The sequence below is a fragment of the Scyliorhinus torazame genome, chromosome 19, assembly GCF_047496885.1.
Source record: "Scyliorhinus torazame isolate Kashiwa2021f chromosome 19, sScyTor2.1, whole genome shotgun sequence".
Classification (NCBI taxonomy): domain Eukaryota; kingdom Metazoa; phylum Chordata; class Chondrichthyes; order Carcharhiniformes; family Scyliorhinidae; genus Scyliorhinus; species Scyliorhinus torazame.
Genome location: NC_092725.1, coordinates 19,219,158 through 19,291,065, shown reverse-complemented (window position 1 = coordinate 19,291,065; position 71,908 = coordinate 19,219,158). Strand labels below are relative to the sequence as shown.

Sequence of the window (71,908 nt, the reverse complement as noted above, 5' to 3'; positions counted from 1 at the left end):
GGATCGACTCCCATTTAGAAGCAAATGGACGTATTAGTGAGAGGCAGCATGGTTTTGTGAAGGGGAGGTCGTGTCTCACTAACTTGATAGAGTTTTTCGAGGAGGTCACTAAGATGATTGATGCAGGTAGGGCAGTGGATGTTGTCTATACGGACTTCAGTAAGGCCTTTGACAAGGTCCCTCATGGTAGACTAGTACAAAAGGTGACGTCACACGGGATCAGGGGTGAGCTGGCAAGGTGGATACAGAACTGGCTAGGTCATAGAAGGCAGAGAGTAGCAATGGAAGGATGCTTTTCTAATTGGAGGGCTGTGACCAGTGGTGTTCCACAGGGATCAGTGCTGGGACCTTTGCTCTTTGTAGTATATGTAAATGATTTGGAGGAAAATGTAACTGGTCTGATTAGTAAGTTTGCAGACGACACAAAGGTTGGTGGAATTGCGGATAGCGATGAGGACTGTCAGAGGATAAAGCAGGATTTAGATTGTTTGGAGACTTGGGCTGAGAGATGGCAGATGGAGTTTAATCCGGACAAATGTGAGGTAATGCATTTTGGAAGGTCTAATGCAGGTAGGGAATATACAGTGAATGGTAGAACCCTCAAGAGTATTGAAAGTCAAAGAGATCTAGGAGTACATGTCCACAGGTCATTGAAAGGGGCAACACAGGTGGAGAAGGTAGTCAAGCAGGCATACGGCATGCTTACCTTCATTGTCCGGGGCATTGAGTATAAGAATTGGCAAGTCATGTTGCAGCTGTATAGAACCTTAGTTAGGCCACACTTGGAGTATAGTGTTCAATTCTGGTCGCCACACTACCAGAAGGATGTGGAGGCTTTAGAGAGGGTGCAGAAGAGATTTACCAGAATGTTGCCTGGTATGGAGGGCATTAGCTATGAGGAGCGGTTGAATAAACTCGGTTTGTTCTCACTGGAACGAAGGAGGTTAAGGGGAGACCTGATAGAGGTCTACAAAATTATGAGGGGCATAGACAGAGTGGATAGTCAGAGGTTTTTCCCAGGGTAGAGGGGTCAATTACTAGGGGGCATAGGTTTAAGGTGAGAGGGGCAAGTTTTAGAGTAGATGTACGAGGCAAGTTTTTTACACAGAGGGTAGTGGGTGCCTGGAACTCGCTACCGGAGGAGGTGGTGGAAGCAGGGATGATAGTGACATTTAAGGGGCATCTTGACAAATACATGAATAGGATGGGAATAGAGGGATACGGACCCAGGAAGTGTAGAAGATTGTAGTTTAGTCGGGCAGCATGGTCGGGACGGGCTTGGAGGGCCGAAGGGCCTGTTCCTGTGCTGTATATTTCTTTGTTCTTTGTTCTTTGTTATATGCAGACCAGAACTGTGCACTGTTCTCCCAGTGTGGTCTAACCGAGGGATAGCGAGACCAGAACTGTGCACAGTGCTACCAGTGCGGTCTAACTGAGGGATATGGAGACCTGGACAGTGCTCCCAGTGTGGTCTAACCGAGGGATATGGAGACCAGAACTGTGCACATTGCTCCCAGTGTGGTCTAACCGAGGGATATGGAGACCAGAACTGTGCACAATGCTTCCCGCTGTTGTATAACTGGGGGATATGGCGACCAGAACTGTGCACAGTGCTCCCAGTGTGGTCTAACAGGGATATGGAGACCAGAACTGTGCACAGTTCTCCCAGTGTGGTCTTACCGAGGGGTATCGAGACCGGAACTCTGCACAGTGCTCCCAGTGTGGTCTAACCGAGGAATATGGAGACCAGAACTGTGCACAGTTCTCCCAGTGTGGTCTTACCGAGGGGTATCGAGACCAGAACTGTGCACAGTGCTCCCAGTGTGGTCCAACCGAGGGATATGGAGACTAGAAATCTGCACAGTTCTCCCAGTGTGGTCTAACTGAGGTATATACAGACCAGAACTGTACACAGTGCTCCCAGTGTGGTCTAACTGAAGGATATAGATACCAGAACTGTTCACAGTGCTCCCAGTGTGGTCTAACCGAAGGATATGGAGACCAGAACCCTGCACAGTGCTCTCAATGTGGTCTAACCGAGGGATATGGAGACCAGGACTGTGCACAGTGCTCCCTGTGTGGTCTAACCGAGGGATATGGAGACCAGAACTGGGCACAATGCTCCCGATGTTGTATAACTGGGGGATATGGAGACCAGAACTGTGCACAGTGCTCCCAGACTGGTCTAACTGAGGGAAATGGAGACCAGAACTGTGCACAGTGCTTCCAGCGTGGTCCAACCGAGGGATATGGAGATCAGAACTCTGCACAGTGCTCCCAGCATGGTCTTACTGAGGGATATGGAGACCAGAACTGTTCTCAGTGTGGTCTTACCGAGGGATACGGAGACTAGAACTGTGCACAGTGCTCCCAGTGTGGCCTAACCGAGGTATACGGAGACCAGAACTGTGCACAGTGCTACCAGTGTTGTCTAACTGAGGGAATGGAGACCAGATCTGTGCACAGTGCTCCCAGTGTGGTCTCACTGAGGGATATGGAGACGTCAACTCTGCACAGTGCTCCCAGTGTGGTCTAACCGAGGGATACGGAGACCAGAACTGTGCACAGTGCTCCCAGTGTGGTCTAACTTAGGGATATGGAGACCAGAACTGTGCACAGTGCTCCCAGTGTCGTCTAACCGATGGATGTGGAGACCAGAACTGTGCACAGTGCTCCCAGTGTGGTCTAACTGAGGTATATGGAGACCAGAACTGTGCACATTGCTCCCGGTGTGGTCTAACTGAGGGATATGGAGACCAGAACTGTGCACAGTGCTCCCAGTGTGGTCTAACCGAGGGATATGGAGACCAGAACTGTGCACATTGCTCCCGGTGTGGTCTAACTGAGGGATATGGAGACCAGAACTGTGCACAGCGCTCAGTGTGGTCTAGCCAAGGGGTATGGAGACCAGAACTGTGCACAGTGCTCCCAGTGTGGTCTAACTGAGAAATGACGGGCTGAAGGTTCTCCTACTGTTTCAGGTCATTTAGTTTCAGAATTTGCCAACTGGGAGCATGGACGTTCTCTACCTGAGCCTCATAGTGGAGGTTGTACATTTTCTTTGCGTCTGCATGGGTTTCCGCAGGGTTTGTTGAATTGGGCATGATCAATGCGCGGGGTCACAGGGATAATGGGTCTTTCGGAAGGTCGGTGAAGACCCGATGGTGCGACTCGTCTCCGAGGTGTCGCGCCCTCTCTCTGTGACTCACCTTATCCCTGTCTCCATGCATCACACTCTTTTTGTCCATGGAGCAGTTGAGAGTTTCTGTGTTGTTCGCACAGACAGGCCCCTATTCAAGGGACAGCTCATCGCTAACTCTGTGTGGAAGGATGTCAGACAGGATGGAGACCGGCGACAGTTTAGTTCCGTGTCCCGGTTAAATACTTAACAGGCTGGAGGAAATGTTTCACAGTGGCCAACGCTCGTCACAGCTCCGATGGCCAAAGGTGGAAACCGTCACACCCACATTGCATCCTGTCCAACGCCCAAGGCTACTTGGGATCGGGGAGGCGGGTGTAAGAGAAGGGGTGGTGGGATGTGGGGGAGAGGCAGACGGAGGCTGTATGTTTATTTCAACGCAGTCACAGAAGAGAAAAGATGTGGCCTCCACATTGTGGGTAGTGAGTGAGACACAGAAACTACAAAGGAAACAGTTGCTGGGTGGAGGAGCAGCGGGAGGGCGCACATTACCATAATGCCATCCGTATCCATCGGTTAGACCACACTGGGAGCACTGTGCACTGTTCTGGTCTCCACATCCCTCAGGTCGACCACACTTGGGGCACTGCACATTCCTGATCTCCATGTCCCTCAGTTAGACAACACTGGGAGCACTGTGCACAGTTCTGGTCTCCACCTCCCTCAGTTAGACCACATTGGGCGCACTGTGCACAGTTCTGGTCTCCATATCCCTCGGTTAGACCACACTGGGAGCACTGTGCACAGTTCTGGTATCCATAGCCCTCGGTTAGACCACACTGGGAGCACTGTGCACAGTTCTGTTCTCCATATCTCTCGGTTAGACCACACTGGGAGCACTGTGCACAGTTCTGGTCTCCATATCCCTCGGTTAGACCACACTGGGCGCACTGTGCACAGTTCTGGTATCCATATCCCTCGGTTAGACCACACTGGGAGCACTGTGCACAGTTCTGGTCTCCATATCCCTCGGTTAGACCACACTGGGAGCACTGTGCACAGTTCTGGTCTCCATATCCCTCGGTTAGACCACACTGGGAGCACTGTGCACAGTTCTGGTATCCATATCCCTCGGTTAGACCACACTGGGAGCACTGTGCACAGTTCTGTTCATCATATCTCTCGGTTAGACCACACTGGGAGCACTGTGCACAGTTCTGGTCTCCATATCCCTCGGTTAGACCACACTGGGCGCACTGTGCACAGTTCTGGTCTCCATATCCCTCGGTTAGACCACACTGGGAGCACTGTGCACAGTTCTGGTCTCCATATCCCTCGGTTAGACCACACTGGGAGCACTGTGCACAGTTCTGGTCTCCATATCCCTCGGTTAGACCACACTGGGAGCACTGTGCACAGTTCTGGTCTCCATATCCCTCGGTTAGACCACACTGGGAGCACTGTGCACAGTTCTGGTCTCCATATACCTCAGTTAGACAACGCTGGGCGCACTGTGCTCAGTTCTGGTCTCTATTAACCTCAGTTAGACCACACTGGGAGCTCTGTGCACAGTTCTGGTCTCCACAGCCCTCAGTCAGACCACACTGGGAGCACTGCGCACAGTTGATGTCTTCATATCTCTCAGTTAGACCACACTGGGGGCGCTGTGCACAGTTCTGGACTCCATATCCCGCAGTTAGACAACACTGCGAGCATTGTGCACAGTTCTGGTCTCCATATCCCTCAGTTAGACCACACTGGGGGCGCTGTGTACAGTTCTGGTCTCCATATCCCTCGGTTAGACCACACTGGGAGCACTGTGTCCAGTTCTAGTCTCCATATTCCTCAGTTAGACCACACTGGGAGCACTGTGCACCGTTCTGGTCTCCATATCCCTCGGTTAGACCACACTGGGAGCACTGTGCACAGTTCTGGTCTCCATATCCCTCGGTTAGACCACACTGGGCGCACTGTGCACAGTTCTGGTCTCCATATCCCTCGGTTAGACCACACTGGGAGCACTGTGCACAGTTCTGGTCTCCATATCCCTCGGTTAGACCACACTGGGAGCACTGTGCACAGTTCTGGTCTCCATATACCTCAGTTAGACAACACTGGGCGCACTGTGCACAGTTCTGGTCTCCAAGTCCCTCAGTTAGACAACACTGGGAGCACTGTGCACATTTCTGGTCTCCATATCCCTCGGTTAGACCACACTGGGAGCACTGTGCACAGTTCTGGTCTCCATATCCCTCGGTTAGACCACACTGGGCGCACTGTGCACAGTTCTGGTCTCCATATCCCTCGGTTAGACCACACTGGGAGCACTGTGCACAGTTCTGGTCTCCATATCCCTCGGTTAGACCACACTGGGAGCACTGTGCACTGTTCTGGTCTCCACAGCCCTCAGTCAGACCACACTGGGCGCACTGTGCACAGCCGTGGTCTCCATATCCCTCGGTTAGCCCACACTGGGAGCACTGTGCAAAGTTCTGGTCTCCATATACCTCGGTTAGACAACACTGGGCGCACTGTGCACAGTTCTCGTCTCCACAGCCCTCAGTCAGACTACACTGGGAGCACTGCGCACAGTTGATGTCTCCATATCCCTCAGTTAGACCACAATGCGAGCATTGTGCACAGTCCTGGTCTCCATATCCCTCAGTTAGACCACACTGGGGGCGCTGTGTACAGTTCTGGTCTCCATATCCCTCGGTTAGACCACACTGGGAGCACTGTGTACAGTTCTAGTCTCCATATCCCTCAGTTCGACAACACTGGGGGCACTGTGCACAGTTCCGGTCTCCATATCCCTCGGTTAGATCACACTGGGAGCACTCTGCACAGTTCTGGTCTCCATATCCCTCGGTTAGACCACACTGGGAGCACTGTGCACAGTTCTGGTCTCCATATCCCTTGGTTAGAATACACTGGGAGCACTGTGTACAGTTCTGATCTCCATATCCCTCAGTTAGACCACACTGGGAGCACTGTGCACAGTTCTGGTCACCATATTTCTCAGTTAGACCACACTGGGAGCACTGTGCACCGTTCTGGTCTCCATATCCCTCGGTTAGACCACACTGGGAGCATTGTGCACAGTTCTGGTCTCCATATCCCTCGGTTAGACCACACTGGGCGCACTGTGCACAGTTCTGGTCTCCATATCCCTCGCTTAGACCACACTGGTAGCACTGTGCACAGTTCTGGTCTCCATATCCCTCGGTTAGACCACACTGGGAGCACTGTGCACAGTTCTGGTCTCCATATCCCTCGGTTAGGCCACACTGGGAGCACTGTGCATAGTTCTGTTCTCCATATCTCTCGGTTAGACCACACTGGGAGCACTGTGCAGAGTTCTGGTCTCCATATCCCTCGGTTAGACCACACTGGGCGCACTGTGCACAGTTCTGGTCTCCATATCCCTCGGTTAGACCACACTGGGAGCACTGTGCACAGTTCTGGTCTCCATATCCCTCGGTTAGACCACACTGGGAGCACTGTGCACAGTTCTGGTCTCCATATCCCTCGGTTAGACCACACTGGGAGCACTGTGCACAGTTCTCGTCTCCATATCCCTCGGTTAGACCACACTGGGAGCACTGTGCACAGTTCTGGTCTCCATATCCCTGAGTTAGACCACACTGGGAGCACTGTGCACAGTTCTGGTCTCCATGTCCCTCAGTTAGACCACACTGGGAGCACTGTGCACATTTCTGGTCTCCATATCCCTCGGTTGGACTACAGTGGGAGCACTGTGCACAGTTCTGGTCTCCATATCCCTCAGTTAGACCACACTGGGAGCACTGTGCACAGTTCTGGTCTCCATATCCCTCAGATAGACCACACTGGGAGCACTGTGCACCGTTCTGGTCTCCATATCCCTCGGTTAGACCACACTGGGAGCACTGTGCACAGTTCTGGTCTCCATATCCCTCGGTTAGACCACACTGGAGCACTGTGCACAGTTCTGGTCTCCATATCCCTCGGTTAGACCACACTGGGAGCACTGTGCACAGTTCTGTTCTCCATATCTCTCGGTTAGACCACACTGGGAGCACTGTGCACAGTTCTGGTCTCCATATCCCTCGGTTAGACCACACTGGGCGCACTGTGCACAGTTCTGGTCTCCATATCCCTCGGTTAGACCACACTGGGAGCACTGTGCACAATTCTGGTCTACATATCCCTCGGTTAGACCACACTGGGAGCACTGTGCACAGTTCTGGTCTCTACAGCCCTCAGTCAGACCACACTGGGATCACTGCGCACAGTTGATGTCTCCATATCCCTCAGTTAGACCACACTGCGAGCACTGTGCACAGTTCTGGACTCCATATCCCGCAGTTAGACCACACTGCGAGCATTGTGCACCGTTCTGGTCTCCATATCCCTCGGTTAGACCACACTGGGAGCACCGTGCACAGTTCTGGTCTCCATATCCCTCGGTTAGACCACACTGGAGCACTGTGCACAGTTCTGGTCTCCATATCCCTCGGTTCGACCACACTGGGAGCACTGTGCACAGTTCTGGTCTCCATATCCCTCGGTTAGACCCCACTGGGCGCACTGTGCACAGACCTGGTCTCCATATCCCTCGGTTAGACCACACTGGGAGCACTGTGCACAGTTCTGGTATCCATATCCCTCGGTTAGACCACACTGGGAGCACTGTGCACAGTTCTGTTCTCCATAACTCTCGGTTAGACCACACTGGGAGCACTGTGCACAGTTCTGGTCTCCATATCCCTCGGTTAGACCACACTGGGCGCACTGTGCACAGTTCTGGTCTCCATATCCCTCGGTTAGACCACACTGGGAGCACTGTGCACAGTTCTGGTCTCCGTATCCCTCGGTTAGACCACACTGGGAGCACTGTGCAGAGTTCTGGTCTCCATATACATCAGTTAGACAACACAGGGCGCACTGTGCACAGTTCTGGTCTCCACAGCCCTCAGTCAGACTACACTGGGAGCACTGCGCACAGTTGATGTCTCCATATCCCTCAGTTAGACCACACTGCGAGCATTGTGCACAGTCCTGGTCTCCATATCCCTCGGTTGGACTACAGTGGCAGCACTGTGCACAGTTCTGGTCTCCATATCCCTCAGTTAGACCACACTGGGAGCACTGTGCACAGTTCTGGTCTCCATATCTCTCAGATAGACCACACTGGGAGCACTGTGCACCGTTCTGGTCTCCATATCCCTCGGTTAGACCACACTGGGAGCACTGTGCACAGTTCTGGTCTCCATATCCCTCGGTTAGACCACACTGGAGCACTGTGCACAGTTCTGGTCTCCATATCCCTCGGTTAGACCACACTGGGAGCACTGTGCACAGTTCTGGTCTCCATATCCTTCGGTTAGACCACACTTGGAGCACTGTGCACAGTTCTGGTATACATATCCCTCGGTTAGACCACACTGGGAGCACTGTGCACAGTTCTGTTCTCCATATCTCTCGGTTAGACCACACTGGGAGCACTGTGCACAGTTCTGGTCTCCATATCCCTCGGTTAGATCACACTGGGCGCACTGTGCACAGTTCTGGTCTCCATATCCCTCGGTTAGACCACACTGGGAGCACTGTGCACAGTTCTGGTCTACATATCCCTCGGTTAGACCACACTGGGAGCACTGTGCACAGTTCTGGTCTCTACAGCCCTCAGTCAGACCACACTGGGATCACTGCGCACAGTTGATGTCTCCATATCCCTCAGTTAGACCACACTGCGAGCACTGTGCACAGTTCTGGACTCCATATCCCGCAGTTAGACCACACTGCGAGCATTGTGCACCGTTCTGGTCTCCATATCCCTCGGTTAGACCACACTGGGAGCACTGTGCACAGTTCTGGTCTCCATATCCCTCGGTTAGACCACACTGGAGCACTGTGCACAGTTCTGGTCTCCATATCCCTCGGTTAGACCCCACTGGGCGCACTGTGCACAGACCTGGTCTCCATATCCCTCGGTTAGACCACACTGGGAGCACTGTGCACAGTTCTGGTATCCATATCCCTCGGTTAGACCACACTGGGAGCACTGTGCACAGTTCTGTTCTCCATAACTCTCGGTTAGACCACACTGGGAGCACTGTGCACAGTTCTGGTCTCCATATCCCTCGGTTAGACCACACTGGGCGCACTGTGCACAGTTCTGGTCTCCATATCCCTCGGTTAGACCACACTGGGAGCACTGTGCACAGTTCTGGTCTCCGTATCCCTCGATTAGACCACACTGGGAGCACTGTGCAGAGTTCTGGTCTCCATATACATCAGTTAGACAACACAGGGCGCACTGTGCACAGTTCTGGTCTCCACAGCCCTCAGTCAGACTACACTGGGAGCACTGCACACAGTTGATGTCTCCATAGCCCTCAGTTAGACCACACTGCGAGCATTGTGCACAGTCCTGGTCTCCATATCCCTCAGTTAGACCACACTGGGGGCGCTGTGTAGAGATCTGGTCTCCATATCCCTCGGTTAGACCACACTGGGAGCCCTGTGTACAGTTCTAGTCTCCATATCCCTCAGTTAGACCACACTGGGGGCACTGTGCACAGTTCCGGTCTCCATATCCCTCGGGTAGATCACACTGGGAGCACTCTGCACAGTTCTGGTCTCCATATCCCTCGGTTAGACCACACTGGGAGCACTGTGCACAGTTCTGGTCTCCATATCCCTCGGTTAGAATACACTGGGAGCACTGTGTACAGTTCTGACCTCCATATCCCTCAGTTAGACCACACTGGGAGCACTGTGCACAGTTCTGGTCACCATATTCCTCAGTTAGACCACACTGGGAGCACTGTGCACCGTTCTGGTCTCCATATCCCTCGGTTAGACCACACTGGGAGCACTGTGCACAGTTCTGGTCTCCATATCCCTCGGTTAGACCACACTGGAGCACTGTGCACAGTTCTGGTCTCCATATCCCTCGGTTAGACCACACTGGGAGCACTGTGCACAGTTCTGGTCTCCATATTCCTTGGTTAGACCACACTGGGCGCACTGTGCACAGTTCTGGTCTCCATATCCCTCGGTTAGACCACACTGGGAGCACTGTGCACATTTCTGGTCTCCATATCCCTCGGTTAGACCACACTGGGAGCACTGTGCACAGTTCTGGTCTCCATATCCCTCGGTTAGACCACACTGGGAGCACTGTGCACAGTTCTGTTCTCCATATCTCTCGGTTAGACCACACTGGGAGCACTGTGCAGAGTTCTGGTCTCCATATCCCTCGGTTAGACCACACTGGGCGCACTGTGCACAGTTCTGGTCTCCATATCCCTCGGTTAGACCACACTGGGAGCACTGTGCACAGTTCTGTTCTCCATATCTCTCGGTTAGACCACACTGGGAGCACTGTGCAGAGTTCTGGTCTCCATATCCCTCGGTTAGACCACACTGGGCGCACTGTGCACAGTTCTGGTCTCCATATCCCTCGGGTAGACCACACTGGGAGCACTATGCACAGTTCTGGTCTCCATATCCCTCGGTTAGCCCACGCTGGGAGCACTGTGCACAGTTCTGGTCTCCATATCCCTCAGTTAGACCACACTGGGAGCACTGTGCACAGTTCTGGTCTCCATGTCCCTCAGTTAGACCACACTGGGAGCACTGTGCACAGTTCTGGTCTCCATATCCCTTGGTTGGACTACAGTGGGAGCACTGTGCACAGTTCTGGTCTCCATATCCCTCAGTTAGACCACACTGGGAGCACTGTGCACAGTTCTGGTCTCCATATCCCTCGGTTAGACCACACTGGGAGCACTGTGCACAGTTCTGGTCTCCATATCCCTCAGTTCGACCACACTGGGAGCACTCTGCACAGTTCTGGTCTCCATATCCCTCAGTTAGACCACACTGGGAGCACTGTGCACAGTTCTGGTCTCCATATCCCTCGGTTAGACCACACTGGGAGCACTGTGCACAGTTCTGGTCTCCATATCCCTCAGTTAGACCACACTGGTAGCACTGTGCACAGTTCTGGTCTCCATATCCCTCAGTTAGACCACACTGGGAGCACTGTGCACAGTTCTGGTCTCTATATACCTCGGTTAGACCACACTGGAAGCACTGTGCACAGTTCTGGTTTCCATATCCCTCAGTTAGACCACACTGGGAGCACTGTGCACAGTTCTGGTCTCCATATCCCTCGGTTAGACCACACTGGGAGCATTGTGTACAGTTCTGGTCTCCATATCCCTCAGTTAGACCACACTGGGAGCACTGTGCACAGTTCTGGTCTCCATATCCCTCATTTAGACCACACTGGGAGCACTGTGCACAGTTCTGGTCTCCATATCCCTCGGTTAGACCACACTGCGAGCACTCTGCACAGTTCTGGTCTCCATATCCGTCGGTTAGACCACACTGCGAGCACTCTGCACAGCTCTGGTCTCCATATCCCTCAGTTAGACCACACTGGGAGCACTGTGCACAGTTCTGGTCTCCATATCCCTCGGTTAGACCACACTGGGAGCACTGTGCACAGTTCTGGTCTCCATATCCCTCGGTTCGACCACACTGGGAGCACTGTGCACAGTTCTGGTCTCCATATCCCTCGGTTAGACCACACTGGGCTCACTGTGCACAGTTCTGGTCTCCATATCCCTCGGTTAGACCACACTGGGAGCACTGTGCACAGTTCTGCTCTCCATATCCCTCGGTTAGACCACACCGGGAGCACTGTGCACAGTTCTGGTCTCCATATCCCTCGGTTAGACCACTCTGGGAGCACTGTGCACAGTTCTGGTCTCCATATCCCTCGGTTCGACCACACTGGGAGCACTGCGCACAGTTCTGGTCTCCATATCCCTCGGTTAGACCACACTGGGCGCACTGTGCACAGTTCTGGTCTCCATATCCCTCGGTTAGACCACACTGGGAGCACTGTGCACAGTTCTGCTCTCCATATCCCTCGGTTAGACCACACCGGGAGCACTGTGCACAGTTCTGGTCTCCATATCCCTCGGTTAGACCACTCTGGGAGCACTGTGCACAGTTCTGGTCTCCATATCCCTCGGTTAGACCACGCTGGGCGCACCCTGCACAGTTCTGGTCTCCATATCCCTCGGTTAGACCACACTGGGAGCACTGTGCACAGTTCTGGTCTCCATATCCCTCAGTTAGACCACACTTGGAGCACTGTGCAGAGTTCTGGTCTCCATATCCCTCGGTTAGACCACACCGGGGGCACTGTGCACAGTTCTGGTCTCCATATCCCTCGGTTAGACCACACCGGGAGCACTGTGCACAGTTCTGGTCTCCATATCCCTCGGTTAGACCACACCGGGAGCACTGTGCACAGTTCTGCTCTCCATATCCCTCGGTTAGACCACACCGGGAGCACTGTGCTGGTTGCAGCGGCAGAGAGATTGGAGGGAGGGAGTGGCGTGGGGTGACTGCCGGTTTCCGGATCGGACACTGGCCCTCCTGGCTGCGGGGTGTGGGGGCTGCCCTCGCAGGACCGTGAGGTGGGGACGGAACAGACCGGGCAGACGGCGAGTCCCCCAACAGGACAGAGGCAGTGCCCACATAGAGACCGCCATTATGGCGGTCAACTTGCTGGCCACCCACCTCAGCCTCTGTGTGCACGCTGTGACCACGGCCGTGTGGATTGCTCCCCTCCCCCACGACCACACCACGTATCCGGGCACAATCCGGGGCCACACCGACAGCAGTCCCCAGTGACGGCAGTGCAGTCCAATGGTGCCCCGGCACAGGGAGGGCACCAGGATCACGGGCACCGACGGGGTCGAATACCAACGGTGTAGGGGTGGGTGGGGGACATGCCTGAGTGGGCCCGCGGTGTCTACCGGGACAACAATGTAGCTCATGGCATCTGGATGGGCACAGGTGTATTCGCCAGATAACATGTTTGTCTTTCACCCCCTGCGGGCAATAATGGCTCTTGGTCATCAACCTGTGATGCTTGGACCCCCCTCCCCCAGGGAAGATAGGGTGAAGGGACCTGGGGGGGGGGGGAATGGAAAGGGTTTAGAAGGGACATATGTTGGTCCCAGACCGGACCCCAACAGTGGCTAGGATACTCCACAGGAACCCCAAAATGTTATTTTAATTTTGTCAGACTGTGAGGAGAGGATTCCTTGCTCCAGGAGAGATTTCACAAACAAATGGGGATGTGGTCGATTGAAACAAACTTTATTACCAACATAGTATTAAAATACCTATACCATCACATTGAAAATAACTTACTATTACCCTTTAAACAATACTGCCCAATACAATGAATACAATACCCTGAACTGCTATCTTTATTCCCACTACATCAGCAAGAAATAAACCACCTCAGCTCTAAATCTGCTGTAACAACCATTGACACTCAGGAATACTTACTTTACAGAGCTGTTTCTTTGAGAAAGAGCGATCTCTTGACGGTGCTTTGAGATATGATCTGACCCATGTCAGACCCATGCAGAAACTCTGGCTGCATCTCTCCAGAAGGTTTTTCGCAGCTTGTTTCAGCTCCCCATTGTTCTCAGAAAAGTTACACTGCTTTAAAGACTGTGGGTGGGTTTCTCCGACACCACGCCGGGTCCGAGAATCCGCGGGGCCCGGCGTAAATCCCGCTCCGACACCGGCTGCCGTATTCTACAGCGCAGGTTTTCAGGCGGGGGCGGGGATCACGCAGCGTCGGTCGGGGGCCATTGGCAGCGGCCCCCTTGGTAATTCTCCGGGCCCCGATGGGCCGAACGGCCATCGGTTTCTGGCCTGTCCCGCCGGCGTGAAATGGACATGGTCCCACACGACGGGACCTGGCTGGTAGGCCAGCTGGTGCGGTCCTCGGGGAGGGGAGGGGGGCGCGGTGGGGATCAACGGTGGCCTGGCCCACGATCGGGGCCCACCAATCTGCGGGCGGGCTTCTTCCTTCCACGTCGGCCTCTGTAGAGCTAGAGCTCCACCATGGCTGGCGTGAAGAAGACACCCCCCTGCGCATGTGTCAGAATACGCCAGCCGGTTTGCGCATGCGCTGGCCTCTCCCCCGGAAGTGCGGAGGATTCTGCAACTTCCGGTTGTCCCGACGCTGGAGTGTTTCGCGCCATTGTTTTGGCCCGGCGTCGAGCCATTGGGGGAATAGGGAGAATCCCGCCCTGTTAATCTATTTTAACTGAAGTGCAGGGAGAGCAACACTATTTGACCTGGACTCTCAACTTCATTCAAAAACTCCACCTACCTGATTTCTCCAGCATTCCTGATGCATTGGTTCCACCCAGTAATGACATCACCCTACCAAACTGAAATCTAATGAACTCCACAGGGACTCCCCTTCATCCCAACCATCTACATCAGCTCAAACTTTTTACCATGCTCTAATTGCACTCCTGGCTCATAAAACACCCTTGCCATTCAAACTAGGGTTTCTTTATGAAACATGACTGCAGCAGTCACACACACATTAACACCGGTGTTTAACCCTTACTGCACCAAATACCTACAGTGATATATTGAAAATTCCACATTAATCCCAGACAGATTTCTTTGTGTCCCTTCAGCCAAGGTCAATCTGCCATCTTAACCCAGTCCGGCCAACGCGTGACTCCATGCTCCGCAGCGACCCGATTGGTTGCAAGCCGCCCTGGCCTCCCCCTCAGATTGTCAGGGAGGTGGAAGGTGAGGTTATCGGGAGTGGGAGGAGCACATGGACATCTGGTGACTCCAATGTAAACAGTGTGAAGAGCCGAAGCCCCAGGCTGGTCCAGTGCCAGCCGTCTCCAACACCCCCCAACCACTCCCCACCCCCCCCCCACCTCAGCCATGTCTTGCAGAGGGACTGGCCCCCGGACCATTCAGAGAGACTCAGATCAGCCAATGATCTCATTGAACGGTGGGACAGGCTAGAGGGGCTGAATGGCTCCCCCAGCTCCTATGTTCATATAACACTTGACCCCCCCCCCCCCCAGACCCTGTTGCGTGACGGGGCAAACACTGGACATTAACCCTCTCAATGCCCTCTGCCAGCCAGGATGCAGAATTATGGAACCAGGTGACACAGGTTTGACATCATTGACAAAAGAGGCGCCATTGGCTAAATGGTCTGTTGTATGATTCTTATATGAAACAGCAAAACATTCTTGCAATGCCTTTCCAGTTCAATCATTATTCAGACTTATCCCTCCATTTATTAATGAGAAACCGATTTGATTCCAGTTAATGTCGAACACGTCCATTCGACCTGTCCAAGGTGGAGCCTACCCGCGTCGTGTGTGTGTGATTATTAACCACAGCAGGCTCGACGTGTTGATATAAAGGGCTCCTGTGCCTCAGCTATCTCACTGTGACCGGGAGGAGATCAGTGGAGAACGATGAAAGGACTGTTTTTGCTGCTGGGGTTCCTGGTGCTGATACAGCCCAGAGCTGGCCAGGGATACATTGCGAATGTGAACAGGCAAGGTGAGTATATCTCGAAGTACACCATGTCGAAAAATTCACATGGGCATCAGGTTGTGCCAAGATGGGGCCAGATCTCAGTGTGTGTGTGTGCGCGTGTGTGTGTGCATGTGCGTGTGTGTGTGCATGTGCATGAGGAACTACAGAAAGCTCTCTTGATTCCTGTATTGAGCATATGTGCTCGCTGTCCTGGTCCCCATATCCCTCGGTTAGAACCCACCTGGACCACTGTGTACTGTCCTGGCTTCAATATCATTGCTTTTCACCACACTGGGAGCACTGTGTACAGTTCTGGTCTCCATGTCCCTCAGTTAGACCACACTGGGGGGCACTGTGTACAGTTCTGGTCTCCATATCCCTCAGTTAGACCACACTGGGAGTACAGTGTACAGTTCTGGTCTCCATATCCCTCAGGTAGACAAAACTGGGAGCACTGTGTACAGTTCTGGTCTCCAGAATCCTCAGTTAGACCACAGTGGGAGCACTGTGCACCGTTCTGGTCTCCGTATCCCTCAGTTAGATCACACTGGAAGCACTGTGCACAGTTCTGGTCTCCATATCCCTCGCTGAGACCACACTGGGAGCACTGTGCACAGTTCAGGTGTCCGTTTCCCTAGGTAAGACCACACTGGGAGCACTGTGCACAGTTCTGGTCTCCATATCCTCAGTTAGACCACACTGGGAGCACTGTGCACAGTTCTGGTCTCCATATCCTCAGTTAGACCACACTGGGAGCACTGTGCACAGTTCTGGTCTCCATATCCTCAGTTAGTCCACACTGGGAGCACTGTGCACAGTTCTGGTCTCCATATCCCTCAGTTAGACAACACTGGGGGGCACGGTGTACAGTTCTGGTCTCCATATCCCTCAGTTAGACAAAACTGGGAGCACTGTGTACAGTTCTGGTCTCCAGAAACCTCAGTTAGGTTAGAATTGGGGCATCGCCCTGATCACAGTTGGGAGCTCTGGTTTCTGAAAGGATTATCAATTAACTCTTCCATTCTGCTTCACAGTTGCCCCCTGCGATTTAACTAAACGAACATGCCGACCGACACAATGTAAATCAAGGGAGATCAGTTTTACCGAGCTCTGTCCTTTGGATTACCTGTGCTGCGGACGTTCTAGAGCTCCCTACATATTGTGACCTTTTTCTGAAGTGCTGCGAGTTGAGACACGTATCCAGAAATTATGTGACCCACTGCGATATCCAGCAATTACTCTGCATGACGCTAACTGTGATTTCTGTAATTCTGTAATTCAGCTGCACTGTGTTGGCCCAATAACCCCTGACCCCCGGGTTTCTGAATCATGTGAATAAAACTGGCTTCATTATTCAGCCCCTCTTGTCCGTTTCTGATTTCTCACTCGGTTCGGGATATTAGTCTATCAACGGTAATGGAGTTAGAGAGAGAGAGAGGGGAGAGTAAGAGAGTGGGCTGAGTTAGAGGCATTAGGCAGCGAGAGAGAGGGTGAGTGTTACAAAGAACAAAGAAATGTACAGCACAGGAACAGACCCTTCGGCCCTCCAAGCCCGTGCCGACCATGTTGCCCGTCTAAATTAAAATCTTCGACACTTCCTGGGTCCGTATCCCTCTATTCCCATCCTATTCATGTATTTGTCAAGATGCCCCTTAAATTTTAGATAGAGAGAAGGGAGAACTAAAGAGAGGTGGAGAGACAGAGAGAAAAGGAGAGATAGAGAAAGGTGGAGAGATAGAAAGAGGGATATAGCTAGGAAGAGATGGACTGTTAGAGTGAGCGACAATTAGAGAGGGGGGCAGTTGCCCAGAGGGAGACGGTTAGACAGATGGAGAGAGGGTGAGTTAGAGAGAGTAAGTGAGTCAAATATAGGGGGTGTTAGAGAGAGGGGGAGAGGCAGATTGTTAGAGAGAGAGGGGGGGGGGTTTCGAGAGAGGGTGGGTGTTAGAGAGAGGGGAGAGTGAGAGAGAGGAGGGAAAATCAGAGAGAGGGGTAGGGTTAGAGAGAGGGGGAGTGTTAGACAGATGGGGAGTGTTAGAGAGAGGCTGAGTGTTAGAGCGAGAGGGGGAGTGTTAGAGAGAGGGGGAGTGTTAGGGAGATGGGGAGTGTTAGGGAGATGGGGATTGTAGAGAGAGAGGGAGTGTTCAAGAGATGGGGAGTGTAGAGCGAGAGAGAGTGTTCGAGAGAAGAGGTACAGCTAGAGAGAGGAGGGGGTGTTAGACATTGGGGAGGGATAGAGGAGAGACAGAGGGAGAGGAGAGACAGAGAGGGGGCCAGTCAGAGAGAGGGGGAGTATTAGAGACAGGGAGTGTTAGAGAGAGTAGGGATAGTCAGAGAGAGGGTGTGGGTTAAAGAGAGGGGAGTGTTAGAAAGATGGGGCGAGTTAGAGAGAGGAGGAGTGTCAGAGAGAGGGGGAGTGTAGAGAGAGGGAAGTGTGAGGGAGATGGGAAGTGTTAGAGAGAGGAGGGAAAGCCAGAGAGAGGGGGAGGGTTCAAGAGAGGGGGAGGGTTAGAGAGATGGGGAGTGTTAGAGAGAGGGGGAGTGTTAGAAAGAGGGGGAGTGTTAGGGAGAGGGGGAGTGTAGAGAGAGGGGGAGTGTTAGGGAGATGGGGAGTGTTAGAGAGGTGGGGAGTGTTAGGGAGATGGGGAGTGTTAGAGAGAGAGGGAGTGTTAGAGAGAGAGGGAGTGTTAGAGAGATGTGGAGTGTAGAGAGAGGGGGAGTTTTAGAGAGAAAAGGGACAGTTAGAGAGAGGGGAAGTGTTAGAGAGTGGGGAGTGATAGAGGAGAGACAGAGAGAGGGGACAGTCAGAGAGAGGGGTAGTATTAGAGATGGGTAGTGTTAGAGAGAGGAGGGATAGTCAGAGCGAGGGGGGGAGATTGGCAGCTAAACCTTCCAGGATTTAGATGTTTCAGGAGGGATAGAGAGGGCTATGAAGGGGTGGGGGGGTTGCACTACTGGTTAAGGAGAATTTCACAGCTATACTGCGGGAGTATACCTCAGAGGGCCCATGCATCAAGGCAATATGTGTAGAGTTCAGGAAAGGAAGGGTGCAGACACAATGTTGGGGGTTTACCAGAGGCCTCCCAACAGCCGGCGGGAGATAGAGGAGCAGATATGTCGATGAATTTTAGAAAGGTAAAAGCAACAGGGTTGTTGTGGTGGGGTGGTTTTAACTTCTCCTATATTGACTGGGACTCACAGATGCTCGGGGTGTGGATGGGGCAGTGTTTGGAAGGAGCATCCAGGAGAGCTTCTTCAAACAATATGTGGATAGTCCAACTAGGGAAGGGGCCGTACTGGACCTGGTATTGTGGAATGATCCCGGCCATGTGGTCGAAGTCTCAGTCGGGGAGCATTTCAGGAATAGTGACCATAATTTAGTAGGTTTTAAGGTATTATTGGATAAAGGTAAGATTAGTCCTCAGGTAAAGGTGCTAAATTGGGGAATACTAATTACAACAGTATTAGGCCGGAACTGAATAATCTAGATTGGGGGCAGATGTTTGAGAGTAAATCAACATCTGGCATGTGGGAGGCTTTGAAATGCCAGTTGATAGGAATTCAGGACCGGCATATTCCTGTGAGGAAGATGGATAAGTACGGCAAGTTTCAGAAATCTTGGATAACGGGGGGTATTGTGAGCCCAGTCCAAAAGGAAGCATTTGTAAGGGCGAGAAGGCTGGGAAACGTGAAGCTGGCGAGGAATATAAGGAAAGTACGAAGGAGCTTAAGGAAGGGGTCAGGAGGGCTAAAAAAGGTCACGAAAAGTCATTGGCAAACATTATTAGGGAAAGTCGCAAGGCTTTTTATTCGTACATAAAGAGCTAGAGGGTAGCCAGGGTTGGCCCACTCAAGGACAGAGGAGGGAATCTTTGTGCGGAGCCAGAGGACATGGGCACGGATCTAAATCAGTACTTTGCATCAGTATTCACCTGCCAGGGAGAGTGGGAGTGTGTTCCATCTCTGCAGGTCCTTTTTAACTTCCTCCGTCAGCTTGGTCAGGTTCCACTTGTGGATTCGTGTCCAGTCATGGGCAATTTGGATCCCCAAGTAGTGGAATTTGAGTCGGGCCTGTATAAACGGCAGCCCCTCCAGCTCTGCCCCTCCCCCTCCAGCTCTGCCCCTCCCCCTCCAGCTCTGCCCCTCCCCCTCCAGCTCTGCCCCTCCCCTCTCCAGCTCTGTCCCTGCACCCTCCAGCTCTGCCCCTCCCCCTCCAGCTCTCCCCCTCCCCTCTCCAGCTCTGCCCCTCCCCCTTGCGGTTCACCGGGAACATCGCCGTTTTGCTCAGGTTGAGTTTTTAGTCCGAGAAGGTTCCAAACTCTTTCGAGAGCACCATGGTTCCCTCCATGCTGCTTTGTGGGTCCGAGATGTAAAGGAGAGGTCATCCGCGTGTGTTCTCTGCCTCCTCTCCGGATCCCCTTCCAATTCTTTGCCGCCCTGAACCCGATCGCCAGTGGTTCGGTCACCATAGTGAACAGCAGCGGGGATAACGGACATCCCTGCCTCGTGCCTCTGTGTAGCTGGAAGTATTTAGAGCTGGTGGTGTTTGTCCGTATGCTCGCTGTGGGAACGTTATACAGGAGTTTCATCCAGGCGGTGATCCCTGTTCCAAGCCGGAACCGCTCCAGTACCTCGATGACGTACTTCCACTCGACTCTGTCAAAGGCCCCTCCTGTGTCCAGGGAGACGATCACCTCAGGTGTTCTCTCCCCGGATGGGGTCTTTATCACGTTCAGCAGGCGGCTAATGTTCTATGTTAGCTGTCTACCCTTTACAAAGCCCGTCTGGTCTCCTACACCACCTCTGGTATTCAGTCCTCCAGTCTTTTGGCCCGGATCTTATCCAGGGTTTTTGAGTCGATGTTTAGCAGCGAAATGGGTCTGGAGGACACGCATTCTGTTGGGTCTTTGTCCTCTTTGGGGATCAGTGAGATTGAGGTTTGTGCCAGCGTGGGTGGCACGGTGCACTTCGCCATCGAGACCGCGAATGTCTCCCGCAGGTGCGGGTCAGTGCCCATTTTCTGTCCGGGAATCCGTCTGGTCCCGGTGCCTTCCCCACCTCCATGGCCTGTCCCAGTTCCAGCGGCGCTTCCCAACCCAGTCTCTATTCCTCCCCCACGACTGGCACGTCCAATTCATCGAGGAACTGTTTCATCCCAAATCCCCGGCTGGGGGCTCAGAGGTGTCCAGCTCCCAGTAGAAGGTCTCAAACACCTCGTTGGCCTTTTTCCGGCTCGGTTACTAGTTTGCCCCTGCTGTTTCTAATCTGTGCTATTTCCCTCGTGGCTGCCTGCTTCCTCAGCTGGTGGGCCAGGAGACGGCTGGCCTTGTCTCCGTGTTCGTGCAGGGATCCCGTGTCTGGCGGAGTGGGTACACTGTTTTCCTCATGGAGAGCAGTTTGATTCGTCAGTGTGTATCTATGTCGTGGATTTTCCCCATGTTCTTCTCTATAATGTCCGCGTTGTCCCAATTGGGAGCGTACACGTTCACCAGGATTACCGGTGCCCGTCCAGGACACCGCTGACAATGACGTACCGTCCTCCTGGGTCTGTAACCATCCTCATTGCTGTAAATATCGTCCTCTTATTTAACAGAATGGCTACTCCCCTGGTCCTCGTCCCGTAGCAGGAATGGTAGGTCTGTCCCACCCAGTCCCTCCTGACCTGCAGTCGGTCCTTCTCCCTCAGGTGAGTCTCTTGGACGACGACAATGTCGGCTTTCATATCTTTCAAGTGGGCTAGACTAGTACCTCTCCCATCAGCCATGGCACCTTCCCATGCAATCGCAGAAGGTGTAACACCTGCCCCTTTACCTCTTCCATGCTTAACATCCCAGCCCAAACACACACATTCCAGGTTAAGCAGCGTTTCACTTGCACCTCTTCCAATTTGGTCTACTGCATTCGCTGCTCCCAATGTGGTCGCCTCTTTTTCGGAGAGACCAAACGCAGACTGGGTGGTCGCTTTGCTGAGCACCTTCGGTCTGTGCGCATTCCGGACCCGGACCTTCCCGTTGCTTACCATTTTAACACAAGACCCTGCTCCCGTGCCCACATGTCTGTCCTTGGCCTGCTGCAATGTTCCAGTGAAGCTCAACGCAAACTGGAGGAACAACATCTCATCTTCCGGTTAGGCACGCGACAGCCTTCCGGCCTCAACATCGGATTCAACAACGTCAGAATCCAGACATTGAGGATTTGGGGACAGTGGAGACGGCATCGGGGGGAGGTAGAGGCCTCAGTCTGGGCTCCGATACGGGACAACCATAAGTTCATTCCAGGTAGGATAGATGGCAGGTTCCTAAGCTGGCACTGGGCGGGAATTAAAACGATTGGGGATTTATTCAGCGACGGGACTTTTGCCAGTCTGAGGGCGCTGGAGGAGAAATTTGGGTTACCTCCGGGAAATGCCTTCAGGTATATGCAGGTTCGGGCGTTCGTGAGGAGGCGGGTCGGGGAATTCCCGATACATCCTGCACCGAGGATTCAGGACAGGGTGGTTTCGGGCGTGCGGGTCGGGGAAGGTAAGATATCGGAGATATACCAGGAGCTGCAGGAGGCGGAGGAAGCCTCGGTGGAGGAGCTGAAGGGTAAGTGGGAGGAGGAGCTGGGTGAGGAGCTCGATGAGGGCCTGTGGGCTGACACCCTGGGCAGGGTTAATTCCTCCTCATCTTGCGCCAGGCTCAGCCTGATCCAGTTTAAAGTGGTGCACAGGACGCAGATGACAGGGGCCGTGTGGTCCCGGAAAGCTGAACGAGCCGTCCGATGCCCTATCCCGCGGCACATGTGCCAACGCACAAGTAGACCGTCTCCGAGCCCTTCACGAGGACCTCTGTCACCCGGGGGTCACTCGGTTCTACCACTTTGTAAAGACCCGCAACCTCCCCAACTCTGTTGAGGAGGTCCGAACAGCCACCAGGAACTGCCAAATCTGCGCAGAGTGCAAGCCGCACTTTTTCAGGCCAGATAGAGCGCACCTGATCAAGGCTTCCTGACCCTTTGAGCGCCTCAGTCTGGATTTCAAAGGCCCCCTCCCCTCCACCGACCGCAACACGTACTTCCTAAACGTGGTGGACGAATACTCCCATTTCCCTTTCGCCATCCCCTGCCCCAACAGGACCGCGGCCACGGTCATTAAAGCCCTCTGCACCATCTTTACACTGTTCGGTTTCCCCGCATACATCCATAGCGATAGGGTGTCCTCCTTCATGAGCGACGAACTGCATCAATTCCTGCTCAGCAAGGGCATTGCCTCGAGCAGGGCGACCAGCTACAACCCCCGGGGGAACGGTCAGGTAGAGAGGGAGAACGGTACAGTCTGGAAGACCGTCCAGCTGGCCTCACGGTCCAGAAGTCTCCCAGATTCCCCATTGGCAGGATGTCCTCCCAGATGCCCTCCACTCCATCCGGTCGCTGCTGTGTACCACAACTAATCAAATGCCTCACGAGCGCCTCCTTGTCTTCCCTAGGAAGTCCTCCTCCGGAACGTCACTTCCGACCTGGCTGGCAGCCCCAGGACCCATCTTGCTCCGAAAGCATGTGCGGGCGCACAAATCGGACCCATTGGTCGAGAGGGTTCATCTTCTCCACGCAAACCCTCAAATTGCCTATGTGGCGTACCCCGACGGCCGACAGGACACGGTCTCCCTGCGGGACTTGGCGCCCGCCGGAACTCCCCACACCACCCCCCCCAACACCAATCACCCCCTCCCTCCCCCGGCGCACCCCACGGCTGCTCCCTTCCCAGGGGGATCGGTCCTCCTCCCGTGCCCGCCCTGGAGTAGTGAAACAGGAACAAACATCGCCACGCTCCCAGAGATGACAGTGCCCGAGCCAGCGCCTGCACCACCACCGGGGCGGAGACGATCGACAAGGACGACCAGGGAACCCACTCGACTCGCTGAAGCCGCGTGATATAGCAATATCTGTAAATAATTCAGTAGCCCAGTAAAAGCGGCAGTGTAAATAGTTAACCGCTGATATCAATGCATAGCCACTGTGTTCAGGGAATTCCAGTACCAGCTTTGTAAACCCCTACTACCATGCGACCCACCACCCCGCCGGGTTCTTTTTTAATAAGGGGTGAATGTGGTAGTACATATTAGGGGTAGTACGGTACCCTGTGATGCCGAGAGGCTATTGGTAGACAGACACTGGGTCCTGATTGGATCTGCCACCTGCTGGCTCCACCCAGTAAGGCGGAGTATAAGAACCCGTGTTCTCCCAGCAGCCGCATTCTGTAACTGAGCAGCTGGGGAGCAAGTCTGCTTAATAAAGCCTTCGATTGACTTCATCTCTTCTCGTCTCGTGAGTAATTGATTGTGCTACAATTTATTAAGCAGACTTAAAAGACTATGGAGCTCCGGATCGCCCCGGAGTGTCTGCAAATCAGCCCCCATGCAGCAAACTCAGCGGCCGTATTTAAACACTGGCTAGCGTGCTTCGAGGGATACCTCCGAACGGCCCCCGGCCGGACCACAGAAGATCAGAAAATGCAGGTCCTGCATTCCAGGGTGAGCCCGGAGATCTACACGCTCATCGAAGACGCGGAGGATTTCCCGACGGCGCTCGCCATGCTGAAAGGCGTCTACATTCGGCCCATAAACCAGGTCTACGCACGCCACCAACTCGCGATGAGACGGCAATTCCCCGGAGAATCGCTGGACGAGTTCTGCAGCGCGCTGCCAGTAACCCCATTCAACCAACACTAAGGGCAATTTTGGACACTAAGGGCAATTTAGCAAGGCCAATCCACCTAACCCGCACATCTTTGGACTGTGGGAGGAAACCGGAGCACCCGGAGGAAACCCACGCACACACGGGGAGAACATACAGACTCCGCACAGACAGTGACCCAGGCGGGAATCGAATCTGGGACCCTGGAGCTGTAAAGCAATTATGCTAACCACTATGCTACCGTGCTGCCCTTGTCGCACGTACAGTGGGTAAACCTTCAGTGTCTTCTTGTCGATTAGATGAGCTGGGTAGACTGTCAGAGTCTTCTTCTGGTGGCTCAAATAATCTGGGTGGACTGTCATAGTCTTTTTGTTGTTCACGTGAGTGTGGAAGACTGTCATAGTCGTCTTGCTGTGCACTTGAGCGTGGCAGGCTTGCATCGTCTGCTGCTGGTTGCTCAGGTAAGGTTGCTAGACCTTCACGGTCTTGTTCATGCAAGGACTGCGCTCTGGAGTCTTGCGTTGCTTCCATCGTGGAGTCTGTCAACGAGCTCGCTGTGGAGGCTTGTACCGCTCTCTCTGTGGAGTCTGGCATCGTTCCCTGTGTGAAGTCGATCTGTGCGATCTCAACGGAGACGTGCAGTTGTCTCGCTGTGGCGTCCGTCATCGCTTTCTGTGCGGAGTCGGGGCCTCTTCGTGGTGCGTGGACCACTCTCTTGGCGTCAGGCCACTCTATGTGGGCTTGTACCGCTCTCTGTCTCTTGGCGTCAGGCCGCTCTCTGTGGGCTTGTACCGCTCTCTGTCTCTTGGCGTCAGGCCGCTCTCTGTGGGCTTGTACCGCTCTCTGTCTCTTGGCGTCAGGCCGCTCTCTGTGGGCTTGTACCGCTCTCTGTCTCTTGGCGTCAGGCCGCTCTCTGTGGGCTTGTACCGCTCTCTGTCTCTTGGTGTCAGGCCGCTCTCTGTGGGCTAGTACCGCTCTCTGTTTCTTGGCGTCAGGCCGCTCTCTGTGGGCTTGTACCGCTCTATGTCTCTTGGCGTCAGGCCGCTCTCTGTGGGCTTGTACCGCTCTCTGTCTCTTGGTGTCAGACCGCTCTCTGTGGGCTTGTACCGCTCTCTGTTTCTTGGCGTCAGGCCACTCTCTGTGGGCTTGTACCGCTCTCTGTCTCTTGGCGTCAGGCCACTCTCTGTGGGCTTGTACCGCTCTCTGTCTCTTGGCGTCAGGCCACTCTCTGTGGGCTTGTACCGCTCTCTGTCTCTTGGTGTCAGGCCGCTCTCTGTGGACATGTACCGCTCTCTGTCTCTTGGCGTCAGGCCGCTCTCTGTGGGCTTGTACCGCTCTCTGTCTCTTGGTGTCAGGCCGCTCTCTGTGGGCTTGTACCGCTCTCTGTCTCTTGGTGTCAGGCCGCTCTCTGTGGGCTTGTACCGCTCTCTGTTTCTTGGCGTCAGGCCACTCTCTGTGGGCTTGTACCGCTCTCTGTCTCTTGGCGTCAGGCCGCTCTCTGTGGGCTTGTACCGCTCTCTGTCTCTTGGTGTCAGACCGCTCTCTGTGGGCTTGTACCGCTCTCTGTCTCTTGGCGTCAGGCCGCAGCAGAATCCTGTACACACGGGTCGGGATGTCGTCTGTGCTGGGCTGAGGATCCTCAAATCCGAAGAACTCGTCCATGACTGTGTTGGATGCTTCAATGTACAACACATCTCGTTGCGGTTCGGATTTGGCACTGAGGTCACCACGTCCAGTGATGAAGTCATCGTTTGAGTCGTAGTCTTCAAGGACCATATTGGCTCTTCGGGCGGTGTTAACTGCTTGTGGCAGGATTCTGCGGAGGTTACTTTCAGCGACTGGTCGAAGTTCAGGCATTGCGCTGTCATTCCAGGTGCAAGAATTGTGTTTTCTGGCTTTAAAATTTTTTTTCACTATTTTGGGACATTTCCCCTTTAAGTGGGCGTGGTCCGGGGCCTCTGATGTCATGACGCTTGTGACGTAGAGCGTAGGAATGGATTGTGCATGCGCAGATCGCTTTTCCTTCACTGTGCGCTCTTTTCTCAACTGCACATGTGCGGCTCCTTGCGCAAGATGGCTGCCAATCAAAACTGCCGTTTGCTTCAGTTGCAAGTCTACCTTTGCCTCGTGGTGAGTATAGGCGCCAGTTTTACCCATTTCTGTTGTGATCACCTCGCAGTAGTTTTAAAACTTGTCCAGGACTATCTGGAAGTCTCTCTTGTCCTGCCCTTTGGAGTACTTGAAGGAGTTGAAGATTTCTGTTGCACTTTCACCCGCAATGGTGAGTAGAAGATCTATCTTCTCAGCATCGGCCACGCCATCTAGGTCGGATGCTACCATGTAAATCTCAAATCTCTGCTTGAATGCACGCCAGTTGGCACGAGATTGCCGTGGTACCTGAGCTGCTGAGGAACCGGAATCGCGATCATCTTGCCTGGGTGCTGTTGCTGGTAGTTACGGATCTTGCTGAGTTGAACTATATAGATTCAACAGGCACTACTGGTACCATGTTGTGTTATGTACTCTGGGATAACACAGGCTGCAACGCAATGCAGCTTTGACCAAAAGATATTCCAGACATTGAAGTAAGTTCAATGTGATTTATTGAACCAATAGCACAGTTCTCTATGAGTTCGACTCCTGCTAATCTTGCTATAGTAACTCAGTCTAACTAACCAGTCTGCTCTAAGCCACGTGGTGGGTGTGATGCTTCTGATCTGCCCCTGTCCAACTCTCTAAGTGTCGCCTGTGGAAAGAGAAAGAGCATATATAACCTGTCCTTATATGTGGGTTGTGTATTGCCCCCTTGTGGTAGTGTCACCTCTGGGTGTCTTGACTGCCCATTGGTCGTGTCCTATTCTATGTGTTCATTAGCTGTATGTCTGCATGTCATCATGTCTCTGGTGCTCTCTCTAGTGTTTACTTAGTCGTAGTGTATTTACATTAACCCCTTGTGTATTTACAGTGATGCATATCACCACAACCATAACCCTTAATCCCTTTATTCTTCAAAAAACTATCGATCTTTATCTTAAAAACATTGAATGAAGGAGCCTCAACTGCTTCACTGGACAAGGAATTCCATAGATTCACAACCCATTGGGTGAAGAAGATCCTCCTAAACTCAGTCCTAAATCTACTTCCCCTTATTTTGAGGCTATGCCCCCTAGTTCTGCTTTCACCCGCCAGTAGAACCAACCTCCCCACATCTATCCTATCTATTCCTTTCCTAATTTTATATGTTTCTATAAGATATCCCCTCATCTTTCTAAACTCCAAAGAGTACAGTCCCAGCCTACACAACCTCTCCTCGTAATCCAACCCCTTCAGCTCTGGGATTAACCTAGTGAATCTCCTCTGCACACCCTCCAGTGCCAGTACGTCCTTTCTCAGGTAAGGAGACCAAAACTGAACACAATACTCCAGATATGGCCTCAATAACACCTTAGACAATTGCAGCATAACCTCCCTAGTCTTAAACTCCATCCCTCTAGCAATGAAGGACAAAATTCCATTTGCCTTCTTAATCACCTGTTGCACCTGGAAACCAACTTTTTGCGACTCATGCACTAGGACACCCAGGTCCCTCTGCACAGCAGCATGTTTTAATATTTTATCATTTAAATAATAATCCCTTTTGCTGTTATTCCTACCAAAATGGATAACCTCACATTTGTCAACATTGTATTCCATCTGCCAGACCCTAGCCCATTCACTTAGCCTATCCAAATCCCTCTGCAGACTTCCAGTATCCTCTGCACTTTTTGCTTTACCACTTATCTTAGTGTCGTCTGCAAACTTGGACACATTGCCCTTGGTCCCCAACTCCAAATCATCTATGTAAATTGTGAACAGTTGTGGGCCCAACACTGATCCCTGAGGGACACCACTCGCTACTGATTGCCAACCAGAGAAACACCCATTAATCCCCACTCTTTGCTTTCTATTAATTAACCAATCCTCTATCCATGCTACTACTTTCCCCTCAATGCCATGCATCTTTATCTTATGCAGCAACCTTTTGTGTGGCACCTTGTCAAAGGCTTTCTGGAAATCCAGATATACCACATCCATTGGCTCCCCGTTATCTACCGCACTGTTAATGTCCTCAAAGAATTCCACTAAATTAGTGAGGCACGACCTGCCCTTTATGAACCCATGCTGCTTCTGCCCAATGGGACAATTTCCATCCAGATGCCTCGCTATTTCTTCCTTGAAGATAGATTCCAGCATCTTCCCTACTACCGAAGTTAAGCTCACTGCCCTAGAATTACCCGCTTTCTGCCTACCTCCTTTTTTAAACAGTGGTGTCACGTTTGCTAATTTCCAATCCGCCGGGACCACCCCAGAGTCTAGTGAATTTTGGTAAATTATCACTAGTGCATTTGCAATTTCCCGAGCCATCTCTTTTAGCACTCTGGGATGCATTCCATCAGGGCCAGGAGACCTGTCTACCTTTAGCCCCATTAGCTTGCCCATCACTACCTCCTTGGTGATAACAATCCTCTCAAGGTCCTCACCTGTCATAGCCTCATTTCTATCAGTCACTGGCATGTTATTTGTGTCTTCCACTGTGAAGACCGAGCCAAAAAACCTGTTCAGTTCCTCAGCCATTTCCTCATCTCCCATTATTAAATCTCCCTTCTCATCCTCTCAAGGACCACTATTTACCTTAGCCACTCTTTTCTGCTTTATATATTTGTAGAAACTTTTACTATCTGTTTTTATATTCTGAGCAAGTTTACCCTCATAAGCTATCTTACTCTTCTTATAGCTTTTTTAGTAGCTTTCTGTTGCCCCCAGAGAAAGTCTAGAGCACAGGGACCTGACCTCATGGGGAGAATGTGAGCACGGCCATTTTGGACGACACCTGGATAAAGGGAAGCCGCGGAGTGCAGGGGCGTGTCTGCCGGGTAAGTCTTATTCAGCCTGCAGGGGGGGTGGCGGTGAACACTCCTCACCAGAATAGTCACCTGGAATGTCAGGGCACGTAACGGCCCAGTGAAAAGATCCAGAGTCTTTGCTGAAAGAGCAAATGCTGGAAAATCTCAGCAGGTATGGCAGCATCTGTAGGGAGAGGAAAGAGCTCCCGTTTCGAGTCTGATGACACTTTGTCAAAGCTAAAAGGCAGAGAAAGTGGGAAATATTTATACTGTGGAGTGAGAATGAAAGGTGAGTCATAGCCACAGAAACCCAGGGAAACGGGCTGCTAATGGCCACAGAAAGCAAGGAGAAAGAGTCCGAATGGCAGTCCCCAGAGAGGACAAAAGATGCGAAAGGCCAAACTGCAGGGAAATTAACATCAGAGGGTGAACTGTAGATGTGGGGGGAGGAGAAGGGGGAAGCAGAGAGGAGAAGGGGTAAGGAAACGTGGATAGGATGGGGGTGGGTGGTAAATATATATTGAGAAAGACAAGAAAGAAAGAAATGGTAAAAGACAGTTAAAATGAAAAGGGATGAAAACAAATGGGTGGAGGTGGGGTAGAGCTGATCATCTGAAGTTGTTGAATTCGATGTTGAGGCCGGAAGGCTGTCGCGTGCCTAACCGGAAGATGAGATGTTGTTCCTCCAGTTTGCGTTGAGCTTCACTGGAACATTGCAGCAGGCCAAGGACAGACATGTGGGCATGGGAGCAGGGTCTTGTGTTAAAATGGTAAGCAACGGGAAGGTCCGGGTCCGGAATGCGCACAGACCGAAGGTGCTCAGCAAAGCGACCACCCAGTCTGCGTCTGGTCTCTCCGATATAGAGGCGACCACATTGGGAGCAGCGAATGCAGTAGACCAAATTGGAAGAGATGCAAGTGAAACGCTGCTTCACATGGAATGTGTGTGTTTGGGCTGGGATGTTAAGCATGGAAGAGGTAAAGGGGCAGGTGTTACACCTTCTGCGATTGCATGGGAAGGTGCCATGGGTGATGGGAGAGGTACTAGTCTAGCCCACTTGAAAGATATGAAAGCCGACATTGTCTTCGTCCAAGAGACTCACCTGAGGGAGAAGGACCGACTGCAGGTCAGGAGGGACTGGGTGGGACAGACCTACCATTCCTGCTACGGGACGAGGACCAGGGGAGTAGCCATTCTGTTAAATAAGAGGACGATATTTACAGCAATGAGGATGGTTACAGACCCAGGAGGACGGTACGTCATTGTCAGCGGTGTCCTGGACGGGCACCGGTAGTCCTGGTGAACGTGTACGCTCCCAATTGGGACAACACGGAGATTATAGAGAAGAACATGGTGAAAATCCACGACATAGATACACACTGACGAATCAAACTGCTCTCCATGAGGAAAACAGTGTACCCACTCCGCCAGACACGGGATCCCTGCACGAACACGGAGACAAGGCCAGCCGTCTCCTGGCCCACCAGCTGAGGAAGCAGGCAGCCACGAGGGAAATAGCACAGATTAGAAACAGCAGGGGCAAACTAGTAACCGAGCCGGAAAAAGGCCAACGAGGTGTTTGAGACCTTCTACTGGGAGCTGGACACCTCTGAGCCCCCAGCCGGGGATTTGGGATGAAACAGTTCCTCGATGAATTGGACATGCCAGTCGTGGGGGAGGAATGGAGACTGGGTTGGGAAGCGCCGCTGGAACTGGGACAGGTCATGGAGGTGGGGAAGGCACCGGGACCAGACGGATTCCCGGACAGAAAATGGGCACTGACCCGCACCTGCGGGAGACGTTCGCGGTCTTGGTGGCGAAGGGCACCGTGCCACCCAGGCTGGCACAAACCTCAATCTCACTGATCCCCAAAGAGGACAAAGACCCAACAGAATGCGGGTCCTCCAGACCCATTTCGCTGCTAAACATCGACTCAAAAATCCTGGATAAGATCCGGGCCAAAAGACTGGAGGACTGAATACCAGAGGTGGTGTAGGAGACCAGACGGGCTTTGTAAAGGGTAGACAGCTAACATCGAACATTAGCCGCCTGCTGAACGTGATAAAGACCCCATCCGGGGAGAGAACACCTGAGGTGATCATCTCCCTGGACACAGGAGGGGCCTTTGACAGAGTCGAGTGGAAGTACGTCATCGAGGTACTGGAGCGGTTCCGGCTTGGAACAGGGATCACCGCCTGGATGAAACTCCTGTACAACGTTCCCACTGCGAGCATACGGACAAACACCACCAGCTCTAAATACTTCCAGCTACACAGAGGCACGAGGCAGGGATGTCCGTTATCCCCGCTGCTGTTCACTCTGGTGACTGAACCACTGGCGATCGGGTTCAGGGCGGCAAAGGATTGGAAGGGGATCCGGAGAGGAGGCAGAGAACACACGCGGATGACCTCTCCTTTACACCTCGGACCCACAAACCAGCACGGGGGGAACCATGGTGCTCTCGAAAGAGGTTGGAACCTTCTCGGACTAAAAACTCAACCTGAGCAAAACGGCGATGTTCCCGGTGAACCGCAAGGGGGAGGGGCAGAGCTGGAGAGGGGAGGGGCAGAGCTGGAGGGGGAGGGACAGAGCTGGAGGGCGGAGGGACAGAGCTGGAGGGCGGAGGGACAGAGCTGGAGAGGGGAGGGGCAGAGCTGGAGGGGGAGGGGCAGAGCTGGAGGGGCTGCCGTTTATACAGGCCCGACTCAAATTCCACTACTTGGGGATCCAAATTGCCCATGACTGGACACAAATCCACAAGTGGATCCTGACCAAGCTGACGGAGGAAGTTAAAAATGACCTGCAGAGATGGAACACACTCCCACTCTCCCTGGCAGGTGAATACTGATGCAAAGTACTTATTTATATCCGTGCCCATGTCCTCTGGCTCCGCACAAAGATTCCCTCCTCTGTCCTTGAGTGGGCCAACCCTGGCTACCCTCTAGCTCTTTATGTACGAATAAAAAGCCTTGCGACTTTCCCTAATAATGTTTGCCAATGACTTTTCGTGACCTTTTTTAGCCCTCCTGACCCCTTCCTTAATCTCCTTCGCACTTTCCTTATATTCCTCGCGAGCTTCACGTTTACCAGCGTTCTCGCCCTTACAAATGCTTCCTTTTGGACTGGGCTCACAATACCCCCCGTTATCCAAGATTCCTGAAACTTGCCGTACTTATCCATCTTCCACACAGGAATATGCCAGTCCTGAATTCCTATCAACTGGCATTTCAAAGCCTCCCACATGCCAGATGTTGATTTACTCTCAAACATCTGCCCCCAATCTAGATTATTCAGTTCCGGCCTAATACGGTTGTAACTAGTATTCCCCAATTTAGCACCTTTACCTGAGGACTACTCTTACCTTTATCCAATAATCCCTTAAAACTTACTAAATTATGGTCACTATTCCCGAAATGCTCCCCGACTGAGACTTCGATCACATGGCCGGGATCATTCCCCAATACCAGGTCCAGTACGGCCCCTTCCCTAGTTGGACTATCCACATATTGTTTGAAGAAGCTCTCCTGGATGCTCCTTCCAAACTCTGCCCCATCCACACCCCGAGCATCTGTGAGTCCCAGTCAATATAGGAGAAGTTAAAACCACCCCACCACAACAACCCTGTTGCTTTTACCTTTCTAAAATTCATCGACATATCTGCTCCTCTATCTCCCGCCGGCTGTTGGGAGGCCTCTGGTAAACCCCCAACATTGTGACTGCACCCTTCCTATTCCTGAACTCTACCCATATTGCCCTGCTGCATGAGCCCTCTGAGGTGTCCTCCTGAAATACAGCTGTGATATTCTCCTTAACCAATCGTGCAACCCCCTCTATCCCTCCTGAAACACCTAAATCCTGGAAAGTTTAGCTGCCAATCTCCTTCGCTCTAAATGTCCCCATCTCTTTAACACTCCCCCTCTCCCTAACACTCCCTCTCTCTCTCTGACTCTCTGCTCTCTCTGACTCTCTCCCTCTCTCTAATTCTCCCCTCTCTCTACGCTTCCCCTCTCCCTAATTTACCCTCTCTCTCTAACTCATTCCCCCTCTCTCTACGCTTCCCCTCTCCCTAATTTACCCTCTCTCTCTAACTCTCCCCCTCTCCCTTATACTGCCTCAGGGACTGTTTAGCACAGGGCTAAATTGCTCGCTTTGAAAGCAGACCAAGGCAGGCCAGCAGCACGGTTCAATTCCCGTAACAGCCTCCCCGAACAGGCGCCGGAATATGGCGACTAGGGGCTTTTCACAGTAACTTCATTGAAGCCTACTTGTGACAATAAGCAATTATCGTTTTCATCTCCTTTCTCCAACTTTCCCCCTCTCTAACTCTTCCTCCAATTCTCCCCCTCTTTCACTCTCTCCAACTCTCCTTCTCTCTCTAATTTACCACTCTGTCTAACCCTCCCTCTATCACTCCTCATCTCTAACTGTCTCTCGCTTACTCTCCCCCTCAATCTATGTCTCCCCCTCTCACTAACACACCCTCTCCTACTGTCCCACTCTCTCTAACTCTCCCTCCCTCACTATCTCTCTCTGGGCGACTGTCCCTCTCCCTAATTGTCCCTCACTCTATTCACTCATCTTTCCCTATTTAGCCCATTCTCTCTCTCCCCCCCCTTTCTCGAAGTCTCGCTTTCTCTCTGTCACTCCACCTCTCGTTAGTTTTCCCTTCTCTCCATCTCGCACTCACACTCCCTCTCGTAGTCCCCTTCCTCTAGTTCGTCCCACTCTCTTACTCTTCTGCTCTCTCAAACCCTCTCTCTCTCTAACTCCATGACCGTTGATAGACTAACATCCCGATCTGTGTGAGAAGTCAGAAGCGGACAAGAGGTGGTGAATGATGAAGCCAGTTTTATTCACATGATTCATAAAGCAGGGGGTCAGGGGTAATTGGATCTACAGACGGCAACTTAGCCTGAATAACAGAGATTACCGTGAGTATAATTGAGCGTAATCGCTGGATACCACAGTGGGTCACATTATTTCTGGATACGTGTATGAACTCCGCAGCACTTCAGAAAAAAGTCACAATGATTCGACAACCTGTACTCCAGTTTCTGACAGGGTTCAATTCGGCAGGTTGCTCCAACTTGAAAGCAGGTTCTCGCAGCTGGGAAGTAGAATGGAAAAAAATCATTGATGTCATCCTTTCAGAAGCCCATGGGCCAAGATTCTCTGATCCCGGGCCTGGTTGGAGAATCGGCGGAGGGGCACGTAAATCCCGCCGCGCCGCTCCGACCCCGGGCCGGCGCCCGGAGAATCGCCGCCAATCGCGCCGGCGCAGTCACCGCAGCGCCGGTCAGGGGCCGTGGAAAGCGGGCAAAGTGCCAGCCGAGTACCGCCGGTGACATTTACATATGGTCCTGCCTGGCGGGACCTCGGCATTCTGGCTGCGGGGGCCATCCAGGTGGGGGGGCAGGGAGAGCGACTCGGGGGGGGGGGGGCTGCTCCCAGTGTGGTCTAACTGAGGGATACGGAGACCAGAACTGTGCACAGTGACCCCAGTGTGGTCTAACAGGGATATGGAGACTAGGACTGTGCACAGTGCTCCCACTGTGGTCTAACTGAGGGATACGGAGACCAGAACTGTGGACAGTGCCCTCAGTGTGGTCTAACGGAGGGATATGGAGACCAGAACTGTGCACAGTGCCCCCAGTGTGGTCTAACTGAGGGATATGGAGACCAGAACTGTGCACAGTGCTCCCAGTGTGATCTTACCGAGGGATATGGAGACCTGAACTGTGCACATTGCTCCCAGTGTGGTCTAACCGAGGGATATGGAGACTACAACTGTGCACAGTGCTCCCAGTGTGGTCTAACCGAGGGAAATAGAGACCAGAAATGTGCACAGTGCTCCCAGTGTTGTCTAACCGAGGGATACGGAGACCTGAACTGTGCACAGTGCTGCCTGTGTGGTCTAACTGAGGGATATGGAGACCAGAACTGTGCATCGTGCTCCCAGTGTGGCCTAACTGAGGGATATGGAGACCAGAACTGTGCACAGTGATCCCAGTGTAGTCTAACCGAGGGATATGGAGACCAGAACTGTGCACAGTGCTCCCAGTGTGGTCTAACCGAGGGATATGGAGACCTGAACTGTGCACAGTGATCCCAGTGTCGTCTAACCGAGGGATGTGGAGACCTGAACTGTGCACAGTGATCCCAGTGTGGTCTAACCGAGGGATATGGAGACCTGAACTGTGCACAGTGATCCCAGTGTGGTCTAACCGAGGGATATGGAGACCAGAACTGTGCACAGTGATCCCAGTGTAGTGAAACCCATGGTATTGAAGCCAGGACAGTACACAGTGATCCAGGTAGGTGCTAACTGAGGGATTTGGGCACCAGGACTGCGAGCACATATGCTTTTTACATGAATCGCGCAAGCTTTCTGTAGTTACTCATGCACATACACACGCGCTGAGAGCTGGCCCCACCTTGGGCACAACCTCATGCCCATCTGAATTTTTCTACATGGTATACTGAAAGAGATACAAACTTGACGGGACTGAACCACCAATGAATCCATTGCCAGCTATGGGCTGTATCAGCCCCAGGAACCCCAGCAGCAAAAACAGTCCTTTCATCGTTCTCCACTGATCTCCTCCCGGTCACAGTGAGATAGCTGGGGCACAGGAGCCCTTTATATCAACACGTTGAGCCTGCTGTGGTTAATAATCACACACACACGACGCGGGTAGGCTCCACCTTGGACAGGTCGAATGGACGTGTTCGACATTAACTGGAATCAAATCGGTTTCTCATTAATAAATGGAGGGATAAGTCTGAATAATAACTGAGCTGGAAAGGGTTTGCAAAAATGTTTTGCTGTTTCATATAAGAATCATACAACAGACCATTTAGCCAATGGCGCCTCTTTTGTCAATGATGTCAAACCTGTATCACCTGGTCCCTCGGCCACGATTGGGTGAAGAGTCGGGGGAGCTCTCCCCGGTGTTATGGGGCCAATGTTTATGGGGGATATGTAAAAGCACAACTTATTTTACCTTCCCCTCCCCCCTCTCTGTCTCATTTTTGCAATCTCTCCTTTTCTCACACCCTATCCCTCTGTCTCTCTCTCCCTGATCCCTGTCTCTCTTGTTACAGTTGTAAGGTTGACGTAGTTATTCTGTTTTCGATATTGCTGCATCTGGGCAGCGCGGTAGCCCAGTGGTTAGCACTGTTGCCTCACAGCTCCAGGGTCCCGGGTTCGATTCCCGGCTTGGGTCACTGTCTGTGCAGAGTCTGCACGTTCTCCCCGTGCCGGAGTGGGTTTCGCTCCGGTTTCCTCCCACAAGTCCCGAAAGACGGGCTTGTTGGGTGAATTGGACATTCTGAATTCTCCCTCTGTGGACCCGAGCAGGCGCCGGAATGTGGCGACTGGTTTAGCACACTGGGCTAAATCGCTGGCTTTTAAAGCAGGCCAGCAGCACGGTTCTATTCCTGTACCAGCCTCCCCGGACAGGCGCCGGAATGTGGCGACTAGGGGCTTTTCACAGTAACTACATTTGAAGCCTACTTGTGACAATAAGCGATTTTCATTTCATTTCATTTTCACTCGGGGGTTTTCACAGTAACTCTATTCAGTGTTGATGTGAGCCTACTTGTGACAATAAAGATTCCTGGAGTTTGGTACAGCCAGTGCCCCGGAGGGGTACGTCAGCGACAAGTAGATCGGGAGTGGACAGTATCAGGTGGCTGTAAACCCCTCCCTGGATTGGCCCCTCTCCCCCTTGGCTCTGCCCACATCTGGTGTCTATGTCCTCAGTGGCTCAACCAACTGGGTCAGCGCGGGTCCTCAGGCAGACATTCTTGGTGATGGGCATCCAGGTCTCCCGATCTGAGAAGATTCTATGCCCCACACTCCCCTTATCGATCCTTTCAATTGGTATTTGTACATGAGGGAGAGCGGGTTCATTGGCTGACAGAGGGCATCGAGAGGTTTAATATCCAGTGTTTGCCCCGTCACGCATCAGAGTCAGGGGGTCAAGGGTTGAGGGTCATACGATCATAGGAACCGGAGGAGGCCATTCAGCCCCTCGAGCCTGTCCCACCATTCAATCAGATCATTGGCTGATCTCAGTCCCTCTGCGTCCCCAGGGGCCAGTCCCTCCACAGGGCATGGCTGGAGTGGGGATGGGGGGCACCGGGCGGGGGTGGAGACGGCTGGCACTGGACCAGCCTGGGGCCTCGGCTCTTCACACTGTTTACATTGGAGTTACCAGATGTCCATGTGCTCCTCCCACTCTCGATAACCTCACCTTCCACCTCCCTGACAATCTGAGGGGGAGGCCAGGGCGGCTTGCAACCAATCGGGTCGCTGCGGAGCATGGAGTCACGCGTTGGCCGGACTGGGTTAAGGTGGCAGATTGACCTTGGCTGAAGGGACATGAAGAAACCAGGTGTGTCTTCACCACAATCCAGGAGTTCCACGTTCCTCTTGTGGCAGAGATGTATTTAACACTCCAGGTTGCAGAATACACCAACCCCTAACCCTATACTGAGAGGGGAGGGGGAGGCATCAGTACTCTGTCTGTCATTGTCTGGTGGTCTGTGTTTTCCCTTCACGCTGGCTGTTTCCTCTTCAGGCTCAGAGTCTCACTCACCGCCCCCACTGGGGGACCACCATCCCTCTCTGCAGTGCCTGCGTTCACCCAGAGACTCAGCCGCCATCTTCCTCCCCCACCCCACCACTCCTTCTACAGCTCCGACCTCCCCTCCCACCCACCCAGATTACAATTGACTCCCCAATAAGTGACTCCTGTCTGGGATTAATGTAGAATTGAAAATATATCACTCTGGGTATTTGGTGCAGTCAAGGTTAAACACCTGGGCTGATGTGTGTGTGACTGCTGCAGTCACGTTTCACAAAGAAACCCTAGTTTAAATGGCAAGGGTGTTTTATGAGCCAGTGGTGCAATTAAAGCATGGTAAAAAGCTTGAGCTAATGCAGATGGTTGGGATGAAGGGGAATCCCTGTGGAGTTAATTAGATTTCAGTATGGCAAGGTGAATTCATTACTGGGTGGAACCAATGCAACAGGAATTCTGCAGAAAGCAGGCCAGTTGATTTTTTGAATGAAGTTGTGAGTCCAGGTCAAACAGTGTTGCTCTCCCTGCTCTTCAGTTAAACCAGATTAACAGTCTTTAAAGCCGTGCAACTTGTCTGAGCACAATGGGGAGCTGAGAAAAGCTGAGAAAAATCTTCTGGTGAGATACAGCCAGAGTTTCTGCATGGGTCTGACAGGGGTCAGATCCTATCTTAAAGCAGGGTCAAGAGATCGCTCTTTCTCAAAGAAACATCTCTGTAAAGTAATTATTCCTGAGAGTCAATGGTTGTTACAGCAGCTTTAGAGCTGAGGGGGTTTATTTTCTTGCTGATTTAGTGGGAATAAAGACAGCAGTTCAGGGTCTTGTATTCACTGTAGTGGGCAGTATTGTTTAAAGGTTAATTGTAAGTTATTTTCAATGTGATGTTATAGATATTTTAATGCTATTTTAGGAATAAAGTATGTTTCAATCGACCACATCCCCATTTGTTTGTGAAGCAACTGCTGGAGCGAGGAATTCTCTCCTCACAGTCTGACAACATTAAAATAACATTTTGGGGTTCCTGTGTAGTTTCCGAGCCACTGTTGGGGGTCTGGTCTGGGATCAACATATGTCACTTTTAAACGCTTTCATCCCCCGCTCCCCAAGTCTCTCCATCCCCTCTTCCCTGGGGGAGGGGGGTCCAAGCCCCCAATGAATCCTCGCTGCCTTCCAACCCCAACTGCATTGATTAGATGGGCCGAATGGTGCAATAGACTCAACATCGACCGGCTATTTGATGCCACCCCAGGGTTGGGCATTAGCTGCAGATTAGACTACACAGGGTGTGGACAGGATTGGGGTAAAGCCTTGGGCATTGGACAGGATGCAATGTCGGTGTGACGGGTTCCACCTTTGGCCATCGGAGCTGTGACGAGCGTTGGCCACTGTGAAACATTTCCTCCAGCCTGTTAAGTATTTAACCGGGACACGGAACTGAACTGTCGCCAGTCTCCATCCTGTCTGACATCCTTCCACACAGAGTGAGCAATGAGCTGTCCCTTGAAGAGGGGCCTGTCTGTGCGAACAACACAGAAACTCTCAACTGCTCCATGGACAAATATCATCAGATTAATCCATGGAGAATTGCCAAATACCCTTTGCAGATCTGTTCTGAACTGGATATTTTATATATAACTGTATGTGTGTGTGTGTTATGGTGGACACCAGTCCCATGGAGGACAGAAGGAGAGAGGGGGAGGGCAGAGAGAGAAGAGAGTTTTACAGCAAGGGAGAGGGACAGAAACACAAAGAGTAAGTCACAGAGAGGCAAAGACAAAGAGTGTGACGCATGGAGACAGCGATAAGCCAAGTTACACAGAGACAGAGACGGAGAGACACCTAGGAGACGAGTCGCACCATCGGGTCTTCACCGACACTCCAAAAGATCCTCCTATCCCTGTAACACCGCACATTGATCATGGCCAATCCACCAAAACTGCACAACTGGGAGGAGGGGGCGTGAGGTGCCAACATGGAGCCACAGCACGGAGTGGCGACAGCAGCCACCTGCTCCCATGTGACCCCCACCCCCCCCGCCCCCCGACAACAGCCAATTTCGAAGTCAGCACATAGAACATGGTGGCACAGTGGGGCATGTGCCACTGCCCACCGGCCCCAGGGCCCCCAGAGGTCGTCCACCAGGGGCACCAAAGGCCACGGTACGCGGTAGGCAGAAGCTTGCCTCCATCTCTGATGTGCATCCTGGTGACACATGAGGTGCAGGGGTCAAGCACGGTAGGCCGAGCAGGTCGAGGGTCACTGAGAGGGCACTGGGGGAGGTGGGGGGGGAGAAGGGTGAGGAAGGGGTGTGGGGGAAGGGTTGCGCTGGATGGGGGAGGAGGACAGCACCATCGGGGGCTCGGGGCAGTTGGGGACACATATGTACAGCATTAAAATATGTTGTACTTGAGCATTCTGACGCCCCAGTCACTTTCCTCCGAATGCAGGCTGTGTACGGATCCCCTGCCTTCGTTCCCCAGGCATGGTGGTCCTGGACATACCCCCCCTTTCCCTGCCTCACCAGGCCCACCGCGTGCAGGTGATGGGTGCGAGCGAGCACTCAGCAGACAAGCAGAGGTCAGACTGTGGCATCGATTGAGGAGCACCAGTGTTCAGCTCTCAGTGCCACCCGCCCTCGATAGTCACCCGCTGATGGTGCCGAGACCGTCCCAGCACCCTGGGGCGATGTGACACAGACCCTTGTAGGTCGAAACAGCACGGTAGCATTGTGGATAGCACAATTGCTTCACAGTTCCAGGGTCCCCGGTTCGATTCCCGGCTTGGGTCACTGTCTGTGCGGAGTCTGCACATCCTCCCCGTGTCTGCGTGGGTTTCCTCCGGGTGCTCCGGTTTCCTCCCACAGTCCAAAGATGTGCAGGTTAGGTGGATTGGCCGTGATAAATTGCCCTTAGTGTCCAAATTTGCTTTTAGTGTTGGGTGGGGTTGCTGGGTTATGGGGATAGGGTGGAGGTGTTGACCTTGGGTGGGGTGCTCTTTCCAAGAGCCGGTGCAGACTCGATGGGCCGAATGGCCTCCTTCTGCACTGTAAATTCTATGATCTGTGAAATTCTATGCAACAGGGTCGATGTTTGGGATTTGGGGGGTGAAGCGGAGATGGGGAAATGAGATGCTTAAGGGAGAAGGGGGGGGGGAGTGGAGAGGGGTGAAGGGAGATATCAGGCGAGACCACGTCCTATGTGAAGGGGACGAGGATGAGGGTCTCCACAGCGGGACCCCTGCTCACTGGACTCCACACCCGTACACCAGACACCCACATGTAATGTTGCATGTGCCGGGCGTTGGACCCCTCCCCGGGCATTCATCCACCATCCGGCTGTGAACATGTCCTTGGAGCTGTGTCCCAGCCCCTGGGTGTTGACTGCTGCATTGTTCAGGCATCAAGGTGTGATTAGAATGCTGGGCAAGAATTCCCACATGCTTCATGGCCCGGCAAAAGGAATCCAACTGCGCTGTGTGAAGTTCTCACTGAACCAAATTTGCCAATCCCCCATTAGCGATAGCCTCCAGCCGCACGGCCAGAGGGCCCGTCAGTCAATGGGTGGTGCGGGGGCAGACAGGCAGGGGCCCGGGGATGCCCTCGTGATGGGTAAACATGACCTGGGGGTGGGATGGTGGACCTGCAGACGCCGAGACAGTCACATCTCCCACCAGCTGATGGGGAAGCCCCCCACCACCACAAGTGGCAGCCCACCACGAGTATGGCTGCCTCCCCACCCCACTCCCCCCACCCCCACCCACTCATTGCCCGGGAGCGGAGGTGGCGATTCACCTCGTCAAGTCCCCACAGCAGCCATGTTGCCAGTATTACGTGTCTAAAACGGGTGTACTGATCGGCACCCACGTGAGCACTTGATGGGGAACCATTAGCTCAGATGTGGCCGTTCGCTAGGGGGTCTCTCCCGTGAATTCAGGGTGGTCTAACCAAGGGTTATGGAGACCAGAACAGTGCACAGTGCTCCCAGTGTGGTCTAACCGAGGGATATGGAGACTAGAACTGTGCACAGTGCTCCCAGTGTGGTCTAACTGAGGGATATGGAGACCAGAACTGTGCACAGTGCTCCCAGTGTGGTCTAACCGAGGGATATGGAGACTAGAACTGGGCACAGTGCTCCCAGTGTGGTCTAACCGAGGGATATGGAGACCAGAACTGTGCACAGTGCTCCCAGTGTGGTCTAACTGAGGGATATGGAGACCAGAACTGTGCACAGTGCTCCCAGTGTGGTCTAACTGAGGGATATGGAGACCAGAACTGTGCACAGTGCTCCCAGTGTGGTCTAACCGAGGGATATGGAGACTAGAACTGGGCACAGTGCTCCCAGTGTGGTCTAGCCGAGGGATATGGAGACCAGAACTGTGCACAGTGCTCCCAGTGTGGTCTAACTGAGGGATATGGAGACCAGAACTGTGCACAGTGCTCCCAGTGTGGTCTAACCGAGGGATATGGAGACCAGAACTGTGCACAGTGCTCCCAGTGTGGTCTAACCGAGGGATATGGAGACCAGAACTGTGCACAGTGTTCCCAGTGTGGTCTAACTGAGGGAAATGGAGACCAGAACTGTGCACAGTGCTCCCAGTGTGGTCTAACTGAGGGATATGGAGACCACAACTGTGCACAGTGCTCCCAGTGTGGTCTAACTGAGGGATACGGAGACCAGAACTGTGCACTGTGCTCCCAGTGTGGTCTAACCGAGGGATATCAAGACCAGAACTGTGCACAGTGCTCCCAGTGTGGTCGAACCGAGGGATATCTGATTCGTCTCCAAACGGGTAGAGGGCATCCTGAAGGGGGAGGGCAAACAGGCAGAGGTCTTTGTACATATTGGTACTAACGACATAGGCAGGAAGGGGCATGAGGTCCTGCAGCAGGAGTTCAGGGAGCTAGGCAGAAAGTTAAAAGACAGGACCTCGAGGGTTGTAATCTCGGGATTACTCCCTGTGCCACGTGCCAGTGAGGCTAGAAATAGGAAGATAGAGCAGCTAAACACGTGGCTAAACAGCTGGTGCAGGAGGGAGGGTTTCCGTTATCTGGACCACTGGGAGCTCTTCCGAGGCAGGTGTGGCCTATATAAGAAGGACGGGTTGCATCTAAACCGGAGAGGCATAAATATCCTGGCCGCGAGGTTTGCTAGTGCCACACGGGAGGGTTTAAACTAGTATGGCAGGGGGGTGGGCACGGGAGCAATAGGTCAGAAGGTGAGAGCATTGAGGGAGAACTAGGGAATAGGGACAGTGGGGCTCTGAGGCAGAGCAGACAGGGAGAAGTTGCTGAACACAGCGGGTCTGGTGGCCTGAAGTGCATATGTTTTAATGCAAGAAGTATTACGGGTAAGGCAGATGAACTTAGAGCTTGGATTAGTACTTGGAACTATGATGTTGTTGCCATTACAGAGACCTGGTTGAGGGAAAGGCAGGATTGGCAGCTAAACGTTCCAGGATTTAGATGTTTCAGGCGGGATAGAGGGGGATGTAAAAGGGGAGGCGGAGTTGCGCTACTGGTTCGGGAGAATATCACAGCTGTACTGCGGGAGGACACCTCAGAGGGCAGTGAGGCTACATGGGTAGAGATCAGGAATAAGAAGGGTGCTGTCACAATGTTGGGGGTTTACTACAGGCCTCCCAACAGCCAGCGGGAGATAGAGGAGCAGATAGGTAGACAGATTTTGGAAAAGAGTAAAAACAACAGGGTTGTGGTGATGGGAGACTTCAACTTCCCCAATATTGACTGGGACTCACTTAGTGCCAGGGGCTTAGACGGGGCAGAGTTTGTAAGGAGCATCCAGGAGGGCTTCTTAAAACAATATGTAGGCAGTCCAACTAGGGAAGGGGCGGTACTGGACCTGGTATTGGTGAATGAGCCCGGCCAGGTGGTAGATGTTTCAGTAGGGGAGCATTTCGGTAACAGTGACCACAATTCAGTAAGTTTTAAAGTCCTGGTGGACAAGGATAAGAGTGGTCCTAGGATGAAAGTGCTAAATTGGGGGAAGGCTAATTACAACAATATTAGGCGGGAACTGAAGAACATAGATTGGGGGCGGATGTTTGAGGGCAAATCAACTTCTGACATGTGGGAGGCTTTCAAGTGTCAGTTGAAAGGAATTCAGGACCGGCATGTTCCTGTGAGGAAGAAGGATAAATACGACAATTTTCAGGAACCTTGGATAACGAGAGATATTGTAGGCCTCGTCAAAAAGAAAAAGGAGGCATTTGTCAGGGCTAAAAGGCTGGGAACAGACGAAGCCTGCGTGGAATATAAGGAAAGTAGGAAGGAACTTAAGCAAGGAGTCAGGAGGGCTAGAAGGGGTCACGAAAAGTCATTGGCAAATAGGGTTAAGGAAAATCCCAAGGCTTTTTACACGTACATAAAAAGCAAGAGGGTAGCCAGGGAAAGGGTTGGCCCACTGAAGGATAGGCAAGGGAATCTATGTGTGGAGCCAGAGGAAATGGGCGAGGTACTAAATGAATACTTTGCATCAATATTCACCAAAGAGAAGAAATTGGTAGATATTGAGTCTGGAGAAGGGTGTGTAGATAGCCTGGGTCACATTGAGAACCAAAAAGACGAGGTGTTGGGTGTCTTAAAAAATATTAAGGTAGATAAGTCCCCAAGGCCTGATGGGATCTACCCCAGAATACTGAAGGAGGCTGGAGAGGAAATTGCTGAGGCCTTGACAGAAATCTTTGGATCCTCACTGTCTTCAGGGGATGTCCCGGAGGACTGGAGAATAGCCAATGTTGTTCCTCTGTTTAAGAAGGGTAGCAAGGATAATCCAGGGAACTACAGGCCAGTGAGCCTTACTTCAGTGGTAGGGAAATTACTGGAGAGAATTCTTCGAGACAGGATCGACTCCCATTTAGAAGCAAATGGACGTATTAGTGAGAGGCAGCATGGTTTTGTGAAGGGGAGGTCGTGTCTCACTAACTTGATAGAGTTTTTCGAGGAGGTCACTAAGATGATTGATGCAGGTAGGGCAGTGGATGTTGTCTATACGGACTTCAGTAAGGCCTTTGACAAGGTCCCTCATGGTAGACTAGTACAAAAGGTGACGTCACACGGGATCAGGGGTGAGCTGGCAAGGTGGATACAGAACTGGCTAGGTCATAGAAGGCAGAGAGTAGCAATGGAAGGATGCTTTTCTAATTGGAGGGCTGTGACCAGTGGTGTTCCACAGGGATCAGTGCTGGGACCTTTGCTCTTTGTAGTATATGTAAATGATTTGGAGGAAAATGTAACTGGTCTGATTAGTAAGTTTGCAGACGACACAAAGGTTGGTGGAATTGCGGATAGCGATGAGGACTGTCAGAGGATAAAGCAGGATTTAGATTGTTTGGAGACTTGGGCGGAGAGATGGCAGATGGAGTTTAATCCGGACAAATGTGAGGTAATGCATTTTGGAAGGTCTAATGCAGGTAGGGAATATACAGTGAATGGTAGAACCCTCAAGAGTATTGAAAGTCAAAGAGATCTAGGAGTACATGTCCACAGGTCATTGAAAGGGGCAACACAGGTGGAGAAGGTAGTCAAGCAGGCATACGGCATGCTTACCTTCATTGTCCGGGGCATTGAGTATAAGAATTGGCAAGTCATGTTGCAGCTGTATAGAACCTTAGTTAGGCCACACTTGGAGTATAGTGTTCAATTCTGGTCGCCACACTACCAGAAGGATGTGGAGGCTTTAGAGAGGGTGCAGAAGAGATTTACCAGAATGTTGCCTGGTATGGAGGGCATTAGCTATGAGGAGCGGTTGAATAAACTCGGTTTGTTCTCACTGGAACGAAGGAGGTTAAGGGGAGACCTATAGAGGTCTACAAAATTATGAGGGGCATAGACAGAGTGGATAGTCAGAGGTTTTTCCCAGGGTAGAGGGGTCAATTACTAGGGGGCATAGGTTTAAGGTGAGAGGGGCAAGTTTTAGAGTAGATGTACGAGGCAAGTTTTTTACACAGAGGGTAGTGGGTGCCTGGAACTCGCTACCGGAGGAGGTGGTGGAAGCAGGGATGATAGGGACATTTAAGGGGCATCTTGACAAATACATGAATAGGATGGGAATAGAGGGATACGGACCCAGGAAGTGTAGAAGATTGTAGTTTAGTCGGGCAGCATGGTCGGCACGGGCTTGGAGGGCCGAAGGGCCTGTTCCTGTGCTGTACATTTCTTTGTTCTTTGTTCTTTGTTATATGCAGACCAGAACTGTGCACTGTTCTCCCAGTGTGGTCTAACCGAGGGATAGCGAGACCAGAACTGTGCACAGTGCTACCAGTGCGGTCTAACTGAGGGATATGGAGACCTGGACAGTGCTCCCAGTGTGGTCTAACCGAGGGATATGGAGACCAGAACTGTGCACATTGCTCCCAGTGTGGTCTAACCGAGGGATATGGAGACCAGAACTGTGCACAATGCTCCCGCTGTTGTATAACTGGGGGATATGGCGACCAGAACTGTGCACAGTGCTCCCAGTGTGGTCTAACAGGGATATGGAGACCAAAACTGTGCACAGTTCTCCCAGTGTGGTCTTACCGAGGGGTATCGAGACCGGAACTCTGCACAGTGCTCCCAGTGTGGTCTAACCGAGGAATATGGAGACCAGAACTGTGCACAGTTCTCCCAGTGTGGTCTTACCGAGGGGTATCGAGACCAGAACTGTGCACAGTGCTCCGAGTGTGGTCCAACCGAGGGATATGGAGACTAGAAATCTGCACAGTTCTCCCAGTGTGGTCTAACTGAGGTATATACAGACCAGAACTGTACACAGTGCTCCCAGTGTGGTCTAACTGAAGGATATAGATACCAGAACTGTTCACAGTGCTCCCAGTGTGGTCTAACCGAAGGATATGGAGACCAGAACCCTGCACAGTGCTCTCAATGTGGTCTAACCGAGGGATATGGAGACCAGGACTGTGCACAGTGCTCCCAGTGTGGTCTAACCGAGGTATATGGAGAACAGAACTGTGCACAGTGCTCCCAGTGTGGTCTAACTGAGGAATATGGAGACCAGAACTCTGCACATTGCTCCCTGTGTGGTCTAACCGAGGGATATGGAGACCAGGACTGTGCACAGTGCTCCCAGTGTGGTCTAACCGAGGGATATGGAGACCAGAACTGGGCACAATGCTCCCGATGTTGTATAACTGGGGGATATGGAGACCAGAACTGTGCACAGTGCTCCCAGACTGGTCTAACTGAGGGAAATGGAGACCAGAACTGTGCACAGTGCTTCCAGCGTGGTCCAACCGAGGGATATGGAGATCAGAACTCTGCACAGTGCTCCCAGCATGATCTTACTGAGGGATATGGAGACCAGAACTGTGCACAGTTCTCCCAGTGTGGTCTAACCAAGGGATATGGAGACCAGAACTGTGCACAGTGCTACCAGTGTTGTCTAACTGAGGGAATGGAGACCAGATCTGTGCACAGTGCTCCCAGTGTGGTCTAACTGAGGGATATGGAGACGTCAACTCTGCACAGTGCTCCCAGTGTGGTCTAACCGAGGGATACGGAGACCAGAACTGTGCACAGTGCTCCCAGTGTGGTCTAACTTAGGGATATGGAGACCAGAACTGTGCACAGTGCTCCCAGTGTCGTCTAACCGATGGATGTGGAGACCAGAACTGTGCACAGTGCTCCCAGTGTGGTCTAACTGAGGTATATGGAGACCAGAACTGTGCACATTGCTCCCGGTGTGGTCTAACTGAGGGATATGGAGACCAGAACTGTGCACAGTGCTCCCAGTGTGGTCTAACCGAGGGATATGGAGACCAGAACTGTGCACATTGCTCCCGGTGTGGTCTAACTGAGGGATATGGAGACCAGAACTGTGCACAGCGCTCAGTGTGGTCTAGCCAAGGGGTATGGAGACCAGAACTGTGCACAGTGCTCCCAGTGTGGTCTAACTGAGAAATGACGGGCTGAAGGTTCTCCTTCTGTTTCAGGTCATTTAGTTTCAGAATTTGCCAACTGGGAGCATGGACGTTCTCTACCTGAGCCTCATAGTGGAGGTTGTACATTTTCTTTGCGTCTGCATGGGTTTCCGCAGGGTTTGTTGAATTGGGCATGATCAATGCGCGGGGTCACAGGGATAATGGGTCTTTCGGAAGGTCGGTGAAGACCCGATGGTGCGACTCGTCTCCGAGGTGTCGCGCCCTCTCTCTGTGACTCACCTTATCCCTGTCTCCATGCATCACACTCTTTTTGTCCATGGAGCAGTTGAGAGTTTCTGTGTTGTTCGCACAGACAGGCCCCTATTCAAGGGACAGCTCATCGCTAACTCTGTGTGGAAGGATGTCAGACAGGATGGAGACCGGCGACAGTTCAGTTCCGTGTCCCGGTTAAATACTTAACAGGCTGGAGGAAATGTTTCACAGTGGCCAACGCTCGTCACAGCTCCGATGGCCAAAGGTGGAAACCGTCACACCCACATTGCATCCTGTCCAACGCCCAAGGTTTTACCCCAATCCTGTCCACACCCTGTGTAGTCTAATCTTCAGCTAATGCCCAACCCTGGGGTGGCATCAAATAGCCGATCGATGTCGAGTCTATTGCACCATTCGGCCCATCTAATCAACGCAGTTGGGGTTGGAAGGCAGCGAGGCATCATTGGGGGCTTAGACCCCCCTCCCCCAGGGAAGAGGGAATGGAGAGACTTGTGGGAAACAATACAGAGGGAATGTGAAGGGACAGTGGTCACTTAGTGTTTGGCTACTTGGGATCGGGGAGGCGGGTGTAAGAGAAGGGGTGGTGGGATGTGGGGGAGAGGCAGACGGAGGCTGTATGTTTATTTCAACGCAGTCACAGAAGAGAAAAGATGTGGCCTCCACATTGTGGGTAGTGAGTGAGACACAGAAACTACAAAGGAAACAGTTGCTGGGTGGAGGAGCAGCGGGAGGGCGCACATTACCATAATGCCATCCGTATCCATCGGTTAGACCACACTGGGAGCACTGTGCACTGTTCTGGTCTCCACATCCCTCAGGTCGACCACACTTGGGGCACTGCACATTCCTGATCTCCATGTCCCTCAGTTAGACAACACTGGGAGCACTGTGCACAGTTCTGGTCTCCACCTCCCTCAGTTAGACCACATTGGGCGCACTGTGCACAGTTCTGGTCTCCATATCCCTCGGTTAGACCACACTGGGAGCCCTGTGCACAGTTCTGGTATCCATATCCCTCGGTTAGACCACACTGGGAGCACTGTGCACAGTTCTGTTCTCCATATCTCTCGGTTAGACCACACTGGGAGCACTGTGCACAGTTCTGGTCTCCATATCCCTCGGTTAGACCATACTGGGAGCACTGTGCACAGTTCTGGTCTACATATCCCTCGGTTAGACCATACTGGGAGCACTGTGCACAGTTCTGGTCTCTACAGCCCTCAGTCAGACCACACTGGGAGCACTGCGCACAGTTGATGTCTCCATATCCCTCAGTTAGACCACACTGCGAGCACTGTGCACAGTTCTGGACTCCATATCCCGCAGTTAGACCACACTGCGAGCATTGTGCACCGTTCTGGTCTCCATATCCCTCGGTTAGACCACACTGGGAGCACTGTGCACAGTTCTGGTCTCCATATCCCTCGGTTAGACCACACTGGAGCACTGTGCACAGTTCTGGTCTCCATATCCCTCGGTTAGACCACACTGGGAGCACTGTGCACAGTTCTGGTCTCCATATCCCTCGGTTAGACCCCACTGGGCGCACTGTGCACAGACCTGGTCTCCATATCCCTCGGTTAGACCACACTGGGAGCACTGTGCACAGTTCTGGTATCCATATCCCTCGGTTAGACCACACTGGGAGCACTGTGCACAGTTCTGTTCTCCATAACTCTCGGTTAGACCACACTGGGAGCACTGTGCACAGTTCTGGTCTCCATATCCCTCGGTTAGACCACACTGGGCGCACTCTGCACAGTTCTGGTCTCCATATCCCTCGGTTAGACCACACTGGGAGCACTGTGCACAGTTCTGGTCTCCGTATCCCTCGGTTAGACCACACTGGGAGCACTGTGCAGAGTTCTGGTCTCCATATACATCAGTTAGACAACACAGGGCGCACTGTGCACAGTTCTGGTCTCCACAGCCCTCAGTCAGACTACACTGGGAGCACTGCGCACAGTTGATGTCTCCATATCCCTCAGTTAGACCACACGGCGAGCATTGTGCACAGTCCTGGTCTCCATATCCCTCAGTTAGACCACACTGGGGGCGCTGTGTAGAGATCTGGTCTCCATATCCCTCGGTTAGACCACACTGGGAGCCCTGTGTACAGTTCTAGTCTCCATATCCCTCAGTTAGACCACACTGGGGGCACTGTGCACAGTTCCGGTCTCCATATCCCTCGGGTAGATCACACTGGGAGCACTCTGTACAGTTCTGGTCTCCATATCCCTCGGTTAGACCACACTGGGAGCACTGTGCACAGTTCTGGTCTCCATATCCCTCGGTTAGAATACACTGGGAGCACTGTGTACAGTTCTGACCTCCATATCCCTCAGTTAGACCACACTGGGAGCACTGTGCACAGTTCTGGTCACCATATTCCTCAGTTAGACCACACTGGGAGCACTGTGCACCGTTCTGGTCTCCATATCCCTCGGTTAGACCACACTGGGAGCACTGTGCACAGTTCTGGTCTCCATATCCCTCGGTTAGATCACACTGGAGCACTGTGCACAGTTCTGGTCCCCATATCCCTCGGTTAGACCACACTGGGAGCACTGTGCACAGTTCTGGTCTCCATATTCCTTGGTTAGACCACACTGGGCGCACTGTGCACAGTTCTGGTCTCCATATCCCTCGGTTAGACCACACTGGGAGCACTGTGCACATTTCTGGTCTCCATATACCTCGGTTAGACCACACTGGGAGCACTGTGCACAGTTCTGGTCTCCATATCCCTCGGTTAGACCACACTGGGAGCACTGTGCACAGTTCTGTTCTCCATATCTCTCGGTTAGACCACACTGGGAGCACTGTGCAGAGTTCTGGTCTCCATATCCCTCGGTTAGACCACACTGGGCGCACTGTGCACAGTTCTGGTCTCCATATCCCTCGGTTAGACCACACTGGGAGCACTGTGCACAGTTCTGGTCTCCATATCCCTCGGTTAGACCACACTGGGAGCACTATGCACAGTTCTGGTCTCCATATCCCTCGGTTAGACCACACTGGGAGCACTGTGCACAGTTCTGGTCTCCATATCCCTCGGTTAGCCCACGCTGGGAGCACTGTGCACAGTTCTGGTCTCCATATCCCTCAGTTAGACCACACTGGGAGCACTGTGCACAGTTCTGGTCTCCATGTCCCTCAGTTAGACCACACTGGGAGCACTGTGCACAGTTCTGGTCTCCATATCCCTTGGTTGGACTACAGTGGGAGCACTGTGCACAGTTCTGGTCTCCATATCCCTCAGTTAGACCACACTGGGAGCACTGTGCACAGTTCTGGTCTCCATATCCCTCGGTTAGACCACACTGGGAGCACTGTGCACAGTTCTGGTCTCCATATCCCTCAGTTCGACCACACTGGGAGCACTCTGCACAGTTCTGGTCTCCATATCCCTCAGTTAGACCACACTGGGAGCACTGTGCACAGTTCTGGTCTCCATATCCCTCGGTTAGACCACACTGGGATCACTGTGCACAGTTCTGGTCTCCATATTCCTCAGTTAGACCACACTGGTAGCACTGTGCACAGTTCTGGTCTCCATATCCCTCAGTTAGACCACACTGGGAGCACTGTGCACAGTTCTGGTCTCTATATACCTCGGTTAGACCACACTGGAAGCACTGTGCACAGTTCTGGTTTCCATATCCCTCAGTTAGACCACACTGGGAGCACTGTGCACAGTTCTGGTCTCCATATCCCTCGGTTAGACCACACTGGGAGCATTGTGTACAGTTCTGGTCTCCATATCCCTCAGTTAGACCACACTGGGAGCACTGTGCACAGTTCTGGTCTCCATATCCCTCATTTAGACCACACTGGGAGCACTGTGCACAGTTCTGGTCTCCATATCCCTCGGTTAGACCACACTGCGAGCACTCTGCACAGTTCTGGTCTCCATATCCGTCGGTTAGACCACACTGCGAGCACTCTGCACAGCTCTGGTCTCCATATCCCTCAGTTAGACCACACTGGGAGCACTGTGCACAGTTCTGGTCTCCATATCCCTCGGTTAGACCACACTGGGAGCACTGTGCACAGTTCTGGTCTCCATATCCCTCGGTTCAACCACACTGGGAGCACTGTGCACAGTTCTGGTCTCCATATCCCTCGGTTAGACCACACTGGGCTCACTGTGCACAGTTCTGGTCTCCATATCCCTCGGTTAGACCACACTGGGAGCACTGTGCACAGTTCTGCTCTCCATATCACTCGGTTAGACCACACCGGGAGCACTGTGCACAGTTCTGGTCTCCATATCCCTCGGTTAGACCACTCTGGGAGCACTGTGCACAGTTCTGGTCTCCATATCCCTCGGTTCGACCACACTGGGAGCACTGTGTACAGTTCTGGTCTCCATATCCCTCGGTTAGACCACACTGGGCGCACTGTGCACAGTTCTGGTCTCCATATCCCTCGGTTAGACCACACTGGGAGCACTGTGCACAGTTCTGCTCTCCATATCCCTCGGTTAGACCACACCGGGAGCACTGTGCACAGTTCTGGTCTCCATATCCCTCGGTTAGACCACTCTGGGAGCACTGTGCACAGTTCTGGTCTCCTTATCCCTCGGTTAGACCACGCTGGGCGCACCCTGCACAGTTCTGGTCTCCATATCCCTCGGTTAGACCACACTGGGAGCACTGTGCACAGTTCTGGTCTCCATATCCCTCAGTTAGACCACACTTGGAGCACTGTGCAGAGTTCTGGTCTCCATATCCCTCGGTTAGACCACACCGGGGGCACTGTGCACAGTTCTGGTCTCCATATCCCTCGGTTAGACCACACCGGGAGCACTGTGCTGGTTGCAGCGGCAGAGAGATTGGAGGGAGGGAGTGGCGTGGGGTGACTGCCGGTTTCCGGATCGGACACTGGCCCTCCTGGCTGCGGGGTGGGGGGGCTGCCCTCGCAGGACCGTGAGGTGGGGACGGAACAGACCGGGCAGACGGCGAGTCCCCCAACAGGACAGAGGCAGTGCCCACATAGAGACCGCCATTATGGCGGTCAACTTGCTGGCCACCCACCTCAGCCTCTGTGTGCACGCTGTGACCACGGCCGTGTGGATTGCTCCCCTCCCCCACGACCACACCACGTACCCGGGCACAACCCGGGGCCACACCGACAGCAGCCCCCAGTGACGGCAGTGCAGTCCAATGGTGCCCCGGCACAGGGAGGGCACCAGGATCACGGGCACCAACGGGGTCGAATACCAACGGTGTAGGGGTGGGTGGGGGACATGCCTGAGTGGGCCCGCGGTGTCTACCGGGACAACAATGTAGCTCATGGCATCTGGATGGGCACAGGTGTATTCGCCAGATAACATGTTTGTCTTTCACCCCCTGCGGGCAATAATGGCTCTTGGTCATCAACCTGTGATGCTTGGACCCCCCTCCCCCAGGGAAGATAGGGTGAAGGGACCTGGGGGGGGTGGAATGGAAAGGGTTTAGAAGGGACATATGTTGGTCCCAGACCGGACCCCAACAGTGGCTAGGATACTCCACAGGAACCCCAAAATGTTATTTTAATTTTGTCAGACTGTGAGGAGAGGATTCCTTGCTCCAGGAGAGATTTCACAAACAAATGGGGATGTGGTCGATTGAAACAAACATTATTACCAACATAGTATTAAAATACCTATACCATCACATTGAAAATAACTTACTATTACCCTTTAAACAATACTGCCCAATACAATGAATACAATACCCTGAACTGCTATCTTTATTCCCACGACATCAGCAAGAAATAAACCACCTCAGCTCTAAATCTGCTGTAACAACCATTGACACTCAGGAATACTTACTTTACAGAGCTGTTTCTTTGAGAAAGAGCGATCTCTTGACGGTGCTTTGAGATATGATCTGACCCATGTCAGACCCATGCAGAAACTCTGGCTGCATCTCTCCAGAAGGTTTTTCGCAGCTTGTTTCAGCTCCCCATTGTTCTCAGAAAAGTTACACTGCTTTAAAGACTGTGGGTGGGTTTCTCCGACACCACGCCGGGTCCGAGAATCCGCGGGGCCCGGCGTAAATCCCGCTCCGACACCGGCTGCCGTATTCTACAGCGCAGGTTTTCAGGCGGGGGCGGGGATCACGCAGCGTCGGTCGGGGGCCATTGGCAGCGGCCCCCTTGGTAATTCTCCGGGCCCCGATGGGCCGAACGGCCATCGGTTTCTGGCCTGTCCCGCCGGCGTGAAATGGACATGGTCCCACACGACGGGACCTGGCTGGTAGGCCAGCTGGTGCGGTCCTCGGGGAGGGGAGGGGGGCGCGGTGGGGATCAACGGTGGCCTGGCCCACGATCGGGGCCCACCAATCTGCGGGCGGGCTTCTTCCTTCCACGTCGGCCTCTGTAGAGCTAGAGCTCCACCATGGCTGGCGTGAAGAAGACACCCCCCTGCGCATGTGTCAGAATACGCCAGCCGGTTTGCGCATGCGCTGGCCTCTCCCCCGGAAGTGCGGAGGATTCTGCAACTTCCGGTTGTCCCGATGCTGGAGTGTTTCGCGCCATTGTTTTGGCCCGGCGTCGAGCCATTGGGGGAATAGGGAGAATCCCGCCCTGTTAATCTATTTTAACTGAAGTGCAGGGAGAGCAACACTATTTGACCTGGACTCTCAACTTCATTCAAAAACTCCACCTACCTGATTTCTCCAGCATTCCTGATGCATTGGTTCCACCCAGTAATGACATCACCCTACCAAACTGAAATCTAATGAACTCCACAGGGACTCCCCTTCATCCCAACCATCTACATCAGCTCAAACTTTTTACCATGCTCTAATTGCACTCCTGGCTCATAAAACACCCTTGCCATTCAAACTAGGGTTTCTTTATGAAACATGACTGCAGCAGTCACACACACATTAACACCGGTGTTTAACCCTTACTGCACCAAATACCTACAGTGATATATTGAAAATTCCACATTAATCCCAGACAGATTTCTTTGTGTCCCTTCAGCCAAGGTCAATCTGCCATCTTAACCCAGTCCGGCCAACGCGTGACTCCATGCTCCGCAGCGACCCGATTGGTTGCAAGCCGCCCTGGCCTCCCCCTCAGATTGTCAGGGAGGTGGAAGGTGAGGTTATCGGGAGTGGGAGGAGCACATGGACATCTGGTGACTCCAATGTAAACAGTGTGAAGAGCCGAAGCCCCAGGCTGGTCCAGTGCCAGCCGTCTCCAACACCCCCCAACCACTCCCCACCCCCCCCCCCACCTCAGCCATGTCTTGCAGAGGGACTGGCCCCCGGACCATTCAGAGAGACTCAGATCAGCCAATGATCTCATTGAACGGTGGGACAGGCTAGAGGGGCTGAATGGCTCCCCCAGCTCCTATGTTCATATAACCCTTGACCCCCCCCCCCAGACCCTGTTGCGTGACGGGGCAAACACTGGACATTAACCCTCTCAATGCCCTCTGCCAGCCAGGATGCAGAATTATGGAACCAGGTGACACAGGTTTGACATCATTGACAAAAGAGGCGCCATTGGCTAAATGGTCTGTTGTATGATTCTTATATGAAACAGCAAAACATTCTTGCAATGCCTTTCCAGTTCAATCATTATTCAGACTTATCCCTCCATTTATTAATGAGAAACCGATTTGATTCCAGTTAATGTCGAACACGTCCATTCGACCTGTCCAAGGTGGAGCCTACCCGCGTCGTGTGTGTGTGATTATTAACCACAGCAGGCTCGACGTGTTGATATAAAGGGCTCCTGTGCCCCAGCTATCTCACTGTGACCGGGAGGAGATCAGTGGAGAACGATGAAAGGACTGTTTTTGCTGCTGGGGTTCCTGGTGCTGATACAGCCCAGAGCTGGCCAGGGATACATTGCGAATGTAAACAGGCAAGGTGAGTATATCTCGAAGTACACCATGTCGAAAAATTCACATGGGCATCAGGTTGTGCCAAGATGGGGCCAGATCTCAGTGTGTGTGTGTGCGCGTGTGTGTGTGCATGTGCGTGTGTGTGTGCATGTGCATGAGGAACTACAGAAAGCTCTCTTGATTCCTGTATTGAGCATATGTGCTCGCTGTCCTGGTCCCCATATCCCTCGGTTAGAACCCACCTGGACCACTGTGTACTGTCCTGGCTTCAATATCATTGCTTTTCACCACACTGGGAGCACTGTGTACAGTTCTGGTCTCCATGTCCCTCAGTTAGACCACACTGGGGGGCACTGTGTACAGTTCTGGTCTCCATATCCCTCAGTTAGACCACACTGGGAGTACAGTGTACAGTTCTGGTCTCCATATCCCTCAGGTAGACAAAACTGGGAGCACTGTGTACAGTTCTGGTCTCCAGAATCCTCAGTTAGACCACAGTGGGAGCACTGTGCACCGTTCTGGTCTCCGTATCCCTCAGTTAGATCACACTGGAAGCACTGTGCACAGTTCTGGTCTCCATATCCCTCGCTGAGACCACACTGGGAGCACTGTGCACAGTTCAGGTGTCCGTCTCCATAGGTAAGACCACACTGGGAGCACTGTGCACAGTTCTGGTCTCCATATCCTCAGTTAGACCACACTGGGAGCACTGTGCACAGTTCTGGTCTCCATATCCTCAGTTAGACCACACTGGGAGCACTGTGCACAGTTCTGGTCTCCATATCCTCAGTTAGTCCACACTGGGAGCACTGTGCACAGTTCTGGTCTCCATATCCCTCAGTTAGACAACACTGGGGGGCACGGTGTACAGTTCTGGTCTCCATATCCCTCAGTTAGACAAAACTGGGAGCACTGTGTACAGTTCTGGTCTCCAGAAACCTCAGTTAGGTTAGAATTGGGGCATCGCCCTGATCACAGTTGGGAGCTCTGGTTTCTGAAAGGATTATCAATTAACTCTTCCATTCTGCTTCACAGTTGCCCCCTGCGATTTAACTAAAAGAACATGCCGACCTACACAATGTAAACCAAGGGAGATCAGTTTTACCGAGCTCTGTCCTTTGGATTACCTGTGCTGCGGACGTTCTAGAGCTCCCTACATATTGTGACCTTTTTCTGAAGTGCTGCGAGTTGAGACACGTATCCAGAAATTATGTGACCCACTGCGATATCCAGCAATTACTCTGCATGACGCTAACTGTGATTTCTGTAATTCTGTAATTCAGCTGCACTGTGTTGGCCCAATAACCCCTGACCCCCGGGTTTCTGAATCATGTGAATAAAACTGGCTTCATTATTCAGCCCCTCTTGTCCGTTTCTGATTTCTCACTCGGTTCGGGATATTAGTCTATCAACGGTAATGGAGTTAGAGAGAGAGAGAGGGGAGAGTAAGAGAGTGGGCTGAGTTAGAGGCATTAGGCAGCGAGAGAGAGGGTGAGTGTTACAAAGAACAAAGAAATGTACAGCACAGGAACAGACCCTTCGGCCCACCAAGCCCGTGCCGACCATGTTGCCCGTCTAAATTAAAATCTTCGACACTTCCTGGGTCCGTATCCCTCTATTCCCATCCTATTCATGTATTTGTCAAGATGCCCCTTAAATTTTAGATAGAGAGAAGGGAGAACTAAAGAGAGGTGGAGAGACAGAGAGAAAAGGAGAGATAGAGAAAAGGGGAGAGATAGAAAGAGGGATATAGCTAGGAAGAGATGGACTGTTAGAGTGAGCGACAATTAGAGAGGGGGGCAGTTGCCCAGAGGGAGACGGTTAGACAGATGGAGAGAGGGAGAGTTAGAGAGAGTAAGTGAGTTAAATAGAGAGGGTGTTAGAGAGAGGGGGAGAGGCAGATTGTTAGAGAGAGAGGGGGGAGGTTTCGAGAGAGGGTGGGTGTTAGAGAGAGGGGAGAGTTAGAGAGAGGAGGGAAAATCAGAGAGAGGGGTAGGGTTTGAGAGAGGGGGAGTGTTAGACAGATGGGGAGTGTTAGAGAGAGGCTGAGTGTTAGAGCGAGAGGGGGAGTGTTAGAGAGAGGGGGAGTGTTAGGGAGATGGGGAGTGTTAGGGAGATGGGGATTGTAGAGAGAGAGGGAGTGTTCAAGAGATGGGGAGTGTAGAGCGGGAGGGAGTGTTATAGAGAAGAGGTACAGCTAGAGAGAGGAGGGGGTGTTAGAGATTGGGGAGGGATAGAGGAGAGACAGAGGGAGAGGAGAGACAGAGAGAGGGGCCAGACAGAGAGAGGGGGAGTATTAGAGACAGGGAGTGTTAGAGAGAGTAGGGATAGTCAGAGAGAGGTTGTGGGTTAAAGAGAGGGGAGTGTTAGAAAGATGGGGCGAGTTAGAGAGAGGAGGAGTGTCAGAGAGAGGGGGAGTGTAGAGAGAGGGAAGTGTGACGGTGATGGGAAGTGTTAGAGAGAGGAGGGAAAGCCAGAGAGAGGGGGAGGGTTAAAGAGAGGGGGAGGGTTAGAGAGATGGGGAGTGTTAGAGAGAGGGGGAGTGTTAGAGAGAGGGGGAGTGTTAGGGAGAAGGGGAGTGTAGAGAGAGGGGGAGTGTTAGTGAGATGGGGAGTGTTAGAGAGGTGGGGAATGTTAGGGAGATGGGGAGTGTTAGAGAGATGCGGAGTGTAGAGAGAGGGGGAGTTTTAGAGAGAAAAGGGACAGTCAGAGAGAGGGGAAGTGTTAGAGAGTGGGGAGTGATAGAGGAGAGACAGAGAGAGGGGACAGTCAGAGAGAGGGGTAGTATTAGAGATGGGTAGTGTTAGAGAGAGGAGGGATAGTCAGAGCGAGGGGGGGAGATTGGCAGCTAAACCTTCCAGGATTTAGATGTTTCAGGAGGGATAGAGGGGGTTGCACGATTGGTTAAGGAGAATATCACAGCTGTATTTCAGGAGGACACCTCAGAGGGCTCATGCAGCAGGGCAATATGGGTAGAGTTCAGGAATAGGAAGGGTGCAGTCACAATGTTGGGGGTTTACCAGAGGCCTCCCAACAGCTGGCGGGAGATAGAGGAGCAGATATGTCGATGAATTTTAGAAAGGTAAAAGCAACAGGGTTGTTGTGGTGGGGTGGTTTTAACTTCTCCTATATCGACTGGGACTCACAGATGCTCGGGGTGTGGATGGGGCAGAGTTTGGAAGGAGCATCCAGGAGAGCTTCTTCAAACAATTTGTGGATAGTCCAACTAGGGAAGGGGCCGTACTGGACCTGGTGTTGGGGAATGATCCCGGCCATGTGGTCGAAGTCTCAGTCGGGGAGCATTTCGGGAACAGTGACCACAATTCAGTAAGTTTTAAGGTATTATTGGATAAAGGTAAGAGTAGTCCTCAGGTAAAGGTGCTAAATTGGGGAAGGCTAATTACAACAGTATTAGGCCGGAACTGAATAATCTAGATTGGGGGCAGATGTTTGAGAGTAAATCAACATCTGGCATGTGGGAGGCTTTCAAATGCCAGTTGATAGGAATTCAGGACCGGCATATTCCTGTGACGAAGATGGATAAGTACGGCAAGTTTCAGGAATCTTGGATAACGGGGGGTATTGTGAGCCCAGTCCAAAAGGAAGCATTTGTAAGGACGAGAAGGCTGGGAAACGTGAAGCCCGCGAGGAATATAAGGAAAGTACGAAGGAGCTTAAGGAAGGGGTCAGGAGGGCTAAAAAAGGTCACGAAAAGTCATTGGTAAACATTATTAGGGAAAGTCGCAAGGCTTTTTATTCGTACATAAAGAGCTAGAGGGTAGCCAGGGTTGGCCCACTCAAGGACAGAGGAGGGAATCTTTGTGCGGAGCCAGAGGACATGGGCACGGATCTAAATAAGTACTTTGCATCAGTATTCACCTGCCAGGGAGAGTGGGAGTGTGTTCCATCTCTGCAGGTCCTTTTTAACTTCCTCCGTCAGCTTGGTCAGGTTCCACTTGTGGATTTGTGTCCAGTCATGGGCAATTTGGATCCCCAAGTAGTGGAATTTGAGTCGGGCCTGTATAAACGGCAGCCCCTCCAGCTCTGCCCCTCCCCCTCCAGCTCTGCCCCTCCCCTCTCCAGCTCTGCCCCTCCCCCTCCAGCTCTGCCCCTCCCCTCTCCAGCTCTGCCCCTCCCCTCCCCTCTCAAGCTCTGCCCCTCCCTCTCCAACTCTGCCCCTCCCCTTCCAGCCCTGCCCCACCCCCTTCCAGCCCTGCCCCTCCCCTCTCACGCTCTGCCCCACAGCTCTCCTCTCCAGCTCTGTCCCTCCCCCTCCAGCCCTGCCCCTCCCCTCTCCAGCTCTGCCCCTCCCCCTTGCGGTTCACCGGGAACATCTCCGTTTTGCTCAGGTTGAGTTTTTAGTCCGAGAAGGTTCCAACCTCTTTCGAGAGCACCATGATTCCCTCCATGCTGCTTTGTGGGTCCGAGATGTAAAGGAGAGGTCATCCGCGTGTGTTCTCTGCCTCCTCTCCGGATCCCCTTCCAATTCTTTGCCGCCCTGAGCCCGATCGCCAGTGGTTCGGTCACCAGAGCAAACAGCAGCGTGTATAACGGACATCCCTGCCTCGTGCCTCTGTGTAGCTGGAAGTATTTAGAGCTGGTGGTGTTTGTCCGTACGCTCGCTGTGGGAACGTTGTACAGGAGTTTCATCCAGGCGGTGATCCCTGTTCCAAGCCGGAACCGCTCCAGTACCTCGATGACGTACTTCCACTCGACTCTGTCAAAGGCCCCTCCTGTGTCCAGGGAGACGATCACCTCAGGTGTTCTCTCCCCCGATGGGGTCTTTATCACGTTCAGCAGGCGGCTAATGTTCGATGTTAGCTGTCTACCCTTTACAAAGCCCGTCTGGTCTCCTACACCACCTCTGGTATTCAGTCCTCCAGTCTTTTGGCCCGGATCTTATCCAGGATTTTTGAGTCGATGTTGAGCAGCGAAATGGGTCTGGAGGACCCGCATTCTGTTGGGTCTTTGTCCTCTTTGGGGATCAGTGAGATTGAGGTTTGTGTCAGCGTGGGTGGCACGGTGCCCTTCGCCACCGAGACCGCGAACGTCTCCCGCAGGTGCGGGTCAGTGCCCATCTTCTGTCCAGGAATCCGTCTGGTCCCGGTGCCTTCCCCACCTCCATGGCCTGTCCCAGTTCCAGCGGCGCTTCCCAACCCAGTCTCCATTCCTCCCCCACGACTGGCATGTCCAATTCATCGAGGAACTGTTTCATCCCAAATCTCCGGCTGGGGGCTCAGAGGTGTCCAGCTCCCAGTAGAAGGTCTCAAACACCTCGTTGGCCTTTTTCCGGCTCGGTTACTAGTTTGCCCCTGCTGTTTCTAATCTGTGCTATTTCCCTTGTGGCTGCCTGCTTCCTCAGCTGGTGGGCCAGGAGACGGCTGGCCTTGTCTCCGTGTTCGTGCAGGGATCCCGTGTCTGGCGGAGTGGGTACACTGTTTTCCTCATGGAGAGCAGTTTGATTCGTCAGTGTGTATCTATGTCGTGGATTTTCACCATGTTCTTCTCTATAATCTCCGTGTTGTCCCAATTGGGAGCGTACACGTTCACCAGGACTACCGGTGCCCGTCCAGGACACCGCTGACAATGACGTACCGTCCTCCTGGGTCTGTAACCATCCTCATTGCTGTAAATATCGTCCTCTTATTTAACAGAATGGCTACTCCCCTGGTCCTCGTCCCGTAGCAGGAATGGTAGGTCTGTCCCACCCAGTCCCTCCTGACCTGCAGTCGGTCCTTCTCCCTCAGGTGAGTCTCTTGGACGAAGACAATGTCAGCTTTCATATCTTTCAAGTGGGCTAGACTAGTACCTCTCCCATCACCTATGACACCTTCCCATGCAATCGCAGAAGGTGTAACACCTGCCCCTTTACCTCTTCCATGCTTAACATCCCAGCCCAAAAACACACATTCCAGGTTAAGCAGTGTTTCACTTGCACCTCTTCCAATTTGGTCTATTGCATTCGCTGCTCCCAATGTGGTCGCCTCTTTTTCGGAGAGACCAGACGCAGACTGGGTGGTCGCTTTGCTGAGCACCTTCGGTCTGTGCGCATTCCGGACCCGGACCTTCCCGTTGCTTACCATTTTAACACAAGACCCTGCTCCCATGCCCACATGTCTGTCCTTGGCCTGCTGCAATGTTCCAGTGAAGCTCAACGCAAACTGGAGGAACAACATCTCATCTTCCGGTTAGGCACGCGACAGCCTTCCGGCCTCAACATCGAATTCAACAACGTCAGAAGATCAGCTCTACCCCACCTCCACCCATTTGTTTTCATCCCTTTTCATTTTAACTGTCTTTTACCATTTCTTTCTTTCTTGTCTTTCTCAATATATATTTACCACCCACCCCCATCCTATCCACGTTTCCTTACCCCTTCTCCCCTCTGCTTCCCCCTTCTCCTCCCCCCACATCTACAGTTCACCCTATGATGTTAGTTTCCCTGCAGTTTGGCCTTTCGCATCTTTTGTCCTCTCTGGGGACTGCCATTCGGACTCTTTCTCCTTGCTTTCTGTGGCCATTAGCAGCCCGTTTCCCTGGGTTTCTGTGGCTATGACTCACCTTTCATTCTCACTCCACAGTATAAATATTTCCCACTTTCTCTGCCTTTTAGCTTTGACAAAGTGTCATCAGACTCGAAACGGGAGCTCTTTCCTCTCCCTACAGATGCTGCCATACCTGCTGAGATTTTCCAGCATTTGCTCTTTCAGCAAAGACTCTGGATCTTTTCACTGGGCCGTTACGTACCCTGACATTCCAGGTGACTATTCTGGTGAGGAGTGTTCACCGCCACCCCCCCTGCAGGCTGAATAAGACTTACCCGGCAGACACGCCCCTGCACTCCGCGGCTTCCCTTTATCCAGGTGTCGTCCAAAATGGCCGTGCTCACATTCTCCCCATGAGGTCAGGTCCCTGTGCTCTAGACTTTCTCTGGGGGCAACAGAAAGCTACTAAAAAAGCTGTAAGAAGAGTAAGATAGCTTATGAGAGTAAACTTGCTCAGAATATAAAAACAGATAGTAAAAGTTTCTACAAATATATAAAGCAGAAAAGAGTGGCTAAGGTAAATAGTGGTCCTTGAGAGGATGAGAAGGGAGATTTAATAATGGGAGATGAGGAAATGGCTGAGGAACTGAACAGGTTTTTTGGCTCGGTCTTCACAGTGGAAGACACAAATAACATGCCAGTGACTGATAGAAATGAGGCTATGACAGGTGAGGACCTTGAGAGGATTGTTATCACCAAGGAGGTAGTGATGGGCAAGATAATGGGGCTAAAGGTAGACAGGTCTCCTGGCCCTGATGGAATGCATCCCAGAGTGCTAAAAGAGATGGCTCGGGAAATTGCAAATGCACTAGTGATAATTTACCAAAATTCACTAGACTCTGGGGTGGTCCCGGCGGATTGGAAATTAGCAAACGTGACACCACTGTTTAAAAAAGGAGGTAGGCAGAAAGCGGGTAATTCTAGGCCAGTTAGCTTAACTTCGGTAGTAGGGATGATGCTGGAATCTATCTTCAAGGAAGAAATAGCGAGGCATCTGGATGGAAATTGTCCCATTGGGCAGAAGCAGCATGGGTTCATAAAGGGCAGGTCGTGCCTCACTAATTTAGTGGAATTTTTTGAGGACATTAACAGTGCGGTAGATAACGGGGAGCCAATGGATGTGGTATATCTGGATTTCCAGAAAGCCTTTGACAAGGTGCCACACAAAAGGTTGCTGCATAAGATAAAGATGCATGGCATTGAGGGGAAAGTAGTAGCATGGATAGAGGATTGGTTAATTAATAGAAAGCAAAGAGTGGGGATTAATGGGTGTTTCTCTGGTTGGCAATCAGTAGCGAGTGGTGTCCCTCAGGGATCAGTGTTGGGCCCACAACTGTTCACAATTTACATAGATGATTTGGAGTTGGGGACCAAGGGCAATGTGTCCAAGTTTGCAGACGACACTAAGAGAAGTGGTAAAGCAAAAAGTGCAGAGGATACTGGAAGTCTGCAGAGGGACTTGGATAGGCTAAGTGAATAGGGTCTGGCAGATGGAATACAATGTTGACAAATGTGAGGTTATCCATTTTGGTAGGAATAACAGCAAAAGGGATTATTATTTAAATGATAAAATATTAAAACATGCTGCTGTGCAGAGGGACCTGGGTGTCCTAGTGCATGAGTCGCAAAAAGTTGGTTTACAGGTGCAACAGGTGATTAAGAAGGCAAATGGAATTTTGTCCTTCATTGCTAGAGGGATGGAGTTTAAGACTAGGGAGGTTATGCTGCAATTGTCTAAGGTGATATTGAGGCCATATCTGGAGTATTGTGTTCAGTTTTGGTCTCCTTACCTGAGAAAGGACGTACTGGCACTGGAGGGTGTGCAGAGGAGATTCACTAGGTTAATCCCAGAGCTGAAGGGGTTGGATTACGAGGAGAGGTTGTGTAGGCTGGGACTGTACTCGTTGGAGTTTAGAAAGATGAGGGGATATCTTATAGAAACATATAAAATTAGGAAAGGAATAGATAGGATAGATGTGGGGAAGTTGGTTCTACTGGCGAGTGAAAGCAGAACGAGGGGGCATAGCCTCAAAATAAGGGGAAGTAGATTTAGGACTGAGTTTAGGAGGATCTTCTTCCCCCAATGGGTTGTGAATCTATGGAATTCCTTGCCCAGTGAAGCAGTTGAGGCTCCTTCATTAAATGTTTTTAAGATAAAGATCGATAGTTTTTTGAAGAATAAAGGGATTAAGGGTTATGGTTGTGGTGATATGCATCACTGTAAATACACAAGGGGTTAATGTAAATACACTACGACTAAGTAAACACTAGAGAGAGCACCAGAGACATGATGACATGCAGACATACAGCTAATGAACACATAGAATAGGACACGACCAATGGGCAGTCAAGACACCCAGAGGTGACACTACCACAAGGGGGCAATACACAACCCACATATAAGGACAGGTTGTATATGCTCTTTCTCTTTCCACAGGCGATACTTAGAGAGTTGGACAGGGGCAGATCAGAAGCATCACACTCACCACGTGTCTTAGAGCAGACTGGTTAGTTAGACTGAGTTACTATAGCAAGATTAGCAGGAGTCGAACTCATAGAGAACTGTGCTATTGGTTCAATAAATCACATTGAACTTACTTCAATGTCTGGAATATCTTTTGGTCAAAGCTGCATTGAGTTGCAGCCTGTGTTATCCCAGAGTACATAACACAACATGGTACCAGTAGTGCCTGTTGAATCTATATAGTTCAACTCAGCAAGATCCGTAACTACCAGCAACAGCACCCAGGCAAGATGATCGCGATTCCGGTTCCTCAGCAGCTCAGGTACCACGGCAATCTCAGTGCCAACTGGCGTGCATTCAAGCAGAGATTTGAGATTTACATGGTAGCATCCGACCTAGATGGCGTGGCCGATGCTGAGAAGATAGATCTTCTACTCACCATTGCGGGTGAAAGTGCAACAGAAATCTTCAACTCCTTCAAGTACTCCAAAGGGCAGGACAAGAGAGACTTCCAGATAGTCCTGGACAAGTTTTAAAACTACTGCGAGGTGATCACAACAGAAATGGGTAAAACTGGCGCCTATACTCACCACGAGGCAAAGGTAGACTTGCAACTGAAGCAAACGGCAGTTTTGATTGGCAGCCATCTTGCGCAAGGAGCCGCACATGTGCAGTTGAGAAAAGAGCGCACAGTGAAGGAAAAGCGATCTGCGCATGCGCAATCCATTCCTACGCTCTACGTCACAAGCGTCATGACATCAGAGGCCAAGGACCACGCCCACTTAAAGGGGAAATGTCCCAAAATAGTGAAAAAAAAGTTTAAAGCCAGAAAACACAATTCTTGCACCTGGAATGACAGCGCAATGCCTGAACTTCGACCAGTTGCTGAAAGTAACCTCTGCAGAATCCTGCAACAAGCAGTTAACACCGCCCGAAGAGCCGATATGGTCCTTGAAGACTACGACTCAAACGATGACTTCATCACTGGACGTGGTGACCTCAGCACCAAATCCGAACCGCAACGAGATGTGTTGTACAGTGAAGCATCCGACACAGTCATGGACGAGTTCTTCGGATTTGAGGATCCTCAGCCCAGCACAGACGACATCCCGACCCGTGAGTACAGGATTCTGCTGCGGCCTGACGCCAAGAGACAGAGAGCGGTACAAGCCCACAGAGAGCGGCCTGACGCCAAGAGACAGAGAGCGGTACAAGCCCACAGAGAGCGGCCTGACGCCAAGAGACAGAGAGCGGTACAAGCCCACAGAGAGCGGCCTGACGCCAAGAGACAGAGAGCGGTACAAGCCCACAGAGAGCGGCCTGACGCCAAGAGACAGAGAGCGGTACAAGCCCACAGAGAGCGGACTGACGCCAAGAGACAGAGAGCGGTACAAGCCCAGAGAGAGCAGCCTGACGCCAAGAGACAGAGAGCGGTACAAGCCCAGAGAGAGCGGCCTGACGCCAAGAGACAGAGAGCGGTACAAGCCCACAGAGAGCGGCCTGACACCAAGAGACAGAGAGCGGTACAAGCCCACAGAGAGCGGCCTGACGCCAAGAGACAGAGAGCGGTACAAGCCCACAGAGAGCGGCCTGACACCAAGAGACAGAGAGCGGTACAAGCCCACAGAGAGCGGCCTGACACGAAGAGACAGAGAGAGGTACAAGCCCACATAGAGTGGCCTGACGCCAAGAGACAGAGAGCGGTACAAGCCCACAGAGAGCGGCCTGACGCCAAGAGACAGAGTGCGGTACAAGCCCACATAGAGTGGCCTGACGCCAAGAGACAGAGAGCGGTACAAGCCCACAGAGAGCTGCCTGACGCCAAGAGACAGAGAGCGGTACAAGCCCAGAGAGAGCGGCCTGACACCAAGAGACAGAGAGCAGTACAAGCCCACAGAGAGCGGCCTGGCACCAAGAGACAGAGAGCGGTACAAGCCCACAGAGAGCGGCCTGACGCCAAGAGACAGAGAGCGGTACAAGCCCACAGAGAGCGGCCTGACGCCAAGAGGCAGAGAGAGATACAAGCCCACAGAGAGCGGCCTGACGCCAAGAGACAGAGAGCGGTACAAGCCCACAGAGAGCTGCCTGAGACCAAGAGACAGAGAGCGGTACAAGCCCACAGAGAGCGGCCTGACACCAAGAGACAGAGAGCGGTACAAGCCCACAGAGAGCGGCCTGACGCCAAGAGACAGAGAGAGATACAAGCCCACAGAGAGCGGCCTGACGCCAAGAGACAGAGAGCGGTACAAGCCCACAGAGAGCGGCCTGACTCCAAGAGACAGAGAGCGGTACAAGCCCACAGAGAGCGGCCTGACGCCAAGAGACAGAGAGAGATACAAGCCCACAGAGAGCGGACTGACACCAAGAGACAGAGAGCGGTACAAGCCCACAGAGAGCGGCCTGACACCAAGAGACAGAGAGAGGTACAAGCCCACAGAGAGCGGCCTGACGCCAAGAGACAGAGAGCGGTACAAGCCCACAGAGAGCGGCCTGACACCAAGAGACTGAGAGCGGTACAAGCCCACAGAGAGCGGCCTGACGCCAAGAGACAGAGAGAGATACAAGCCCACAGAGAGCGGCCTGACACCAAGAGACAGAGAGAGATACAAGCCCACAGAGAGCGGCCTGACGCCAAGAGACAGAGAGCGGTACAAGCCCACAGAGAGCGGCCTGACGCCAAGAGACAGAGAGCGGTACAAGCCCACAGAGAGCGGCCTGACACCAAGAGACAGAGAGCGGTACATGCCCACAGAGAGCGGCCTGACGCCTAGAGACAGAGAGCGGTACAAGCCCACAGAGAGCGGCCTGACGCCAAGAGACAAAGAGCGGTACAAGCCCACATAGAGTGGCCTGACGCCAAGAGACAGAGAGCGGTACAAGCCCACAGAGAGCGGCCTGACGCCAAGAGACAGAGAGCGGTACAAGCCCACAGAGAGCGGCCTGACACCAAGAGACAGAGAGCGGTACAAGCCCACAGAGAGCGGCCTGACACCAAGAGATAGAGAGCGCTACAAGCCCACAGAGAGCGGCCTGACGCCAAGAGACAGAGAGAGATACAAGCCCACAGAGAGCGGCCTGACACCAAGAGACAGAGAGCGGTACAAGCCCACAGAGAGCGGCCTGACACCAAGAGAAAGAGAGCGGTACAAGCCCACAGAGAGCGGCCTGACACCAAGAGACAGAGAGAGATACAAGCCCACAGAGAGCGGCCTGACACCAAGAGACAGAGAGAGATACAAGCCCACAGAGAGCGGCGTGACACCAAGAGACAGAGAGAGATACAAGCCCACAGAGAGCGGCCTGACACCAAGAGACAGAGAGAGATACAAGCCCACAGAGAGCGGCCTGACGCCAAGAGACAGAGAGCGGTACAAGCCCACAGAGAGCGGCCTGACACAAAGAGACAGAGAGCGGTACAAGCCCACAGAGAGCGGCCTGACGCCAAGAGACAGAGAGCGATACAAGCCCACAGAGAGCGGCCTGACGCCAAGAGACAGAGAGCGGTACAAGCCCACAGAGAGCGGCCTGACACCAAGAGACAGAGAGCGGTACAAGCCCACAGAGAGCGGCCTGACGCCAAGAGACAGAGAGCGGTACAAGCCCACACAGAGCAGCCTGACGCCAAGAGACAGAGAGCGGTACAAGCCCACAGAGAGCGGCCTGACACCAAGAGACAGAGAGCGGTACAAGCGCACAGAGAGCGGCCTGTGCCAAGAGACAGAGAGCGGTACAAGCCCACAGAGAGCGGCCTGACACCAAGAGACAGAGAGCGGTACAAACCCACAGAGAGCGGCCTGTGCCAAGAGACAGAGAGCGGTACAAGCCCACAGAGAGCGGCCTGACACCAAGAGACAGAGAGCGGTACAAGCCCACAGAGAGCGGCCTGACGCCAAGAGACAGAGAGCGGTACAAGCCCACAGAGAGCGGCCTGACGCCAAGAGACAGAGAGCGGTACAAGCCCACAGAGAGCGGCCTGACGCCAAGAGACAGAGAGCGATACAAGCCCACAGAGAGCGGCCTGACGCCAAGACACAGAGAGCGGTACAAGCCCACAGAGAGCGGCCTGACGCCAAGAGACAGAGAGCGGTACAAGCCCACAGAGAGCGGCCTGACGCCAAGAGACAGAGAGAGGTACAAGCCCACAGAGAGCGGCCTGATGCCAAGAGACAGAGAGAGATACAAGCCCACAGAGAGCGGCCTGACGCCAAGAGACAGAGAGCGGTACAAGCCCACAGAGAGCGGTCTGACGCCAAGAGACAGAGAGCGGTACAAGCCCACAGAGAGCGGCCTGACACGAAGAGACAGAGAGCGGCACAAGCCCACAGAGAGCGGCCTGACGCCAAGAGACAGAGAGAGATAGAAGCCCACAGAGAGCAGCCTTACACCAAGAGACAGAGAGCGGTACAAGCCCACAGAGAGCGGCCTGATGCCAAGAGACAGAGAGCGGTACAAGCCCACAGAGAGCGGCCTGACTCCAAGAGACAGAGAGCGGTACAAGCCCACAGAGAGCGGCCTGGCACCAAGAGACAGAGAGAGATACAAGCCCACAGAGAGCGGCCTGACGCCAAGAGACAGAGAGCGGTACAAGCCCACAGAGAGCGGCCTGACGCCAAGAGACAGAGAGCGGTACAAGCCCACAGAGAGCGGCCTGACTCCAAGAGACAGAGAGCGGTACAAGCCCACAGAGAGCGGCCTGACGCCAAGAGACAGAGAGCGGTACAAGCCCACAGAGAGAGGCCTGACGCCAAGAGACAGAGAGCGGTACAAGCCCACAGAGAGCGGCCTGACGCCAAGAGACAGAGAGAGATACAAGCCCACAGAGAGCGGCCTGACACGAAGAGACAGAGAGCGGCACAAGCCCACAGTGAGCGGCCTGACACCAAGAGACAGAGAGCGGTTCAAGCCCACAGAGAGCGGCCTGACGCCAAGAGACAGAGAGCGGTACAAGGTCACAGAGAGCGGCCTGACACCAAGAGACAGAGAGCGGTACAAGGTCACAGAGAGCGGCCTGACACCAAGAGACAGAGAGCGGTACAAGCCCACAGAGAGTGGCCTGACGCCAAGAGACAGAGAGAGATACAAGCCCACAGAGAGCGGCCTGACGCCAAGAGACAGAGAGTGGTACAAGCCCACAGAGAGCGGCCTGACACCAAGAGACAGAGAGCGGTACAAGCCCACAGAGAGCGGCCTGACACCAAGAGACAGAGAGCGGTTCAAGCCCACAGAGAGCGGCCTGACGCCAAGAGACAGAGAGCGGTACAAGCCCACAGAGAGCGGTCTGACACCAAGAGACAGAGAGCGGTACAAGCCCACAGAGAGCGGCCTGACACCAAGAGACAGAGAGCGGTTCAAGCCCACAGAGAGCGGCCTGACGCCAAGAGACAGAGAGCGGTACAAGCCCACAGAGAGCGGTCTGACACCAAGAGACAGAGAGCGGTACAAGCCCACAGAGAGCGGCCTGACACCAAGAGACAGAGAGCGGTACAAGCCCACAGAGAGCGGCCTGACGCCAAGAGACAGAGAGCGGTACAAGCCCACATAGAGTGGCCTGACGCCAAGAGACAGAGAGCGGTACAAGGTCACAGAGAGTGGCCTGACGCCAAGAGACAGAGAGCGGTACAAGCCCACAGAGAGCGGCCTGACGCCAAGAGACAGAGAGCGGTACAAGCCCACAGAGAGCGGCCTGACGCCAAGAGACAGAGAGCGGTACAAGCCCACAGAGAGCGGTCTGACACCAAGAGACAGAGAGCGGTACAAGCCCACAGAGAGCGGCCTGACGCCAAGAGACAGAGAGCGGTACAAGCCCACAGAGAGCGGCCTGACACCAAGAGACAGAGAGCGATACAAGCCCACAGAGAGCGGCCTGACGCCAAGAGACAGAGAGCGGTACAAGCCCACATAGAGTGGCCTGACGCCAAGAGAGTGGTCCACGCACCACGAAGAGTCCCCGACTCCGCACAGAAAGCGATGACGGACTCCACAGCGAGACAACTGCACATCTCCGTTGAGATCGCACAGATCGACTTCACACAGGGAACGATGCCAGACTCCACAGAGAGAGCGGTACAAGCCTCCACAGCGAGCTCGTTGACAGACTCCACGATGGAAGCAACGCAAGACTCCAGAGCGCAGTCCTTGCATGAACAAGACCGTGAAGGTCTAGCAACCTTACCTGAGCAACCAGCAGCAGACGATGCAAGCCTGCCACGCTCAAGTGCACAGCAAGACGACTATGACAGTCTTCCACACTCACGTGAACAACAAAAAGACTATGACAGTCCACCCCGATTATTTGAGCCACCAGAAGAAGACTCTGACAGTCTACCCAGCTCATCTAATCGACAAGAAGACACTGAAGGTTTACCCACTGTACGTGCGACAAGGGCAGCACGGTAGCATAGTGGTTAGCATAATTGCTTTACAGCTCCAGGGTCCCAGATTCGATTCCCGGCTGGGTCACTGTCTGTGCGGAGTCTGTATGTTCTCCCCGATTGTGCGTGGGTTTCCTCCGGGTGCTCCGGTTTCCTCCCACAGTCCAAAGATGTGCGGGTTAGGTGGATTGGCCTTGCTAAATTGCCCTTAGTGTCCAAAATTCCCCTTAGTGTTGGTTGAATGGGGTTACTGGCAGCGCGCTGCAGAACTCGTCCAGCGATTCTCCGGGGAATTGCCGTCTCATCGCGAGTTGGTGGCGTGCGTAGACCTGGTTTATGGGCCGAATACAGACCCCTTTCAGCATGGTGGGCGCCGCCTGGAAATCCTCCGCGTCTTCTATGAGCGTGTAGATCTCCGGGCTCACCCTGGAATGCAGGACCTGCATTTTCTGATCTTCTGTGGTCCGGCCGGGGGCCGTTCGGAGGTATCCCTCAAAGCACGCTAGCCAGTGTTTAAATACGGCCGCTGAGTTTGCTGCATGGGGGTTGATTCGCAGACACTCCGGGGCGATCCGGAGCTCCATAGTCTTTTAAGTCTGCTTAATAAATTGTAGCACAATCAATTACTCACGAGACGAGAAGAGATGAAGTCAATCGAAGGCTTTATTAAGCAGACTTGCTCCCCAGCTGCTCAGTTACAGAATGCGGCTGCTGGGAGAACACGGGTTCTTATACTCCGCCTTCCTGGGTGGAGCCAGCAGGTGGCAGATCCAATCAGGACCCAGTGTCTGTCTACCAATAGCCTCTCGGCATCACAGGGTACCGTACT

The 71,908-nt window shown here is 52.8% G+C and overlaps 3 long non-coding RNA genes across 3 annotated transcripts; 2 read left to right on the top strand and 1 right to left on the bottom strand.

The window, feature by feature from the left end:
- The first annotated feature begins 15,323 nt into the window (after positions 1-15,323).
- On the top strand, positions 15,324-16,895 carry LOC140395876 (uncharacterized). Its single transcript, XR_011936353.1, has 2 exons — positions 15,324-15,562; positions 16,573-16,895. It is a non-coding gene; the product is annotated as an uncharacterized lncRNA (long non-coding RNA).
- A 17,031-nt stretch (positions 16,896-33,926) lies between these two features.
- Positions 33,927-35,830, bottom strand: LOC140395875 (uncharacterized). Its single transcript, XR_011936352.1, has 2 exons — positions 35,592-35,830; positions 33,927-34,202 (listed from the first exon to the last, which is right to left on the bottom strand). It is a non-coding gene; the product is annotated as an uncharacterized lncRNA (long non-coding RNA).
- A 19,655-nt stretch (positions 35,831-55,485) lies between these two features.
- On the top strand, positions 55,486-57,057 carry LOC140395874 (uncharacterized). Its single transcript, XR_011936351.1, has 2 exons — positions 55,486-55,724; positions 56,735-57,057. It is a non-coding gene; the product is annotated as an uncharacterized lncRNA (long non-coding RNA).
- Positions 57,058-71,908: the final 14,851 nt, after the last annotated feature.